The 71,343-nt window shown below is 40.1% G+C and overlaps 6 protein-coding genes and 1 long non-coding RNA gene across 8 annotated transcripts; 5 read left to right on the top strand and 2 right to left on the bottom strand.

Annotated features, from left to right (window-relative positions):
- The first annotated feature begins 141 nt into the window (after positions 1-141).
- Positions 142-2,875, top strand: LOC134812738 (uncharacterized). Its single transcript, XM_063820281.1, has 4 exons — positions 142-245; positions 812-914; positions 1,394-1,505; positions 1,766-2,875. The coding sequence occupies exons 1-4, from the start codon at positions 159-161 to the stop codon at positions 2,292-2,294; spliced, it is 831 nt and encodes a 276-aa protein (XP_063676351.1). The 5' UTR covers positions 142-158; the 3' UTR covers positions 2,295-2,875.
- A 3,291-nt stretch (positions 2,876-6,166) lies between these two features.
- Positions 6,167-8,444, top strand: LOC134812672 (uncharacterized). Its single transcript, XM_063820173.1, has 2 exons — positions 6,167-6,274; positions 6,410-8,444. Exons 1-2 carry the CDS (start codon positions 6,190-6,192, stop codon positions 7,240-7,242), a joined length of 918 nt encoding a protein of 305 aa, XP_063676243.1. The 5' UTR covers positions 6,167-6,189; the 3' UTR covers positions 7,243-8,444.
- A 182-nt stretch (positions 8,445-8,626) lies between these two features.
- LOC134812904 (nucleolar complex protein 4 homolog) lies at positions 8,627-10,325 on the top strand. The gene is made up of 2 exons (XM_063820510.1): positions 8,627-8,810; positions 8,913-10,325. The coding sequence occupies exons 1-2, from the start codon at positions 8,646-8,648 to the stop codon at positions 10,206-10,208; spliced, it is 1,461 nt and encodes a 486-aa protein (XP_063676580.1). The 5' UTR covers positions 8,627-8,645; the 3' UTR covers positions 10,209-10,325.
- Positions 10,326-14,018: 3,693 nt separating this feature from the next.
- Positions 14,019-15,776, top strand: LOC134812660 (cytoplasmic tRNA 2-thiolation protein 2-A-like). The gene is made up of 2 exons (XM_063820155.1): positions 14,019-14,215; positions 14,647-15,776. The coding sequence occupies exons 1-2, from the start codon at positions 14,024-14,026 to the stop codon at positions 15,685-15,687; spliced, it is 1,233 nt and encodes a 410-aa protein (XP_063676225.1). The 5' UTR covers positions 14,019-14,023; the 3' UTR covers positions 15,688-15,776.
- Positions 15,777-16,353: 577 nt separating this feature from the next.
- On the bottom strand, positions 16,354-36,051 carry LOC134813265 (low-density lipoprotein receptor-related protein 1B-like). Its single transcript, XM_063820955.1, is given in 18 exon segments — positions 16,354-20,974; positions 21,177-21,464; positions 21,609-21,627; positions 21,722-21,871; positions 22,013-23,395; positions 23,398-23,780; positions 23,898-24,040; positions 24,474-24,609; positions 28,964-29,042; positions 29,734-30,029; positions 30,321-30,385; positions 33,092-33,378; positions 33,568-33,798; positions 34,458-34,598; positions 34,806-34,938; positions 35,108-35,208; positions 35,363-35,504; positions 35,960-36,051. Coding segments are annotated over 18 exon segments (8,136 nt in total). The 5' UTR covers positions 36,024-36,051; the 3' UTR covers positions 16,354-16,879.
- A 6,742-nt stretch (positions 36,052-42,793) lies between these two features.
- On the bottom strand, positions 42,794-43,833 carry LOC134812815 (uncharacterized). Its single transcript, XR_010159961.1, has 2 exons — positions 43,389-43,833; positions 42,794-43,222 (listed from the first exon to the last, which is right to left on the bottom strand). It is a non-coding gene; the product is annotated as an uncharacterized LOC134812815 (long non-coding RNA).
- An 11,685-nt stretch (positions 43,834-55,518) lies between these two features.
- On the top strand, positions 55,519-64,975 carry LOC134812689 (formin-like protein 3). 2 transcript variants are annotated; one of them, XR_010159941.1, is made up of 14 exons: positions 55,519-55,679; positions 57,681-57,901; positions 58,085-58,225; positions 58,484-58,615; positions 58,776-58,928; positions 59,084-59,353; positions 60,319-61,578; positions 61,771-61,897; positions 62,064-62,190; positions 62,538-62,743; positions 62,868-63,143; positions 63,320-63,423; positions 63,682-63,838; positions 64,061-64,975. XR_010159941.1 is itself a non-coding variant. In XM_063820195.1 (8 exons), the coding sequence occupies exons 1-8, from the start codon at positions 61,508-61,510 to the stop codon at positions 64,190-64,192; spliced, it is 1,200 nt and encodes a 399-aa protein (XP_063676265.1). In that variant the 5' UTR covers positions 60,417-61,507; the 3' UTR covers positions 64,193-64,975. The 2 variants fall into 2 exon arrangements, 1 of the variants encoding a protein (XP_063676265.1); XM_063820195.1 differs by lacking the exons at positions 55,519-55,679; positions 57,681-57,901; positions 58,085-58,225; ... (1 more) ...; positions 58,776-58,928; positions 59,084-59,353 and having other exon boundaries at positions 60,417-61,578.
- The last annotated feature ends 6,368 nt before the right edge of the window (positions 64,976-71,343 follow it).

Below are 71,343 nucleotides of genomic sequence, written 5' to 3'. Positions count from 1 at the left end.
TATCACTTATTTGATATTTTGGTGTTGGTAAATAAGTAAATATGCGATGACTCATGCGATTATTGCTTCTTAAGAATCCATCTCACATTCTTTAGCTGACACTGGTTATAATCACATAACTCCACATTCTTGCTAATCCAGGAGGCAAGTAACTGAACATGTCAGGACCCAACCTTCCCAAACTACAAGATGCTATAAACCTCAGAACTACCGACACTAGTATAATCACTCACTATCAGATACAGGTGACTAAATCTGACTAATTGGGTTTTAAGTAGTGCGATGAGTAACTATTAATCATTAATTATACCATAAATTTAGCCAAAATGTTTACTATGTTCTTACATCTTTAAATATTTATGAATTTTAGCAACTTCTAACTAAGTAACTAACTGTAAGTCCTGATCCATTAAAAAAAGATATAATAAGCTGCTTATATGGTTATTCAGCCACTTATTTGACTATGTATCATAAAGATATAATAAACTGTTTATTTGATTATTCAGCCACTTATTTGACTATGTATCATAAAGATATAATAAGCTGCTTATTTGATTATTCAGCCACTTATTTGACTATGTATCATAAAGATATAATAAGCTGCTTATTCGATTATTCAGCCACTTATTTGACTATGTATCATAAAGATATAATAAGCCACTGATTTGACTATGTATCATAAAGATATAATAAGCTGCTTATTTGATTATTCAGCCTCTTATTTGACTATCATAAAGATATAATAAGCTGCTTATTTGATTATTCAGCCTCTTATTTGACTATAATGTATAATAATACATGATAACCCCAGAGTGCTCTGGAACTAAGGTTGGACTCTTTTGATGGAGATCCTCGAACTGTTCACTGCAGTGTTAGCAGTCTCCCTAGTCCAGTCAGAAACTCTTTTTACTCGGGTAATTATAATAGTTGTTTAATGGAGTAATTACCTCATTAGTTAATTATTGTCTACTTATAGCGTCATGTAAATATCATTTTAACATTTGTAAGCGGCCATCTACTTAGGACGTCCGGCAAATAGGGTGGGGGTGGTTTTGAAATTTCGGACAAATCCGAACAAGGGGGGGGGGTGGTTTCTGAAATTAATCCGGACGTCCGGAAATTTTGGCAGAATTAACGAAAAAGTCCCATTTATTTCAACTCTTTGACACTAATTACTTTGTAAGTTTAGATCCCTGTATTTTGAACGAGAATTCGATTCCCAGAGCAGCTTATGAGAGCCGAGTTTTATTCGTACTCTTAAAAGTAGCTGGAGATCCGGATGTCCGGGGGAGGGGGGGGGGGTGGTTTTGAAAATTCGGACACACCCGGACAGGGGGAGGGTGGTGGTCGGCGGACCTCCTAAGTAGATGGCCCCTTACACCGATAACTCCAGATCCAGGCAATATATTGCTAGCAGAGAATATCAGACGGAACAGTAAATACCTGACCCAGCTTTTGACATGCAGAGTTAAATCCGCTCCTATTGGGCTCCTACATCCTACCATGTTAGTGTGATGTGTTTAACTTTCACTTTCACTTTCTGTTATAACAGCTCCTACTGAGCCCATCTATCCTACATTGTTAGTGTGAGCTGTGTCACTTTCACTTTCTCTTTCTGTTATTACAGCATCTATTGGGCTCATACATCCTACCATATTAAAGTGAGCTGTTTTAATTTCACTTTCACTTTCTGTTACAACACTGAAAGCTCTTACCATTCTTTCCGATGTAGTTTTTACATAACTCATCTGCGAAATTCCGACAGGGGTTTGAGAACAAAAGCTCAAGCAACTACTGGCGACACTACTCGAGGTGCAATAAGCGCCAAGCCCAGAACAGCAGCTGTAACTGTCAGTGCTGTTCCTGCAACAGAGCCCGTTACATCCCACCGAACAGAGGAGCGTAAAACAAAAAAATCTGCTCAGAATCAGCGATTCATGATCATTCGAACAGCTCCAGCAAAAACAAACAAAGGGCCTCCTGTAGAGTCTAATCGTAAAACTAAGAGGGCCAATTCGGCCAAGTTTCAGGAGCCGCTAAGAGCCCGGTCTTCAGTGCGACGTAGATCAGAAAGTTTCACCACCCGCACCAGGACTACCTCAGAACTGGGCACTAACAATCGGTCTTTTAGTGCGGAGCCCCGGAGAAATGGTGTTTCACTGAACTCCAAACGTGAACAAAACATAGCGTGGTCCCGGACTAAAGGGAGTCAGGGGTTGTCCTTGTCTAATATCTGCAGACCCCTGCCGATTTCTTATAACAACTTTCTTGTACAAACCACATCTTCAACTTGATTGAGAGATTATGGCACTATTGTTTGTTGTTGATATTATTTTGTAATTCCACTGAAAGCTAAAATCATTTTATTTTGTAACTACTGTTGAACATGGCTCTTACTAAATGGCCCAAAAATTATCACGTATCTTGGGTTGTTACGGTTTTGCAGCCGAACAAAATTGTTTTACAGAAGTCCCAATCCCGACCATAACCTTTTCCATTGTTAATGGACTAACGCGCCGCGCTACTTCGTAGCACTAGCAGTTGCCTCGGCCGGGGCGCGATGAGATTGCGACCGTTCTGCATTCTGTGTAAATTTGGGGCCATCTACTTTGTACTTAGGACGTACGTACGTCCAGCAAATAGGGACAAGGGAGGGGTGGTTTTGGAATTTCGGACAAATCCGGGGAGGGGGATCGTTTCTGAAAATCCGGACGTCCGGAAACTTTGGCAGAAGTATAAACGAAAAAACCAATTTATTTCAACTCTTTGACACTAATTTGTAATTACTCTGTAACATGTAAGTTTAGATCCCTGTAATATTTTGAAAGCGAACTTAAATGTACTTAAATGTAACTGTGCTAAACTTGTTCAACACTAAATCAATGTATTATTGATTATTGCGTATTTTAAGTAACTACACATTTTATTAACAATGTTTACATAGCCATGTGTATACGCGTACTGCGTGACGCGCTTGTTTCACGAGTAGAATGCCGCCTTCAGCGGTCGCGCGCTACTGCAAGCGAAAGGGCTCTCATGGTTAGAGCAATTAACAATGAATTTGAATTGGTTTATTTGTACTTTGGAGAACTTCGACGCGCCGCGCAAACTATCATTCTTACTTCACATCGACTAGATCGTTGCTCTGTTAGTTCGCAGGGCAACGATCTGGAAGGATTGACGTCGTCAATCAAATATGTACTCTGATCTCAAGAGTAACCGAAAAACCGGACGTCCGGGGGAGGGGTGGTTTTAGAAAATTCGGACACCCGGACAAAGGGAAGGGTTGTATCACGTTGTGACCCCCACGGTCGTTTCACTATGCTGTAGAGTTTCACTATGCTGTAGAGTTTCTACGAGCACTCGTGCGCGGCGGGTCATACAACGTATGACAAGGGATCAGGGGGTGGTTTGTAGTTTTACAACCTACCAGGACGCGCGCGCCGAGTTGGACTCGTCAACTGTCCAATATTTGGAACAAATATTTTACGAGTATCACCCGTTAAGGGGCGCTCCTACTAAATCGCTCGCCCAAATTTTTAGAATATTCTTGTGAAAAGGCCCTTTGGGTATGAAATTGATCCAAATTGATGTATTTTTGGACGCTGATTCCGAATAACCCCCCATGACGTAGGGTAAAAATGCTTTCCTAGAGAGTTATGGGCAAAAAACCGTTTTGGTCACGTGACAGGCTAGTAAAACATGAATTCGATTGTTTAGGGGCTTAGGGCTCGGGTTAGGGTTAGGGTTGTGGTAAGGGTTATGGATAGCTTCGGGGTTGTGGTTAGGGTTAGGGTTGGGATTACGGTTTATGTAAAACCGTTTTGTACGGCTGCAAAACCATAAAAACCAAAGTCACGTGGAATTTTTGGGCGAGCGAATTAGTAAAAGCCGTTAAGGGGTGGTCTGAAAATTTGCGATTTTGGCGAACGTTTTAATATGGCCCCTTTGTAAATAATATGGCCCTTTTGTAATTAATGCTGATTTTGATTTAATGGTAAGCTATTTAAAGTTTTCACATAGCCATGTCATGTGCCCATGTGTCTACGCGTGCTGCGTGACGCGCGTTCGGCGGTCGCGCGCAATTAACTGCAAGTGAGAGGGCTCTGGTCAGAGCAATTTAAAATTAAGATCTAGGCATGCAAAAAGTTGTACTTCAAATCTTTATATATTATCTTCACGATTACTTTAAAACCAAAACTAACTCGAATCCTAAAGCATAAACAGCTTAATTATCGTTTAACAAGCCTGTCACGTGCGCGCGTTTGACAAAAATTGTTATTTGCTCATAACTGGTAAAAATAATTTCATGCTATTTATGTAATGCTAATTATGTAATTGTTTTTATGGGGTACGATTTCCTATGATATTGGAGTTATTGAATTATGTAATAGGTCTTATTCGAAATCAGCGTAAAAAATACATCGAGGGCCAAAAGTTAGTATACATACGTACGTTGGCCTTTATAGCTCAGTCACTGAGTGCCTGATTGAAATAATTCTTTCTGGTGTTACTCACTATCACCACTCATTCGAGGAATATGTCAACTCAAAGATTATTTATGTTCATTTTTGTTGAACGATATTTTGAACAATTTGATCGAGCCAAATTGTATAAGGCTCAAATATGAATCATGGCGGTGGCATCCAACGTAGGTACCGTACATTGACTTTTGGCCTCCCCTGTATTAATCGGTTAATTCTGAGTTTATGTACACCTTTGTTATCACATAAGATCCTTATATTAACAGTAGCTGCTGTTTTTACGGAAAACATGAACATTTAAAAAGAAATATAAGAGACTCCCGGTTTTTGCAAAATGTTCGCCTCGTAAAAATGACGTTCCCTCAAAATAGTATTTTACCTGGCAAACCATTCCCTATGCGTGTTGCTTTTTTCAAGCTTTTTGCTTATGTGAGAGAAGCGAGCAAAAAATTAGCAAGCTGGACAAAATTTCACCTGTCTATTGTGTCATCAATTTTACCTAAGTTAAGTCAGAATTCACACACCACATGTACCTCAAATAGCCCACTGGCAAAATCATTTTTCTACAGAACCCATATACTGTGGAATGGACTCCCTTTACAGGTAAGACAGATTGTGTCTACTAGTCTTTTCAAAGCTGAGGTCACTAAGCATCTATGGAAATGTTTATTGGATAGTGAAACAACAGTCTAGCCTAGTCTCTTTGCTCCCCATATTATTATTATTTTTGTTTTATTAATTTTTGTATCTACCTTCCTATACTTTCAACATCATATCACACTTCACCCGCACACCTTTTCACACATTAATGACCATTTCAGACCTGTATCTAATGTATCTGGAATTTGACGTATTGAAATACAAATTTTGACTCTATATCCACAGTTATTCACCATGGATTTGTTTGTTATTAAATGGATTTGTTTGTTATTAAATAGTTTTTCATAAATTTTTGGATTTAGATTAATTCGATGTAATGGGTCCAAGTTACTGCGGACATAGTTCACTATGTGTTTACCGTGTTTGGGTGCCCATCATATTTTACAGATGGGGGCGATATTTTGAACGATCCTATTTTATATTCATCTATTGCTGTACTCTGTAAAATTTGAAAAGTATTTAATAAAAAAAACAGTGGGCCTTTGCGTACTGCGCCACAGGATCAATGGTCAATTGTGAGATTGAAGTTTTCTTTACCTTGTCTGGGGAGTCCCAGCGACCATCTGCATCAGACCATATGTGGCACGGTCTGATGGTCCCCACTGTCATAAGCATTCTTGAAATTGTTGTTTTCTTGACTATTACTTTATGGCCATGGTGCACCATGAAACGTTACACCACTGATATACCCCTAATTTCTTTTGTAGGTTGTGATATTCTTTAACAGAAAAAATTTACCAGGGGTGTACAATTTCTTTCAAGACAATAAAACTGTTCTGAATCATTTCTTGAGCTTGACTAAGGGGTGTCTACCAGTTGTTTTCATAATACAAATTACTCTTTTGACCTTAGCATTAGCACCATGTTTCTTTTAATGATATTCACTTATTTTTATCTTTCACCTGTCCTATTAGCTTGTCCATACAGGGTTGCACAAAAATTGACTTTCTTCAAAGTTTAAAAAGAAAGATGTTTATAATCGTAACTCTTTTGGGTGCATGTTCTTGTTTGTAATGTATAATCATTTAGAAATATGATATGAGTTATGGGATCCTCAACACTGTATCCTCCTCCTTCTGCATTCATGAATGGACAATTGAGTAACCGAGCATCTGCAATACTGAATGCAGGTATCTTAATCGTATCTAATTAGTTTAGCAATGTGAACTTTTTAGAAGTATTTTACCTCTTACTTGAACCTAAAATATATTCAAGCAGTCCAATTATTGGCTTCATGTTTTCATCTAAAATTAAAATCGTTTCAGCGAACCCAAGTTGTAACTCGCTGAATCTACTGGAGTTGGATGAACTGCTTGGCTGGGCTGAAAGTGCAAAGTCCACCCCACACCAATCAGCTGCATTAGACGAACTTGACAAGTTGCTTGGGGAATTCAACATTGAAACAGTGGATAGACTTGAAAAAAGGATAGCAGAGGTCAGACCACAACTCAACAGAGCATCCAGTTTTCATACTTCAGAGGGAGACATAAGGTCTCATGTACAGAATAAAGTTCCAATGACTTTGGAGAGTAGAGTGTTCAGTGAGCCTAGATTTGAGACTTGTAACCCTGAGCCTGATCTAACACCCGTAAGACCAATGTCTCCCCCTCTCAACAACACCAACAACACCAGCACTCCAATGGATGATATCCTCAAGAAAGAATATCCACCTGAGATACTACACAACTTCTTTGGTAGGAGGAATATAACAGATACTCAGAGTGAAATGTCATCGGTTGTTCCCCGGAACACACTCTCTCACACTCCTTCAGTATGTAGCTCTGTGTCAAGATATTCACAATCGTTCAGCTCTTCTGAGAAAGCCAGTAACTACACCATGTTTTCTCTCCCGCATCGCAGGGAGGTATATAATCAGGTACCTTCTATGGGTACTATAAACCCTAAATTTAGCACTTTGTTAAGTCAGAATACACGGTATGACCTGAACACTCTGAGCAGTAATGCGAGCAAGAGAAATAATACAGGGACTCTCAAGAGCAATGCTAGTACGTTGAGAGCAAATGGTCATGGTGGTCAGCCTTTGAAGGCTACACGTAAAAAGAGGAGGTGTAAATTTTTACTTTGTACACCTGTATAATATAGTATAGTATAGTTCTATGTTTACACTTTTACAGTTCTACAGTACACTACAAGGTTTCAGGAAGTATAAGTCTATTTGAGCAAACTTGTAAATTAGTCTGAGTGTGAGACAGAGCCTGTTTTTCCTGGAATGTGGTGGTTGAGGTTGCAAAAGATGCTTAATTAAATTTGATAAATCAGTTGGTGTTTCATATTGTCTGACAAGAAATGTATGTGTTATTTATTTGAAAAGTTTCTCAAGTTTTGTTTGAAATCCTTGTGCGGCTGGACCAATTCTGTTGCAACCAATCGTGTTGCTATTAACATAATGTTAGAGCAAACAGACAGAGAGAAACCCTGCAATTCTTGGTTACTTGAACAAAATTGGAGAAATGTCACGTGTTTGCAAAATAATTTATAAGTTGTTGGTTGATTTTATCAGATTGTCGCACAGAGCATGGGCAAATATTTTATTTTTGTACTCGTTTTTTGTTTTATTAAACATAATAATATAAACTTTCAGATTTATTTTGACTCATTCCTGATTACCTAGCACAAACTAATTTTGATTTGCTACCCTGCAACACACAAGTACGATATGTTATAAATTATATGAGGTGACAATGTCACGATTTTGTGGAGACTTAGTTTGAAATAATTCAGATCTTGGGTTCAGATAACAAGGTTCTGTTTATAGAAAATACCTTAAATCTAACGTAATACTTACTTTCAAGTGAAACATGGTGTAACTTGACAGCTACGAATTATTTGTTGTTTAATTTTTACAGGGATTTATATAAAATTAGAACCAGAGCATAGAAAATTAGAAACGTTTATTTTGAGTATCACAGTGTATAATTGTACAACGCTTTTCGATATTGACTAACTTTATTGATACCATATCACATTACATGTAACCTTAATTTTATTAAAATATGTTACATTGTTTTAAATAAACTTTCATTTAATTAACTTACCAACCTATTTTTAAAGTTCTCAAAGTAAGCTGGACCTTACGTTACAGTACATTGCAACATATTCGAATAACTCTAATTATCAAGTAGATTAAACTAATTAGTATGAACTATGAAGATTTATTTAATGAGATATATTATGTTATATAATAATAATTGCAAATAAACACAAACGTGCTTACTTTTCATAGTAAAACTTATTATTTATATGTTCGATTTGTTACCGTAATTTTCGTGATAACTTTAACTCTAACTCGTTTCATTGCTGAAGATCGAAAGTATCAGATTTCATATAATTTAAATTTTCAATCTGCTCGTACAACGTGTATAAGATTTCATTAAATAATTCTTTACACTGGCACACTGTGTTGCTAAACTTTTAATTTAATTTTTTAATAAATTTAATTTATTATATTAACTCGCTACTATAGATTACATATAGACAGGTATGGTGGAGTTAAATAAAATGACAATAGAGAAGTTGTCAACTCTGACGGGTAAGATTCTAACAGATGTGAGTTACACGAATGAGATATCCACAGTACTGGACCTGGTCACCGAGGAGCAGAACTCTGAGATTCTCACCTTGGCTGCCATCTCATCTCTTAAAAAGGTTCGTTCTTTCTTCCTGTACGTGTCGTATAATAGTAGGTACGAATTTATTGTATTAGCAACTCACCTTGTTGGCCATCATTTTCTCAACAACCCTTTTCAGATATACGATAAGTTGCTGACAAACTCGTGGATGTTCGACGTAAAAGGAGACACAAAAGAAACAGAAGAGAAAGAAGTATCCGAGTACAGAGACTGGATGAGAGACACTTACAACGAGGTGTTCTGTGCTATCTGCTCTAAAATAAACTCACTATCTCCTGAAATACTGGAGTCAGCCTACGCCACTTCTCTCTCCTTTCTAAGTGCTGAGACTGTGTTTGTGAAGCTGTCACGTGACAGAGCCGGTGTGTTTATTGAGCACATTCTTATCTCCAAACAGTCAGAGTTAGTAACACGGCTCTCGAATGAGGTGTCTGATTTAGATTGGAAGTATGCTACTTTAAGAGGGATTGAGAGATTTTCAAAGAAACATTCTGCAGAAACTCATGTAGACATGTCTCCGTTTGTTTATCAGTTGTTGTCCTCAGTTGATATCTCAGAATTCACATCATCTGAGCACACGGAAAAGAAACGTAAAACAGATGCTTCTAAAACAATATTCCACATTTGTAAAGCTTATAATTCCACTTGGATCCAGTTTCTAAAGATGCCCAAATCCAAGGAGTTGTATCACACAATCCTCTCCAGTCTTCACGAGAAAGTGATACCTCACATGCAGAATCCCAAACTTCTTATCGACTTCCTGGTGGACTCGTACGATCTGGGAGGTACAACTAGTCTGCTCGCTCTCAACAGTCTGTTTATCTTGATAACAGAGTATAATCTAGACTACCCTTCCTTCTATCCAAAACTCTACAGAATGCTGACAGCTGACTTGCTCCACGCCCCCTATGTCACCAGGTTCATCTCAATGTTGGACACATTCCTAAAGTCACCCCTCCTCCCCGCGTACTTGGTCGCAGCGTTCGCTAAACGTCTCGCGCACAACTCCCTACAAGCGCCTCCCCACGTGATAGTTATAGTGGTGAGGGTAATAACTAACCTGATTAAGCTACACCCCAGTGTTAAGAGACTGGTACACAGGGGACCTGACCACGCTGCTGTAAGAGAGGACCCCTTCCTTCCTGCTGAACAGGACCCTGCGCAGTGCAACGCTCTGCAGTCATCACTCTGGGAGTTAGAGGTGCTGGCTGAACATTACTGTCCGGGTATTGCTACTACTGTTAAAACTCTGAGGAAACCTACTGATGAGATTTTAGTGGGGTTAGGTTTGGAGAAGGGGTATGATGGCTTGTTTAAGGAGTATTTGAAGATGTGGAGTAAGGATCCTCCTTTAGAGTTTACTGAACCACTTACTTTTAACCAATCAGAATATGCTGACATCTTTACTTTTTAATTTAGATTTATAGGGTTGAATTACTTATTATTAACTTATTGAACTTTATCTCTGTTTTTAAATTATTGACGGTCTGCATCGATATTTTTTAGAATATTCTAAAATTCTAACCACAAACATTGCGTTTAATATTGATTCTAATAAATTCTCAACAAAGGTAGGAACTAGGATCTAGAATATTCCATCGCTTTTATGAACAATACAAAAAGTCTTTCCACCCAGCTAATAAGTTTAAGCGTGAAAAAATAGAGAAATATTTGCTCTCTGAAAGAGTACAGGGTGGACTGGTGGTGGAAATTTAATGAACCCTGGAGCAACAGACAACACAAATATAATTACACACATTTCACTGTACACTGTGTATTAGAACCACTTGTAGTATATTAGATTACCTGGTTCTGTGTGGTTAGGTGGGTTAAGAGAGTGCTATCACGTGGTTCTCAGGTCACGTGGTTCTCAGGTCACGTGGTTCTCAGGTCACGTGACACGTGGTTCTCTGGTCACGTGACACGTGGTTCTCTGGTCACGTGACACGTGGTTCTCTGGTCACGTGACACGTGGTTCTCTGGTCACGTGAGGAGAGTGTCTCTCAGATCACGTGATATCAGCTCATATTCAACAAACCTTACATCATCTTCACAAATACCCGAACACGCCTCTATTAATCTACTAATTTACTGGGGCCCGGGGGTGCTGTATTTTTATTTAAAATAACGTCTGACTTACCAGTTAACACTAGACATGAGATTTCTAATTAAAATCTCTGTAGATCACTATAAAATTTACAAAAAGTTTTTAGTCCTTATTCCAAATTCAGTCTTCTTAACCAGTGGTTCAATGTGGAAGTTGACAGACACAAGATTACGCCCAATTTTAGGAGATATTATGTTGAATATTATGTTGTTACTACGGGAGCTGGGAGGAAAAACATAACAACGCCGGAAATATAGTCAAATTAAATTTAATGCAATTTAGCCTTGTAATAATTATCATTCTCCACTACTTTCAATAGAGTTTGTTTCAAAATATCATGTTTCCTAACTTCTAAGTTTAGATTGTGTCCAAAGTAGTGTAAACTTTGCTCCTACTTCATGACTGAGGTGAATTGCCCTCATTATATGATGTTATTTTACATTAAGCTGCGGAAACCCATGTTAATGAAGATATGCTTCGCTGCTTGAACCCTTAGCTCCATTATAATTAGTATGATATAATATCATATAAGGAAATATTTCTCAATGCAATAGTAGATGCTGCACCTATGACCTAGCAGCTAGATACAAGTGTGATTACATTTCTTTATTATTATCACATTGTAATAACTAACGTAACATCATTCTTACCAAGATTAAAGTTTTCAAATTGAATTTTCACACTCTGTAATTCGTACGAGATAAGAGAAACATAAGGTCACCACTTGGAACCTGGAACTTATTGAACACATGAGGTGAGATTGTGTACTTTTAACTTCAGAGCACTACACAATTACAAGTAGAAACTTGTAAAATGTTTTGTGTAGCATATAATTATGTATATAGTTCTAACTTATTATATTGTTCTTTGATCTAGTAAATAACTCGAATACCACTAAATCACGATGTAACACAATCACAAGTTGTCTCGCTGGATTAAATAAATTAAACTTAGAACAATTTAACCACCGTCCATTGTCCAATGATGTGATAACTCCTAATAATAATTTATTGCCGTCTCGTCACGTTTTGAGTAAGATTACTACTCTTAATTAATTGTCTGAATATAAAGACTGTGGCTAACTATTAATTAATGAATAGTGAGATATCCTGCTATTCTGCAGTGACCCACTTTTAACCTGGCAACAACCCAGAATTATACTGGCGATCCCGGTTAATAGTGCTCCAAGTAAAGCATGCTGTAAATAGTTGTGACGGTAGTTCCAATAAACTGATATATTACTTACACTACAGATATTCAGTGGGATCAGTGTACATATAATCACTGAATATTACATAGCAAGCAACACAACCTGGCAGCTATGTAAAGTAGTTCGCTACTCTGTGTATACTACTTAGTGTAACCCTTAGTGAGGGTTATTGGAGGGGAGAGGGGAGAGGGAGAGGGGAGAGGGAGAGGGGAGAGGGAGAGGGAGAGGGAGAGGGAGAGGGAGAGGGAGAGGGAGAGGGAGAGGGAGAGGGAGAGGGAGAGGGAGAGGGAGAGGGAGAGGGAGAGGGAGAGGGAGAGGGAGAGGGAGAGGGAGAGGGAGAGGGAGAGGGAGAGGGAGAGGGAGAGGGAGAGGGAGAGGGAGAGGGAGAGGGAGAGGGAGAGGGAGAGGGAGAGGGAGAGGGAGAGGGAGAGGGAGAGGGAGAGGGAGAGGGAGAGGGAGAGGGAGAGGGAGAGGGAGAGGGAGAGGGAGAGGGAGAAGTAGGTTTATAGCACCGAGTGGAGGGGAAATTGTATTCACACGTTTCAAATACCTTTTGTTATGGCTAGGGAAACTCTCTACAAGAAGAGTTGGACGATGGTTTCTAAGTATAAACTGATTTAAGGGTCTCGAATGTTCCAACACGGAGACTCCAAAGTGTCTGACTTGTTCATTACAACAACTTTATCAACATGCACATTGAAATGTAGTTTTAATTACTTATTCTGTACTATAATGCACACTGCAAATAATACATCGCATTGAGTTGTGTGTTCACCAACTACTCCTCTCCAAGATACTCTCTTCTACTATTATCACTTTTTCTATTGTTATTATTCTAAAATTACATAACAGTTATAAATGTATAATACCGATATCGCAATATCAGTTACAATGATAGGTACGGTGGGTATATCTTTCAATTTCTAGCATGGAGCAAATTTTAAATCGTATTTTACGTTCAAAAGATTTCCAGTTGACGTGAGGCCGATCTAAATTTTATGGCCTTCCAGCCATTGCTGGGGTATTCATAAGATTTTTCTACTCTTCTAGGTTTGGCAAATCTATTTCCTTTTTATTGAAATTCCAGGTCGTATTTTATCAGTGTGCTACATTGTTAAGTAAACAGTAAAAAATTGTATATTGTTTATAATAAGTAAAAGTTTTAAAAGTTTAGTTTATATAATTCAACATGCACTGTAAAACAAAACTTAATATTAATATGTACTGTAAGCGTGTAGTTGTTTTAAACCTGCTACATCTACAGGTAAGCAGATGTTAGCCGGCCCACTCAAGTAACAATGTCGGACCTGAGCCCACATCCAGAAAGTTTTAAATTTCCTCCCAGTTCAATGTTTCTTACCTAAACATTTTCTTATGCTCCTAAAAATGTCAGAATTTCCTCGCAGATTATCTGCTGATCTGCCGCCTTTCTGGGCCTGAGTGGGACAATGTATCAGCTAACATCTCACTACACTGTTACTTACAGTCTAGTCAGGTAACTGGAGATGGTATTTACTTTATTAATTGGGTTTCAGTAACATCGTTACATTACATGGTCTCCTCGCCCCGGTACATTACATGTGCTCCTCGCCCCGTTACATATCCTCACCGTTATATTTCATGTGGAGTTGAGTGACAGTGTCATGTCTTACAAAACCTGGTCTGAGTTAATACAGCAGCTTCTCGCGGAACTAAATAGAAAATGCCTTCCAAAATAATAATAACCATGATGTTTTGGAAATAGCATCGAACAACCACAATAAATCTTATATTTCTATATACAGTATATTATACTAATTTATGTAATGTATTGAACATGCTTACAAATTGACGTACAATAATATAAATTATATAATTATGACACTATCATGCTGATAACACTAACCCTTGCTTTACCCCACTTTAGTTAACCATGTGTAGTACAGCCAGTTTTGGCGCCGCCAACTCATGTGGAACGGAGAGTGTGATGATAAAGAGCAAAACAAACAAACGAACAGATGTTTGTTTTAAGTGTAAAACTGGGCTTCCTTTTGTTCTTATCAGACACGGGGACCCCTTCTGCGGTCCTTGTTTTGATCATCATCTTGTTCACAAATTTAGACAGGTTAGACTTTTGGAGTTGCAGTATTTATAAATAAGAATAATAACACTCGACATTTATACATTGCTTTAGAGCATAAAGGATCTCAAAATCTAAAGATTCAGTTACTGATACCTTAAATACTAGTTATTAATTTATTTGTTACATGTAACCTGGGAAAGTTTGATCCTTGTTGCTAGGATACCGTTATGAAACAATCCGTCAACAGATTAGATGAACTCTCATATTTTTATTTATATAATAAAGTTACAATATATAAGTTATATATAAGTCCATTATGACTTGACATGCTTGAGAGAGACGAGAATAGTTTAGCGTAATATAATAAGTTATATTCCGCCCTATTATACCATATATGGAATTATCTGAGGTATTTGGTGGTCATTATATTGCATAGCCCCAACATTCTATCAATCTAATTGCTTTTCATCCAGGGTCTTGGCAAGACAAAGATTCTGTATCCTGGTGAAACAGTTCTTCTGAATGTGTCTGGTAACGTCTCCTCCCTGGCCATGTTAAATCTTATGGCGACTGGATACGATAAAACGTCGCACAAGAAGATAACTGCATTCCCAAAGATACTGATTATTGATGATAGCTGCTTGTTCGATATGGCAGAAAGTCCAGTTCCTGCCATTCTTCGAATTATTGAAAAAGTTCCTGACATGCCCAAACAAACTTTTGTCATTCCATTTGAACTGATTTTTCTGGAGAATTACCAAGAAAGATGCAGGCAGTTTTGCGAGGACAATGCTACAAGGGCAGTTGTTGATTTGAAGGAAATGGACACTGATTTTGACGGGCTTTCTGAAGCTGCCAGATCTTCTTTTCAGAAGATAAAAACCTCATCTGCGAAAGAAGATATTCATCGATCTCTCCATCTTCAAATATTATCTACTTTTGCTGAGATATTAAAGTCTACCAAAGTGATGATGTCAGAAGTTTCTACAGACTTAGCAGCCAGGCTACTGAACACTGTATCTGTGGGGAGAGGTCTATATGTGCCTAACGAAACACAATATCTAGATACAAGACTTCCTGGTCTTACCTTCATTAACTCTATGAGAGAATTTACACCAAAAGAATGCGCATTTTATCTCCGTCGCCTAGCAATAACTCCAATAACCATTATATCTCACTCAACTCTATCAGATCCAATAGTAGGCAGTATGAGCAGGCTCACAGACACCTTTATATCGGGATTACAAGCTAACTTCCCTTCTACTGTCAGCACTGTCATGAAAACTGGTGCCAAGTTACAGACTGTGTCTAACGCTGGTGCTAACTGTGACGTTTGCTTCTTACCATTGCCACAAAGTGGAGATGTTGTTCAGGATCTGACTCTGTTAGGGCTAGAGGAAGGGCTCTGTTCTGGCTGTCAGATTGCTGTCAGCGAGAGCCACGAGAGTGTCAGGGGACTTATTTCTCGGCGAGCAAATACCAAGGAGATATTAGACGAGTTTCTGATTGATTAGTTCAAGTTCATGTTTTTAATTAACTTATTAAGGTATATTTGGGTTTACTGAGAAAATGTATTGCTTTATTTTCAACCGAAGCTAAAAGATAGCTGTCTTTAAGATGTTACTTAAACTGTCAAATTGATTGAGCTGCATCGGCGTCTTGGAGAGTAAACATTATCTGGGAGAACCATTGGCGCCAAACTACTAGCAAGAAATGTCTTTAGATGTAGAGAGCTTCGCGCTCTACGCCACATTATAGGCGCGCGCGCGCACGACCTGCGCGGACAGCATGCTATTAATTATGGCGCCGGAGCCGTCTCGGCCATCACACGTGTCTGCTGGGCCGGGCGTGAGTTTGCTCGCTGTATTTCTTATCCCAAAACCATCTGGACACTGACAGAACGGGGTCGTCCACATATTAAGTAATCAGCTGAGGGGGGGGGGGGGGGGGGGGGGGTAAAAATGTCCCAAAAAATGATGATTACGTAATATGTATACGACCCCTATCAAACTTTGCAGGGTTGATAGGCACACTACGGGCTGCAAGTATTTGTTGATATTCATGAACAAATACAGAGTACTTAAATATTTGAAAACCCTACCCCTATCAGAGCAAATCCTTCTAATAGTAATACTTTCATTTTAGAGTTTGTCAAACAAATGAGAAATTGTATTCAAAAGCATCAAGTTAATTGAAAATCCTGACAAATATAAAAATAGCGAATCCAGCCAATATAACAAACAACCAACTTAACGATCGAAGCCAACCTTCAATTACTCAATTAGTAACTTGAGGAAATAAATTTACCTTTACCATAAATCAGCTTTGAAATGTGTGCTTTGTGTCTGATTCAAAAAGTTTGAAAAAGGACATTCAATCAATTGGGTTTCTGGATAGGTTGGTTGGCTTCGAAAGTAAACAAACACGGCAAAATCCCATTTACTGGGCTAAATTGTGTTAGACAACTGTGTTTAATAAATGGAAGAAACTTGGCGACCATATTTACCTAGACAACCTAAAAACCTAAAATTAATAATCAAGAAAAAAAGTGCATTTGTGTCAGACACTAAACTGTACATAGAAAGCGCGCATTTGTGGACGGTAATAAACAAATACAATTGAAAGTTATCATTACAACTACGTAAAGTAGTTAGAGTTTTCTCCAGGAAAAATAAATAATAAATTAATTTAATTACAAATAAGTGACTAGATGACATCCTCGTGATCCTCTAAATTATCCTCCATAAGATGGCACTGGTCTGTGTTCATTTCTTCTAAGTCATACTCCTCACAGGCCTCATTGAAAATACCATACTCTACACTGTTATTGTTAGTAGTCACTGAACTGGTATGCCTACTGTACCTCACTGAAGGAGGCACTTTGAACAGTTTACCTGTTAAAAAGTCTTTGAACTTAGACAGTAAGTTTCTTCGCTTACATATGAAACACAGCGCTATCAACGCTAATACGAAAAGAAGCACCACTATCGCAACTACTATATCGATTAAAGAATGGGACCTGGACCCATTGTTCAGTAAATCACACGTGTCACCATGGTAACCGGGAAGACACTCACACACCATCTCCCCTCCAGTAGTGACATTACACTTGCCACCATTAACACACTCACACGTGTTGTCATGTTTACTGTAGCAAGCTGGCCCAGCTCCCTCATCTATCAAACACACACCACACTCTCTGCACTTGTCTAAGACAGCAGGAGACTTGGTCACTACACTGATGTGAGAGCACCTAGGTAACAGGAACTCTCTCCTCACACTCACACTCCTCCCTCTCTTCTCCACACTCCATAAATCCTTCCCTGTGTGGTATATCACGTGGTCCCCAAACACTCTGATCTGTTGCACGTGCTTTAGTTTACTGAGCACTGTTTTAACTCTTCTACCGGAGTAGGAGGCGGAGGAGAGTTGCTGGAGATCGGAGTCGTACCAGTACACTCTTTTAGCAGGCTCGTCCACTGAAATACTCGTTACTCGGCCGTCTTTAAACTGGTAGGTCCTCATATCACTGTTATCTGTTGCGAGGTACTTGCTAACCGATCCATCACTCTTCATCACTCCCAACATCCAGTTCCTGGTGTAGAATATGAGTCCGGACCGGGGACTGAGAGCTAGTTTTTGTACCGGCCGGACAATGTCTGTGTAGACGGTGGTGGAAGCGAGGGTCCGGTTAAGAGACAGGATGTTAACTGAGTAAGAGTTGCAGTAAACTATGTTATTAGTGAGTGGGTTATACTCCAGATCAGCTACACGACCCTCTAGTTCCGTTACAAACACCTCTTGGGAGTCCACCAGCTTGTAGAGTTTGTAGTTGTCCACAATCCCCACTACGAAGTAATAGTTACCAATTTCTGCTGAGTAGAAGGAGAATTTGAAGGAGGCTCGTTCACCGGAGGTAACCTTGGTGAGAGAGGTGGGAGATGAGATCCTCATATCGAACTCGGTGGATATCAGTACCTGAGTGGGCCCTGACTGAAGTTTACAGCTGCTGCCATCGCCTCCCCACTTGACAAACCCTGCTATACAACTGCACGTGTAACTTCCCTTCAGATTAGTACACACCTGGCTACACGTGTTAGGATCTTTACACTCGTCTATATCTTTACACGTGCGTCCGTCACTGTCTAGATAATAACCCAGGAAACAGGAACACTGTCTAGTGTTATCTGGGAGAGGGTTACACACTTGCGCGCATCCGCCGTTATTTGCGCTGCAAGGGTCTCCATGGTTACAGCGCATAATGTCCCGCTGGTTAGTACACACATGTCTCTGGTGCGCAGTGCTGTTATCGCACTTTGGAGCAAATATACATCTCTCCTCAAGGGTCTCATCAGTTTCACAGTCGTAAGCTTCAGGAGCACATTGAGGATAGGAGACTGCAGGGCACAACAACTCATCACTCCCATCCAAACAGTCATCCGCACCGTCACACACTCCCACACTGTCCCTTAGTATTCTCCCGGAGTAGGAACAGCAGAAATCAGGAGGAGCACAGTTAGATCCTGGACACCATACCTCATCATCTTCATGTAAACAATCCACCTCCTTATCACACCAGAAACTGGCGTCCTGGCATCTCCCGCTCTTACATTGTCTCTGGGAGACACCACACTTGCACCCCCTCTGGATCTGGTGGATGAGACTGATCACTTCCTCGCCACAATACCCCTCACAGAGCCAGTCGGAGTCACTCGGGACACACATCCCGTTACAGGAGAGGTAGTTCAGGTCACATGACACAAAACAGCCCTCCTCGTCCTCCCCTCCCTCTAGGTCCCTCCACCCATCACACATTAGGGAGTTGGACACACACCGTGTCCCGAATAACCCATGATCTTGATCACATGACATCTCACATGACTCCTCATCACCACAGTCCACTTCGCCATTACACCGCCAGTTGTCAGGGTAACACAGAGAGTTGCACAGGAAGGTGCCACCCTCACATCTCATCTCAGACTTGTCCTCATCCACACTGTAATAACAGTCCACTTTACCGTCCCCCACTACACTGTCAGAGTAACACTGTAGTCTCTTGTTGTTGTTGAGACACTGGAACCCGCTGCACTCTTCACATCCCTCCTCCTTACCATGACAACAACCCTTCTCATCCTCCCCTTCCAAACAATCTTCAGTTCCATCACATCTCCACAACTCCGGTATACAGGTCTTAGTGCTGTTACAAAGAAACTCAGACTCTGCACACAGAGAAGAGGTACAGGAGTCTTCATCAGAGTTATCAGCACAGTCTTTAAAACCATCACACCGTCTCTCTATAGGGACACATTGGTTACCATTACGACAGGAGAATTGGACCAGGTCGTTGCAATGGAACTCCTCACACCCCATCTCATCACTTCCATCAGTACAGTCCCTGACATGGTCACATTTAAACCTTGTCTCTATACACCCTCCAGACTGACAGGAGAAGTAGATCTCCTCATCACACCTGCTCTCCACTGCCTTACACTTCCCTTTCTCGTACACTTCATCTTTACCTGCACACACACAGGCAGTGTGTAGTTGAGTACCTAATGCATCTACTGCTGTGTTTACACAAACAGCCCCCTCCCCACACGTGTCTACTCCGCAAGCGTTCTCAAGAAGAGGCTGAGAGAGTGGAGATAAGAACAGGATATCAGTATATTCGGTCTCGTTTGTAGTAAGCTGTCTGCAGTCCCAACCTTGGTAAAGTTTACAATCCAGCACCCCTCGCCTGGACATAGCCATATAGCGATGAGATCCAAAAGCTCTGAAACCAGTCAGTATTTCATATGGCATTAAATCTCCACTTTCCAGTAGCTGTGTTTTAGGAGTAGGATACTGCAGCTCAATCTTGTACATACAGAAGTCATGTTCAGGGTCGGCACAGTAGGATGAGAAGTAGTAGAGAGTAGTGGTGATGTGATCAATATCAAAGTGTGAGACCATCTCTCCCCGTCCTGTTACTCTCCTCCGCCTAGTTCCATCTAGTCCAGTCTCTGCTATCTGAGATACACCCTGATACACGTGTATAAAGTACATCTTACCCCGCTGTGGGAGTAGCACTAGTCCTCTGACTTTGTCACAGTGAGTACTGACCACACTAACCGAGGGGCCACTAGGCGGGGAGTACAGCTTTATTTCTCCTAAAACCGGGTCACTCCAGTACAAGTTGCCTGTACTCCAGTCCACTGCTAAAGAGGACACGTGCACGTTCTCTAACGTCCTCCTATTCAGGGTGGGTTTGGTTAGGCTGGTATCCAGAGTGAGCGGGGGCAGGACGTAACGTTTAATAGAGCTTCCCTCAGCAGTGTAGAGCAAGGTGGAGGTAGATGTGATGTGAGTAGCTATGTGGTGCACTGAGTCTGGTAGGTCGTACAACACAAGCTCTCTACTGTGGTTATAGTAGGACACCTCAGAGAGGGAGTAGACGGAGTGGTGAGATAACAGGAGATAAGATAAGGGCGTGTCCGCGCGGCACGTCACATGATCTCTACGATCTAGAGAGTAGCCCGCTACACACCCACACGCGAACCCACCCACAGTATTGTAACACAGCTGGGTACACTGTCTGGCATGTACTTTCAAGTCACACTCGTCAGTGTCAATACAGTACTTCTTGTTAAGGGCCAGTTCGTAGCCCTGATCGCAGGAACAGTAGTAGCCAAGTCTCAGATCTACACACTGGCCATGTTCCAGATCACAGGGACGGGAGAGACACTCGTTAACAGGGTCCTGGTCACACCCTCTCTCGTCTGAACCGTCTCCACACTCATCTACTCCGTTACACACACTCTCCTGCAGATTTAGAGAGTTGTTGATGGTTATCATTTTATCAGCTGTAATCAGTGAAGAACGAATGAAATAATTGGACAAGTAAACTTCGTCATTTCCCCATACGTGGCCGAGTTATTGTTTTAAAACTTTCAATTAAGTTAAATTATCGAGGCATTAGCCAGCTGCAATTAATATTTAATGATTATGTATTAACATCACCGACCTGATCGAGACAGAGTCCAGTATCACAGAGGAAATGGGAGAGAGAGCAGACAGAACAGTTATCCTCATCAGACCCATCACTACAATCACGACTACCATCACATCTGTAGTGCTTATCTATACAAGCTCCAGATAAGCACATGAAGTGGGAAGGTGAACAGTGTGGCGAGACACAGTCTGTCTCATCACTACCATCACTACAGTCGTTCTCACCGTCACAGCGGAGAAGGAGAGGCAGGCAGGAGCTGTCACAGGAGATCTGGTCTGAGGAGCATTCCGAGCATTCCAACTGTGGGAGGTTAGTCAGTTAAAAAACGTTATTTAAGTTAAACAATGTTTAAGGTTATCAATTTGATGCCAATTTATACAATAATAATTAAAATCTCTACAAATAAAACAAAAGGAATTTAGGATAATTTTGAAGGTGGTGAACTAGTGATATGTTGTGAGTACTGAGTATGATATAAAAATAGTATTAAGTAGCAATCAATTAATTATCAATTAGTGATAACTTTAAACGTAAAGCTAATTAGTTAATTAATTCACCTCATCTCTCCTAAGGGACAGTCTCTGTTACCGTCACACTTGTAACGAGGGTGAACACACTGACCGTTATCACACGTCGTGTAACCTTCTTTACACTCGTCACACAATGCTTCGTCACTCTTGTCGTTACACTGAGCCACTCCGTCACACCTAGGTGGGTGAAACATTAACAACCTTTTATAGGAACTTCAACCTTTTACATTCCATCTTTATCATTTACAATAATATTTCTGATTTTAATACTTGACGGTGTTATTATTACTGTGTCAGTTAGTAAGAATGATTACTAACCTTAATAAGAAGCTAACACAAGCGGACCCGTCTTCACAGGAGAATTCCCAGTCTTTACACCAGGTAGTTTCAGTAGAGCAGTCAGTCTCATCAGTACCATCCTCACAGTCAGGTATACCGTTACATTGCGCGCTCGCGGGGAGACAGCGCGCCTCCCCCGACCCTCTCACATCACACCTCACAACACACTGTTCACTGTCACACCCCACCTCATCAGTACCATTGCTACAGTCCGAGTATCCGTCACATGTCCAACTCAGTGGGATACAGTGGTTAGGTTCACACTCAAACGTGCCTGATGCGCACGCCGCGTGTCCGCACAACTCAACATCCTCGTCACTTTTATCAGGGCAATCAGGGTGTTTGTTACACTGGAGCTTACTGTTGATACACTGTCCTGAGTTACAGAGGAAGCCGCTGTCACATAATCCGGTACAGTTCCTCTCGTCACTCCCTCCCACGCAGTCCTGGGCAGTGTCACATCTCAGAGAACTATGCACGCAACCTCCCACCTCACAGTGCCACTCATTCTTCCCACATGTAGTGTTACAGTGCAGTTCGTCTGATCCGTCATAGCAGTCCCTGAAGCCGTCACACCTCTCTGACTCGTCCCTCATACACCTCCTGTCATCACACCTCAACACGCCGATACACTCCTCACCAGTGTAGATACACTGGCTATTTGATAGTGTGTAGTCGTTACTACACAAACACTGTGCAGTACCCGGTACACTCTGAGTACAGAGTTGTGAGCACTGCGCGGCTTTACAGGGTGATTCTGGAGATGAGGGTTGCAGTGAGGCGTGGCCGAGTATTATCCTGGCTGGAAAGAGTGGTGTTCCGTTGGATTGTAGAGTTACTGGAGTGTTACTACCAGTCAATTTGTTGTAGGATCTCAGCGCACCACCAGTAGTGTAGTATACACTGCTCTCAAAATACACTATTTGGTTCACTGTATCTGTAGTAAGAGAGTCTGTGAGAAGATGGGACACCCCAGTGTTGCTGAGTCTGTATAGAGAGTTGTTGAGTGAAGTGTAGTAGATATTCCTGCTGACTTGGTCTAGGTAGAGCTTTACTACATCTTGTAACATAGTGTTACACTCTGTCATGTCAAGTCTACATCTAACTAAAGCATGTTGTGTTGTAGTGTAGTACAGAGTGTTGTACTTTACATCTAACATCACATCAGACACGTCACTACTCAAGGATCTGAGTCCTGAGTACTGAGTGTTACTCATCATTAGAGTGTTATCTTCTATCCAGTAGATATTATCATTAACCCAGTCCACAGCGACACTCCTGATCTCCCTCTCTCTCTTCACTTTAACATCTACTGTGTGTTTCCCTGTCAGATTTATAGCCAGTATCTGACCTCCACTAACTGCTATGATGACACCAGTCTCAGAGAACAGATCAAATGAGATATTTCAGGACTGTGCTGGTATGTGAGAGATGTTACAGCAGAGAAAACACCTCCTCCCAACTGAGCGGTGTAGAGCCCACTGTTGGTTGTAAAGTACACAGTTGCAGGACTGGTCGCTTCACATGTCTTGTTGTCTGTGGTTGACATGGTGTAACCATCGTTACATGCGCATTTCCCGGATATACAGCTCTGAGAGCAGTCAGTGTCAGTGTCACAGGAACAGTTGTCACATGTTACAGAGTCAGTGTCTTGAATAGCAGGGCAGTTCAACTCATCTTCACCACCAGTACATTCTGATGTTCCGTCACAGACCCAGCCTTGTGGTATACACTGTTCCGCATCACACTGAAATTAACAGCAGTTTAGTTTACTTATTGAAACATTTTGGAATTCCACATGGAATGGTCGGGTTTCTTAGGTGTTCATAAAATTGTCAAAAAGAGGAGGATTTCAAATATTTACCTTAAACTGAGATTGTGGACAGAGCAAATTGTCGAAGTCACAGAGCTCATCTGTAAATAATGTCGTATTGCTGTTACAGTCAGCTACACCGTTACAAAACAAGTCGCTAGACAAGCAGGTCCCATCCCCGCAAGGCAGCGTCCCTGAGACAGTCATTATTATACATTATTATGCATCGACACAGTACATACACGCGTACACTGACGTATTATTCTGGGGAGGTGGTCGATTATCGTTTGGCTGGCAGCACCGAGGGAGAGCGTAATTTCTTAAAAAGCGCGAAATTTCTAGAGCTAGAAATGAGACGCGCGCGCCGACTTTACTACTGGAAGTAAATCGCGTCTTCCAGTCTATATTATTTGTAGACCCTTTCAGCGCCTACCACGCTTGTTACAAATGGTATACAAGGTTCAGAGTTCAATAAATACGATCCGGAATCGCAGAGTTATTAATGTAATTGGAGCAGTAGTAACATCTGGGTTATAAAATATGAAAATATGCACACGCCTCTCTGGACAACCGGGTGGGCAACATACCACCACAATTCCGCAAATACCTCCAAGTAAATCCACTTACCGTTGTGACAAGTGGCGTTTTGACAGTTCATCTCATCGGTTTTATCTTTACAATGCACGACACCATCACACAGGTACTGAGAGTCCAGACATCTTCCGTTATCGCACGACAGTTGTGTTGGGCTGCAGCCTCCGCCCTGTACACATTGTTAATTAATTGCAAGTAACGGTCAGAAGATATTATCATTAGAGGAAAGAACGAGTATATTATAGTATATTATAGTATAGTATATTATAGTATTAAGTATTTTGTTGCTGTGTTCATCCTCGTGGTTGTAAACTTTATAGCTTGTTTTTATTTAAATCCTCTCGAATCATCTATATGTTTGAAAGACCCTTTCCAGAAAGCCTCTGAATATATCTATCTACTAGATAAGCTAGTAGCTACTCATAGAGAATGAATGTACATATTAAACGTTCATTTATTTACCTGTGCCAAGTATTACATTCCTATTTCATGTATTACATTCAGGAGTAGTTTTTAGGCTTATTATTGGAAATTGCTTATTTGTAGAGTAAAAGTGGAGCCACTGCTCTAAATACAGTACTAACATAGAAATGAAGCAGTTATAAGCGAATGGCTTCATTTAAATTCATTAATGCACTACAAAGTCTCTGCCGGAAGTAAGTTAAGTAGTACATACTACATTGTACGTATTGTGTACTTTTATTATTGCTGACTCAGTAAGTACATGTTCAATACGGAACTTGACTATTATTGAACAATGCACAAGTACTCATATATCATTAAAAGTACACGGCGGCATATATTTAATAATAGCCTTTTTGAAATAAGTCTACTGTTTATAATATGTGATGTTAATACTCGATGAGAAGATGTTTGTAAAGTAATAGTATAGAGCAAAGACCTGGTCTAATACTGATTAACGTCCCTTTCCTTAAATTTCTTGGAAAATTCTACTTATTCAATTCTTTTTGGGTTTACTTATTGACATGCATTATAGCGTTTTTTAGCTCAAAAAGTCTAAATTGTCTCCATTTTTAAGGGAAACAATGAGTTACCAGGGGCGTTACCTTGACAACAATAATGCGAGTCTATACTTAGTCAGCTCCGTCCTGTGCACCAGAGTTACCAAGGATAACAGTTTCTCTAGATTGTTAGGAGCCTTCAGTAGATCAAATATAATGTATCTTATGATATGTGGATATAAAATGTTCTGTCGCACATTAAAATTCTTTGATATATATTCCATATCTGACAGCGAGTTAGGAGATATTAAAGTGACAAGTGCGATATTTCCCTGAGATCGAATCCTTGGCAACCAAAAAAAAGAGCACTTGCTAGTCATCATAAATTTACCGCTGAAGCTGGAGGAAAAGTGCTTTAGATTACCAACTTAAATTTGATGTGAGATTTTCAAAGAAAAATGCAGACTGCACTCCGAGCTGTATTTTATTGGGGGTTGTGCTGTTGAATTATTTGATAGACTTGGACAAGGGACAGCGACAGTCAACACATTTACACCATGGAGTTTAACTCCCACCAATATCTAAGTCTTTAATTAAGAGACTAGACTTTAATTGTGTCATACGAGTTATAAAATGTTAAGAATACCTCCAAATATCGCCCAATCCTGAACAGAACTATTTCAGTAAACATTGTCTGGAATTTTACGGCCAGTGTCCAATCCAATCAGTTATCGCACACCACAAATTTGGTTCTGATGAAACTCAAAACTTATATAATATAAACTTTTATCAACAAAACACGATAAGGTGGTCTTATTCCACTTCATTTCTGTAGAAACTTGAGTACTACAGAAATGCAATATAATAAAACGAGTACACGAGTCTAGTTAAAGTACCATACAAGACACAGCTGAATACACTAAGCAATGTACTCACCCCACAGCTTATATTAGCGATGTAGTGCAGAATTACTAACACTAGTGCACGACCCATCAGTCTGTCAGATTAACATAGTTTTCTAAAAGAGCAACGGAGATAAAAACTAATCTGAGATAACAGTAATGGTAATTTCAACAAAACATAATAATTGACAAGAAGCCAGCAACTGCTGGCTGCAACACTATGGGAATCTCTGCGGATAAGAAGCAAGAAAAGAAAAAAATGCCAGTAAAAGACTACAACTTGCGGCGAGTTTCAGCTGAAATATTTGAGATACGCTCTGTTGATAGAAGTATGTGCACTGCGTTTAGCAGAGGGGTAAGTAAGACGAGGCTGCTGGTGCTGCTGTCAGCTAATAAATCAGCCCGCCAAACAATAAAAACCAAGATACCAGCACTAACTGTCAGGAATTTGCACCCTCTGTTCAAATACTTCGCAGGCGGAAGCAGGCCTGAAACTGTCACTACTTGTAATTTGACCTATCAAATTTCAGGAGCCGACATTCTGTTTCAGGAGGGTTTCCACTCGGTGACACGCACCGACCCGGCCCCACGCTCCATTAATCTCAACATCAACACCACTTACCCCGGCTTCACTGCTTCCAACACCACTTTAAATCTACTCTAATTCTAATTTAACCGCAATAACACCCGCTTTATTTCAACTTATCATAATACTTCAGTAACTCTGTAGTTTTACTGCAAAAACCCCGCCACTCGAGTTACTACTCTAATTTAAATTTGTTGTTGAGGTGTGGTGGAATAAGGGTTCAACACGTGTTTAACACGTGTGCTATTGACAGGAAACAGGCGTTTAATGACAGTGTAATAATTCACTCTTCTCCCTCTTCTCACTCACTTTTCTGAGAAACGGGAAACCTCTCCCAGCTGCTATAAATACTTTGTCTCGTTTTATTGAGAACTCGTGCAGATCCCAGCACACCTCATCTATAGTATATAATGCACAGTATATATACTAGTATAAAGTATATACTATAGTGTGCAGTATAATGATTACGTCACACTCTGTTATAACGTCATACTCTAGTATACTAGTACAGTATAGTAGTATAGTATACTAGAGTAATAGACTAGTATAGTATGCTAGCTCGCTCAAAATACGATCTCGAAACAGGTGACAATAAGAAAGGTAACTGATGACAACGACAAAGGTAGAAATTAAACCTTCAGCTGTCTAACATTTGGAGGATCCGTCATCGCTATTTTCTCCAGGACAAGAACCCCGAAATTTTTCTGATAAATTACAAGTGGTAATGAAGCCCACCACGTTCTACCCTTCAGGTTAATTTCAGGAGTGGTTATCAAGTCGGAGTGTTATTAAGTCACTCGGAGTGGTTATCAATTTGGAGTATACAATATAACGGGACTAAGGAAATCAGAGCGCAACATCAACCGTAATGCTAATAATAACTCTGTCTCAATACCATAAGCACGCCATCACAGAATCAATTTCACTGCATACCATCTCAGTTACACTGCCATCAATTCGCCAGCAAAAACGGCATGACGCTATGCGACTGATAACAGTCGTTAAATTTTTAAATTTTGGAATAGCTAGCTAGCCGTAGCTAGGCGCCTGTTTCCACTCTAACAACTCTAAAAGCGCATTAATATGATAATTTCAACTAAAGGCAACTTTATATGTGCTCAGCTATGTTTTGTTCGACAAGCTCCATTATATACATTTTAATCGTTTTAATGAGATCTAATCTTGTGTGAGTTTTGAGTTTGAATTGATAACACTTATTATATTTGTATATATTATTTTTTGAGTAAACATTGGCTGGTACTTCGGGCCGGTCCCCAACCAACCAGGCAGTGTGTTATTAATTAAGTCACTCGGAGTGTTATTAATTAGAAGTAGCAAACAGGCGTGGAGTGTAAACGCGGAAATAAGCTAATTAAGGGAAGCAACAAATTGTAGTTACTAACCTACACTACTAAACTGTAACTTTACTAACCTACACTACTAAACTGTAACTTTACTAACCTACACTACTAAACTGTAACTTTACTAAACTGCACTACTAACTCACTAAACTGCACTACAGGCACTAATATACACACATTACCTAACCACTGACACATTACCCATTTACCCAGTACAACACCCCCCAGTTTGAAACAAAACACAGAAACAATGGCAGGAAGAAAGGAGCCAGAGAAATGGGGGGAGTTTGAGAGAATGGGAGAAGTGGGGGGACAATGTGGGGGGTAGTTTTACTCCCCTTACTTCCGATATGTCCGGGTCATTGTTTCTACCGATATTGTGAAACAATACCCCTCCCCCTATCACATCTTACCACGATATTAAACTAATAGTTTAGAACACTGTGCCAAACTGTACCTTACTAAGAAAATGTTGTCATTTATCTAAAATGTTGTCATTTGTTTATTTCAAATTTACGTTTCTATTTAATTTAGGTGTACTGTTTAAAATCAAAACACATAGTAGTGCATGGATAGGAGGATTCGCGGCGCTTCTATAAATCATAGATGCAGAAATAAAACTTACAGAAACTTTTAAAAACAAAAGGATGGCACAATGGGCTCAAACTAATCCTCTTCAATTTAAAATGTTACATTTCTTTTAGTGACTAACCAAGCAGAGAGCTTCATCTGAGAAGTCAGAACAGTCGTATCTCCCATCACATCTCCATAGCAACGGTATGTAACGCGTACTGAAACACGTGACTTACTATTAAATGTGCAAATCAAGTCATTCATCTTGATCCTATAGAATGTTCACAACGTTTTAAAAGTTAATAAAAAAGGTCTAATGTTTTTAATCCTGCCACTTCAACGGTAAAAAGGGAAATGTTTTAGATATTTCGATTTTAAAGTTCCTTCCCCAATCCAGTTACACGACAATATTGATCCAGACATTGACCCTTAACTCCCAATTCCACCAACTTCTGTTTTACAGGGCCAATTATCGGAAATTAGTGTGCACAAGAACAGAGGTTTGTAAGCAGACATAAGCAGGGGAACATAAGGGGGAACATAAGGGGGAACATAAGGGGGAACTGCCAATTAACGTAACGTGTACACTGTTAATATGGATATTGACATACTAAATTATAGTGCTCATATTCCGACGCGTTATTCCCTCAAATCTGCTACATTCCGATACTGCGAACACACAATGTTGCAATATCTGCGATACTTTTTATATTGACGACAATCAACACAATTACAGAACCAGACGTCGACACTTTCCCTTAATCAATACTTCACATAGTGTGATGTTACTAGACAGTATTTCACATAATGTGAGTGTTATTACAGTATTATATCTTGTCCAGCAGACTAGTTACTAGCAGACTAGTTTCTAGTCTAGCAGACTAGTTTCTAGTCTAGCAGACTAGTTACCTGTTAGAGTGAAAGCACTTGAAGGAGTGTTCCCTGAATTCTGCACAGTTCAGTTCATCACTCCTGTCTGTACAATCCTGTACTCCATCACACCACCTCCCAACACTTACACACCCTCCTCCACCACACTTCATCTCCTTCTCCTCGTCACACTCACATGGGGTGTTACCAGGGGCGTTACCATGACAACACGTGACATTGTCATGACAACACTGTTCATCTTCAGCACGTGGACATTGAGGGACTGAGTCACACACATTGGAGGAAGGAATACAGAGTCCATCACAAACGAATCCCTGTATAGTATGGCAATTTTATCATTCGACTGTGCAAACAAATTATGGGATCGGATTTTCAACATAAACTTGATCTATAGGCCATAGGGTCCCTAGTATGTAATATCTAAAAATCGGTTTTTTATAATTCGGAAAATAACAAAGCCTTCTCTATTACCATCAGCCTTTTCCCAAGGGAATCGAGTTTGAAAATTTTGTTCGTGCTACTAGGGTCCCAGTTTATGGGGATCAAGTTGTGTAAGTATTGTAACCATGGAAACCAGTAAGTAATAAGTATGTCTTAGTACTGACCTCACATTCACAGTTCTTCTCATCACTGTAATCCCAGCAGTCATTCACACCGTTACACTTTACATCTGTAATAAGGGGTAACGGTTACAGGGGTTACAAGTGTTAGAGTTGGGTAACGGTTACAGGGGTTACAAGTGTTAGAGTTGGGTAACGGTTTCAGGGGTTACAAGTGTTAGAGTTGGGTAACGGTTACAGGGGTTACAAGTGTTAGAGTTGGGTAACGGTTACAGGGGTTGCAAGTGTTAGAGTTGGGTAACGGTTACAGGGGTTACAAGTGTTAGAGTTGCTAGGGTAACAGTTACAGGGGTTACAAGTGTAAGAATTACAAGGGTAACGGTTACAGGGGTTACAAGTGTTAGAGTTGGGTAACGGTTACAGGGGTTACAAGTGTTAGAGTTGCTAGGGTAACGGTTACAGGGGTTACAAGTGTAAGAGTTACAAGGGTAACGGTTACAGGGGTTACAAGTGTAAGAGTTGCTAGAGTAACGGTTACAGGGGTTACAAGTGTAAGAGTTACAGGGGTAACGGTTACAGGGGTTACAAGTGTAAGAGTTACAGGGGTAACGGTTACAGGGGTTACAAGTGTAAGAGTTGCTAGAGTAACGGTTACAGGGGTTACAAGTGTAAGAGTTGCTAGAGTAACGGTTACAGGGGTTACAAGTGTAAGAGTTGCTAGAGTAACGGTTACAGGGGTTACAAGTGTAAGAGTTACAGGGGTAACGGTTACAGGGGTTACAAGTGTAAGAGTTGCTAGAGTAACGGTTACAGGGGTTACAAGTGTAAGAGTTACAGGGGTAACGGTTACAGGGGTTACAAGTGTAAGAGTTACAGGGGTAACGGTTACAGGGGTTACAAGTGTAAGAGTTGCTAGGGTAACGGTTACAGGGGTTACAAGTGTAAGAGTTACAAGGGTAACGGTTACAGGGGTTACAAGTGTAAGAGTTGCTAGAGTAACGGTTACAGGGGTTACAAGTGTAAGAGTTACAGGGGTAACGGTTACAGGGGTTACAAGTGTAAGAGTTACAGGGGTAACGGTTACAGGGGTTACAAGTGTAAGAGTTGCTAGAGTAACGGTTACAGGGGTTACAAGTGTAAGAGTTGCTAGAGTAACGGTTACAGGGGTTACAAGTGTAAGAGTTGCTAGAGTAACGGTTACAGGGGTTACAAGTGTAAGAGTTACAGGGGTAACGGTTACAGGGGTTACAAGTGTAAGAGTTGCTAGAGTAACGGTTACAGGGGTTACAAGTGTAAGAGTTGCTAGAGTAACGGTTACAGGGGTTACAAGTGTAAGAGTTACAGGGGTAACGGTTACAGGGGTTACGAGTGTAAGAGTAGCTAGAGTAACGGTTACAGGGGTTACAAGTGTTAGAGTTGGGTAACGGTTACAGGGGTTACAAGTGTAAGAGTTGCTAGAGTAACGGTTACAGGGGTTACAAGTGTAAGAGTTGCTAGGGTAACGGTTACAGGGGTTACAAGTGTAAGAGTTGCTAGGGTAACGGTTACAGGGGTTACAAGTGTAAGAGTTGCTAGAGTAACGGTTACAGGGGTTACAAGTGTTAGAGTTGGGTAACGGTTACAGGGGTTACAAGTGTAAGAGTTGCTAGAGTAACGGTTACAGGGGTTACAAGTGTAAGAGTTACAGGGGTAACGGTTACAGGGGTTACAAGTGTTAGAGTTGCTAGAGTAACGGTTACAGGGGTTACAAGTGTAAGAATTACAAGGGTAACGGTTACAGGGGTTACAAGTGTAAGAGTTACAGGGGTAACAGTTACAGGGGTTACAAGTGTTAGAGTTGCTAGAGTAACGGTTACAGGGGTTACAAGTGTAAGAGTTACAAGGGTAACGGTTACAGGGGTTACAAGTGTAAGAGTTACAGGGGTAACGGTTACAGGGGTTACAAGTGTTAGAGTTGGGTAACGGTTACAGGGGTTACAAGTGTAAGAGTTGCTAGAGTAACGGTTACAGGGGTTACAAGTGTAAGAGTTACAGGGGTAACGGTTACAGGGGTTACAAGTGTTAGAGTTGCTAGAGTAACGGTTACAGGGGTTACAAGTGTAAGAGTTACAAGGGTAACGGTTACAGGGGTTACAAGTGTAAGAGTTACAGGGGTAACGGTTACAGGGGTTACAAGTGTAAGAGTTGCTAGGGTAACGGTTACAGGGGTTACAAGTGTTAGAGTTGCTAGAGTAACGGTTACCGGGGTTACAAGTGTGAGAGTTGCTAGAGTAACGGTTACCGGGGTTACAAGTGTGAGAGTTGCTAGGGTAACGGTTACAGGGATTGCAATTACGGGAGTTACAGTTACTGGAGTAACATATTATATTAGGGTAGCAGTTACTAGGGTAACAGTTGCTAGAGAAATAGTTCCTCCATTTCTGTAATCAGATTGTTTTTTTCAGTTTTAAACTAATGCCAACACTACAAATCTATTTCATGTATTGGGTATAATGTTATAGAATGGAAGCGTTGTAACCAGGTGTAGCTAGTCCACACCCTATCTGCATAATAGGAAGAATTAGCTTCACTTTTAGATGAAATGTTCTGATAAGTAAAAAAATTTAAATTTCCATTATCTCCTCATTAACAAAACTCAAAACTAAACCGCAGTATCGATAACAGCCAGTACAAAATACGAAAGTCAGGATTATTATGTTTTCAGTTCAACAACTGCCAGATTTAATACTTTTACAAAATTGCAGAGCATTTAAACTGCCTTATCTCATTAAAAAACGCATTATTGATAAGACACTGCTAGTTAGTAAGAAGTGTACCTTTAGAGACGAGTAGACCAGAATCTTGGCAGACGAATAGCTGCCCTCCTGTACTATCCATCTGACAGTAATTCTCATCAGAGTTACCAGGGTTACCAGGGTTACCAGGGTTACCAGGGTTACCAGAGTTACTGTAACCAGTCCCACAGAAACACTCTATCTTATCTACACTACCATCGTTATCAGTTGTAGTGTTGCCACGGTTACCAGAACACAGTTGATGACAGTAACTGGAACTACATAAGGAGGGCGTCGAGAATGCAACAGGAATCATCAGTACCAGATCACTGGAAATATAGGTTAACATTAAAACCTTTAGAATAGTTTCAAATATAAAGTCTACAAGGTTAACATTAAAACCTTTAGATTATCTTCTTTGATACCAAATATGGGCCTATAACGTAAAACGTTGAGTTGAAACGAGTTAGAAATAATCTGAGATATATCAAAACAGTTAGATAAGAAAACGGAATAACCTGAGATATCCAAGATAAGGTAAAATGAAAGTCTCCAGCTGAGAGACAAGATCCAGGACCAACACCCCGTTAATCTTACTACCCGTGATGTAGAGAGTGTTGTTAAAAACACTCATACTCGTTACACTCACTACTGTACTCAGCGAGAGTGGGGCTAGCTGGGCACTTTGCCAGGTATTGTTGTAGGTCAGCACGTGCACATACTTCTCGTATTTATCCAACAGGTACAGTCTGCAAATAGGGGGTTTTACAGTGTTCTGATAGGTTGGTTTGTGTCACGTGGTGTGAGAACTATGCTTAGATTGGTCGGTATATGTCACGTGGTGTGAGTACTGGGTGCCTATTAGTTTTGTAGATGGCACGTGGTTCATAGAGGGTCTAACGTTCCTAAGTAATTACATTCATTATTAGGTCCTGTTTTTATGGTATTTAAAACTCTTAAACTCAATCAAGTGAGCAATATTCTCACAAAATCTCGAAGTGTGACAAAAACGAAGAATTACAGTGTTACACCTCAGTAAATGGACTATGCAGGCTAATGCTATATCACTGAACACTAACGACTGGCAAAAATATTCTCGTGATCGATTATTGAATGAGTTTTACAGAGGAGGAAATCATTGTTAGGAGAATGAACTTCTTAACACAATTAACGCATCTTTAGAAAAGAGGAAATTGTTAGTGGTGCTAGGATTTAAGTTATTAATTTGAATGAGCTTATCTGAAAGTTCCACATGACCGGCCTATGAGTGTGTTTAACCTGTTGTTTTGATCTTTAGAGAGTACAAACTGGAAACTTAGGACTGAACTGCAAATCACTGGCTAGAATTTACCAACTTGAAACTGAACAAAAAACCACATGAATTGAAATTAGACTTTAGAGAACTAACCGTTTAGTGACAGAGTCCACAGTAAATAAACAGTTAGTACTGGAGAACTGTTGGAGGGGTTGTGTTCGTGGGGAGTTTCCGTTATATTCAAACTGGTATATCTCACTCACGGAACCTACTTGCACTAACACGAACAACCACCTGGCGAGAGGGCAATTACTTTAAATCATCATAATTATTAGCTAGTTATATTAATTACTATCAAAATACATAATACAATGTAGTCAAAAATTATAAATAGCTGATATTATTGCGGTTTAAAACAAAAGCCGAAAAGGCCATAAATTAAACTTTATTGGGTATTAAAAACGAAATGTTCTATATAATCTAAAAGGAGATATTCCTTACATGTCCACTGTATCTAATTTGATGTCTCGAACTGTTTGAAGCTTCTTTTTGAAGTGTATGATGGGTTTAATGTACTCCCCCAGCTTGGAGATGTATATCGTCTGATTCAGACTATCCGTGAAGAAGAGAAAACCTGAAACAATTAGAAAGTTTATTTTCCTGCTGTACAGACTACAGGGGCTAACTTAGCCCTCATACAGGACTGGATAGGTCCAACAGGGAACCGTATTATAACAGTTCTTTATTTTAGTACTCCAAATAAAAATCGCTTTTTATCATTAAACTCAGATGATAGTCCAAACCTGTTTGTGGGTCAAGAATAAGATCGGTCACTTCCATAGTTTCAGGAAAAGATAAAAGAGTTTCACTTATTGAAGAGTCGAGGGCCTGCTTCTTCAATTCACTGAAGGTCTTTGTAGTTAGTCAATTAAATAAGACATAAGTGTTTAACAACTTATGCATTAGTGAATATCAAAAATTGATTGATTTAATGATCGTTCTAAAGAAAAAGTATCAGTGGGAATAACAACACATCACAGAAATTAACATTTTCTTACTCTCTATTTAGAAAGTAAATATGTCCATTTAGTTCATAGAACTGTACACTATCAACACTAGCACTTCTTTGAGCAAGTACTTCGTTACTTTTATCCTTGATAGCAATGATACTCTTTTCGTGAACTGCAAGCACAGGAAACCCTGCAAAGTACTCCTTGAAGTTATGGAAATTATTTGACCTAAGGTAAGTAAAACAACCATTATTCCAATTTCCTTAAAATTTTACTTTAAAATGTTGCCTAAACGTTTGTTGGTTAAAAGATCAGGGCTTTTGAAAGAGTAAAAGTTACATTAAAATTGTAGCCAGTGCATATTGTTATAATATGGGCGAAATCTCATATTTTACCAATTTGTGAAATTGCAGTAAATATTGAAAATTATAACTACAAGGCTGTAAGTGTAATTAGCTCAGAATATTGCAAAATTTGCACCTTGCTTTCATTTGATACAAATTTGACTAATAGCTGCTCTTGGCAGCAGTAAATTGTTTATTGATTTATTTCCTGACACATAAAAATCCTGCATGTTCATTAGAAGGATACAGTTTTAGAATTTTTATTTCGGTCACATTGTAATAATTAAATTAAATGTTAAACCTGTTTTGTGAACAGCTTGAGAAGAGCATGTTTGATAGATGAATACTAGCAGAGCAATCATCATATTTTTTCATAATCTATCCATTCATCCTGAAAAATGTAATTTTAAATAAAACTGATTATCTTGGTTCTACACCCACTTAAAATTGCGGTGGCAAAAATAAAATATTCGAAGACTTTATCTTCTGATAATGTAATGATGGAATATTTCATCTAGTTATATCATTGTAAAAATAAACGTTTGTTTTGTAAAAAGAAAAAGAAACTTTCTCCAACCGAGCTAACAATTCACAAATGCTATATTGTCTGTCAGTATGTTTAGATTTACATTTAATATGTCATCCCTCTGGAAGAAAAGAAGATGCACTAATATATCTAGCTCCAATTGTCTGTGTTTTGAAAAAGTGTAAAAAGCCATAGCTACCACCACATATGGTGATTTGAAACTTTCACAAATATTACATTTACAATACAGCAATTATAATTAAATTAATCGGCAACTTACACTTTACAGCCATATTGCATCAATTATGAACGTAAGACTGCATTTGGTTGATGTCAAGCATATGAGAGATTTCGAATTCTTTAAATTTTGAAGGCTCTCCAATATTACAACAGAACCCACCTCAGTCGCTGTTTGTTATAGAGATTGGGTATGATGGACGCAGTGGCGTAACTTAGGGCCCCGCAGACCCCGCTGTGCGGGGGGGCGCCGTATAAGGGGGGCGCAATTTTCCTGAATTTTAGGCCCTTTCACTGATAAAATGCCTTGTTTGTGTATTTCCCTGTCCAATTTAGCGTTCGGTCGACGCGAAAAAAATATTTGGGGTACCCTTTTTTGCTTCAGGGGGCGCAAAAAGCTGTAGGGGGGCGAGAAAAAAAGTACCCGACCTTTATTTTTTTATTTTTTTTTTTTAGGGACAAAAATTCTAGGGGGGCGCTTTTCGTCACTGAGCGGGGGGTGCCAACAGGCAAAGTTACGCCACTGGATGGACGCTTGACTACAGCTACAGACTGATCATTTAATATATATATACATGGTTCATAAATGGTTTAATTGTCATTGATCAGCTATAATAACATCATAGACTAGTGAAGACTGACAGTGGCGTAGCGTTGCCTGTTGGCGCCCCCTCCCTTTTTGGTGCCCAAATTAGGTGATTTTAGAGGATACGCCGGTAAAATCTCTAAAAAAGTGTGTATCTAGAGCAAAACGCACAGTTTTGCTAGTACTTTAGTTAAGTTTTCGAAATTGTCCCACATTCAAACGGCGCCCTGCTGCACAGTGGGGTCAGCGGGACCCTTCGTTAAAAAAATATTTACTATCTTTACTGCAGATGCTTTTATCTTTATTGTGGGGGGGGGGGGGGGGGGGGCACCCTGATTTTTTGTGAGATTTGATTTTGAGATAGCAATTGACCAACAATTGGACAGCCACGCGACGCCCATATTTGGTCCCAATTATGCCAAATCACTTTAACATGCTCAAAACCATACTTTGGGGTGCTTTGCTTGTAGCTACTAGAAGTGGCCAAATTCTAAAAGTTTGACCGCCAAATGTTTTAAAGGCCTAACTCAAAATTCCACTCCATAACTTAAGGTTATCATGCAATTCACTTTGATTCTGAAAATTTCATGAAAAAATATTGAAACCCTATTGGGTTCTATTGTTTTGAGCGAAGTCAGTTTCGCAAATATCACGAACTGAGATATGGGCGATTTTTTTCAATTTTTGCGATTATTTGAACACATAATCCACACTTAGGTAGATATTGAGCTGACAATCATAGAGAATGTGTAGTTTAGGCTTACTATACCTTTCATATAAAGTTGGTTTCATTCAAAAATATTGATATTTACCCAATTTATGAGATAAAATCTATCAAATTTGGTGCGTATTCCCAAATATGGTCGCATAGTACTTTGCTCATAACTCAGCCAATTTTAATCAAATTTTGATACAATTTTATGTCTGTGTTTAGGAGGCTAGTAGCTACAAGTAAATTATGGTTTTGAGTATGTTAAGGTGATTTGGCATAATTGGGCATAATTGGGACCAAATATGGGCGTGGCTATCCCTCGGGCATCCAGCGTCCAGAACCCTCTCAAAAGTTCGGTCACAGGCTCTAGTTTGTAGTAGAGGCTCTTACGGGCATTGTCTGCTCGATACGTTAGGGACCCCAGATACACCTTACTAGACGTATTTTTGACCGTAGAATCGATTGAAAGTGGTTTCAAGATGATTGGACTGATTGTTCTGGGGTAAAATCGCAAAAAACCGATTTTTGGGCCAAAAATAGGCCAAAAAACCATGTTTTTTGATATTTTGAGCAAGTTAATTTTGTTGGCATGTCGGCAAAACTTGCATAAAGATAGCTAAAAGACAGCCGCACAAGATTGTATAAAAATAAAACAAATCCCTCTATTTGTTCTGAGGTAAAAATCCAAAAAAGTGGTAAAAATTTTGACTTTTTTGCTTGAAGTTTGAATAATTTTTTGCAGTTGTATTAAATCAACCCAAAAATAGTCACATCGTGTTTGCCTAAATTTTTCCTTTCCGAGAAGTACCCACTTTTTATACTTTATCGAAGTTTGAATATTGTCACTCCGCAAGCGTTTTTGCCAAATTTTCGACGCGCACTACGCGCAAAAGCATTTAGTTGTTATCAATTGGCACCCGCGCGTTCATCATAAATTTCAAACAGCTATAACTCAGCGAGATTATGTCCGTTCTAGCTCATATTTTCACACTAAATAGAAAATAATGTGATCTTATTGCTGACAAAATATGAATATAATTACTCTATTTGCCTTAGAGTAATAGACTGTCAAAGTTTAAAACGCGCATTGGTATAGCACGTGACTAATAAGGCCAAATTTATACTTCTTAACATATTATTGATCCTTAGACATCATACTATTGTGTCCAATTAGCGGTTAGGTCTCTAAACTAGTAGCAGAAAACACGTCTTTTTGCCCGTAAGAGCCTCTACTATTGGTGGTCAATTGCTATCTCGAAATCAATTTTCACAACAATTTTAGAGTGAATTTCCCTCCCTGCTCCCCCTTTTACTGGGCCGCGCTCAGCCTGTCATTCCGCCTAATCTCTATTCTCTATCATATGTAAATGAACATGATAGCCTTTACCTGGGGACCTCAGGCTATCATGTTCATTAACATGAATGACAGGCTGAGCGCGGCCCAGTAAGATAAAAACAAAAATAAAGTCCCAGAAGAAAAAGAAAATTTGTAATCTAAGTAACAGCAGCTCAGGATTTTATAAAGCACATCATATATCTGATATAGGTTGACTCGCATATCAGATGCTATCATAAAAAATCACCACAAATTTTACTATTACTCGAAGGACGTACGGTATTACTTAACTCAAAGATCCGAACCTGGAACCAGGGAAATAAGTAAAATACAATTGTAAGTAAAATACAATTTTTATTTTCCACAGAAGAATCAATACAAATTAAACTATAAATATCCGATAGATTCATCAATAATCATTAAAAGTTGCTCTGTAAAATCAAAAACGAAAAGCCGTACGCTGAACGCGCGCGGCATCTTATCGGCAGCTGCCTAACTTGTAGCCGCTAACATAAAAGTTGATTCACGATGTCAATCCTTCGCATCTCGCCGATCTGCATACGTGGTTGCGAGAAGAATTATTTGATGCGCGGCGCGACCCAGTAGTGCATCGCGCTACAAACATAAAAGCCGCCGCGCGCACCAAGTGCTGGGGTGCATTCTCATTGACAATTAAACTTGGTCAAAGTTGTATCACATCGTGATCCCTTGTATCACGTGGTGACCCCCACGGTCGCTTCACTATAGCTGTCTATAGTGTAGAGTTTCGACGATACAGGGGGAGCCACGCACTCGTGCGCGGCGGGTCATACAACGTATGACAAGTTATCCCCATGGTCGTTTCACTGTAGAGTTTAAACGATACAGAGAGAGCCGCGCACTCGTGCGCGGCGGGTCATACAACGTATGACAAGATGGGCCGGCACTCGCAACCTCGAAAAGTTTTGAGTACTGGACACTATCTTCAAAACATATTATATTTGTGTGAAGAAAAGTTTCACGTCAGTTTATGATTATTGAGATCACTTCAAAACTATTTAAATACTATACTGTATACTATTATAAGTGGCCTTATCTAATTGAGACAAACCTCCAGAAGTCACATTGGTCTGGTTCTTTTCTGCAGATCAATTCTATTAAAACAATCCTGATTTTGTCCATCATCATGAAGTCTTTATGAGTTTTTTTCATGATTTTATCAGCATCATTGATCAAACCATCCTTGGTCTCTTGGTCACCAAGTTTCTTCTTCTCCATATCTTCCTCTTGGAGGTATTCTTTTAAGGCTTCACAATCGTCTGCACCAACACTGCACAGATAAATTTGTGCTATTTTAACGGCATTCCACATGAGTTTTTTGCCATCAGTTGCAGAGGGATCAGTCAAATCTTTCAGTAGAACCTTGTAGTTTTCCTTGTCAGTTGCTGCTTCTCTTTTATTAAGTGGTAGGCACTGAGCTGCTACCAAAAAACAGACAAGTACTACTATTACACACTTCATATCTATCTTTCTCTTGTAACCACACCCAGGAGAAAGCTGCCTTATTCTTTGTATTTTGTCTCAAGTATTTTACCATCTTCTACCACTCTGTTTATCTCACCGTCTCTAGACTTGTATGTTGCCCAGATAATTTGACATGACTGTATTGGATTTGCTCTAACCAGAGCCCTCTCGCTTGCAGTAGCGCGCGACCGCCGTCTACTTGTGAAACAAGCGCGTCACGCAGTACGCGTAGACACATGGCTATGTGAAGTATTGGATTTTCTGTAACATCAGTTACTGTTCTGCAGTAAGCTTTTTTTAAATAATTTTGTATTGTATATTGAAGTATTCAGATTGTTTGTATATTTGGAGTTTTATAGATTCTTATAGAAATTTTAATATTTTATGATTTGTAAACTTTATTATCTTGTATATCTTGTGGTCATCATCTATTTTTATACGTTTTGTTAGAAAACCTGCTAACATTTCTTGGATATATTCTTGTTAGGTGTATCTGCCTTATTGAGTCAGGATTTAACTTGCAGCTATAAACTCCCGTTTTTACTCCAGTCCAAGGCGAGATGCACGATCTCTACTGTCACTTAGGTATCATTTACAGCTGAGCATAAGGGTTAAATTTAAATTATTTAACCTTTTGGTGCTGTATAAAAATAACATTCATTTATTATTATTATTATATAGGGTCTCAATAAGAGGTCTCGACTGCCTAGGCCTCAAACCTTGGCAATCGGTAATTTTCCTCTGGCCCGGAGTCAGCTGACCCTAGGGACCAGAGGATAAAGGCGTAGAGACTGTGTGTATCTACAAAAGTGGTTGTTTTTACAAGAGACAGGGCTTGCAACGCAAGGGAAGAAAAACGGGAGAAACAAACACAAAATGCATATTAAATGACTTAGAAATACAAATTTAAATGACTTAGAAATTCAAATTTATTATTATTATTATTATAAATGCTAAAGCTCATAAAGTTTAAACCAAATTTTTCAGTTTTAGTCAATAATTTCATTGTGTCAACAACCACGCATTAAACCAAAATTGTTCATTGTCAATTGGCATCATGGACCAAGCCGGCCCGCGCTACTTCGAAGTTTCGTGCTTTCAAGAAAAAAGCAGCGCACGCTACTTCAAAGAAATTTACACGAGTACAGTATAATCATCCGTGGAAAATTGGTAGACTTCGCCTCGCAAATTATCATTCTTACATCGAATCGAAGTACGAATCCCTGACAAGATTGTTGCTTGTTAAATCGTCCCAACAAATTTCAATTCAGGAGGCAAAGGTGGGTACTTAAATTTCACGGTCCATGCCCTTTCTGATTTTGTATCACCCTGGGTCCCTGCATTCTTTTCGACTTATTTTTGTAAAGCTATATACCTTCTAGCAACTCTCTTGCTACTCCAAGTCCCTTAAGCACTAAGATATTTGGTATAAAGGTACTGCTAGTCATATATGAAATATATTTTTGTTCGGTTTAATTATTATAGACGGCCCCAACGTTAATGTGGCTCTTGCTATGTGTTGGTTCAGCCGAATTAATTATTATGTAATCAAGTTTATTTTTCTCTTTCAGTTAGTTGTCATCCGGCCAAACATTAAGCAACTTATATTGCAGTTCCATTTATCAATTAGTTTATCAAAATATGTCATTGTAATTTTGCATGGCTGGAATGTAACGCTTGATTTATATATAATAATTAATTGAATTTTCAAATTTTAAAAAAAATTGATATTACCTTACTCGGGAATATTATAGCGGGTTAATTTATGACTGGGAAAATTAATGACCGGGAAAAATATGGCGGAATTTTCCAAAACCCACCAAGCATCAAAATGTATTACTATTAGTTTACCTTACTCGGGAACATTATAGCGGGTTAATTTATGACTGGGAAAATTAATGACCGGGAAAAATATGGCGGAATTTTCCAAAACCCACCACTTTATCCCAGTCATAATATTCCTGAGTAAGGTAAATAAAATTTTTGTTTTCTTGAAATTGTTGTTTTCTTGAAAAGGTTTTTCAAATTTTTCTGCTGAAAACTCTGACTCATCACAGCTTGAGGCTTCTTGCTTGAAGTTCTGTAATCCAATATTAAAGTCCTGATGTGCTTCAGTCACATACAGAGCAATCAGCTGACAAACGTTTTAATAATTCCAATTTCCATATTGTCCATGATTTACTTAACTTGTATTACATGGCTACAGTACACGGTGAGCGCAGTGCAATTAAACAATTTTACTGATAAGAGAGCAACTGTTACCAATACACAAACTAAAAGGTTACACATGCTAAAAAAGAGACTATTTTATTTCTGTTTGTTAAGTAAACTAAAATACACCAAACATCTTTTTTCCAAATCTAGTATTAAATTATCACTATCGATTTCATAGCTAGTATCAAAATAAAATGTCAAAACTGTTCTTTTCTACACACTATGATGTCATTGCACAATGCACAATACAAATGTATATTGTATACTGTATAGGTACTAATAAACCAGACTACAAAAGAAGTGTTCAAGTTGTAACTTAATATTCATATTTTACTGTAGGAACGTTGTTTGTTTTCTTGAAATGCTTGTTTTCTTATTTACCCTTTTTATTTAGGATGAGGACCTGGCTGGACACTATCTTCCCACTTTTCAGCATCTCCCTCGTAATTTCTGAAAAAGGGCAACTTTTAAGTGATATGTCACAAACATTGACTGAGTCAAAACATATTATATTTGTGTGAAGAAAAGTTTCACGTCAGCTTATGATTATTGAGATCACTTCAAAACTATTTAAATACTATACTATTATAAGTGGCCTTATCTAATTGAGACAAACCTCCAGAAGTCACATTGGTCTGGTTCGTTCCTGCAGATCAATTCTATTAAAACAATCCTGATTTTGTCCATCATCACGAAGTCTTTATGAGTTTTTTTCATGATTTTATCAGCATCATTGATCAAACCATCCTTGGTCTCTTGGTCACCAAGTTTCTTCTCCTCCATATCTTCCTCTTGGAGGTATTCTTTTAAGGCTTCACAATCGTCTGCACCAACACTGCACAGATATATTTGTGCTATTTTAACGGCATTCCACATGAGTTTTTTGCCATCAGTTGCAGAGGGATCAGTCAAATCTTTCAGTAGAACCTTGTAGTTTTCCTTGTCAGTTGCTGCTTCTCTTTTATTAAGTGGTACGCACTGAGCTGCTACCAAAAAACAGACAAGTACTACTATTACACACTTCATATCTATCTTTCTCTTGTAACCACACCCTTCCTGCTAGTTGTTGTGTAAAATCATGTGGTTAGCAATACCATTATCATTGGCTAATCAAGCAAAATTAATGAGAAATGTTAGAATAGCAAAAGTCTGATCTGTAACATAAAACACAGTGAACTAATTATTGAATATTGATCAGTTTCACGTCGAAACTTATGTGGAATCCGGTTTGGATTGGTTTATTCATTGTGAAATAGGATAATTCTAGCAACCTGTATAATATGTGCATAATATATACAATGTTGTAAAACTTGGCACGCATCTTAATAGTGATATGGGCTACCAGTAGATATATTATATACCATAATTATGTCCACCCAAAATTATGTCATTAACGGTTATGTCCACCCGACAATGCAAGGTGTACAAAAAAACGTGTAATAAGGTGCTCGTTGCTACTTAAGAACGTGTCACATCGGAGCAAGAGCTGGGGTTGAGCACAACAATCACAATCTGTTCTTTGAACATCATGGAACGCTGTCACCCTTATTGATGACTCAGACCCTTTCCTTTGCTTCATTGAATCTCTCGGAGTTAGAGTGTTTAGAAACTTCTTTTTCAACGCTTCTAATAAACTATGCCTGTGCTGCTATCCTCATGTAATAGAAGATGAAAGAATTTTGTCCCAAGCACTGTAGTTTGACTAACATTGTAGCTCAATTATTGTCAACTTTAAGAACAATAGTCCCTAGATACACACTACACTCATGAAGATCACCTCAAACGTTGATTTGTTTTATTGGGCAGGCGTGTAGGACTGATATTACTAGAGAAAACGTTCTAGCAAAACTTGAACGATATTCTTTAAATATAGATTCATCAATTTCATGACCCATACAACAGAAGATAGATCTCTGCACAATATTATTATTATATTACAGAACTGCTGTTCACCTAATTACAGGACACTGCTCATTCATACCATTTGCAAATCAAGCACCAGTGCATATTATAGGTTTGCCCAGCTATTGCTGAACTAAGAGGGCAATACGTTTAGGATTATAGATGTGGATACTGGCGGGGAGGTGATAATTGTTTGTTTATGTTTTAGGTGGCGCCTCTATTCAGCAGGTTGAAGAGGTGATGCAAATTTTGTATTATAGAACGCTTGTAACACTTGTAACTCCTTCTTGTTACCCCCTTCGAAGGTCCCTAATTATTTTCTGAACAAAGGCTTAAAAATAACCGAGAAATCGACCTTCTTATTAAGGCCACAGGGGGGGGGGGGGGGGGGGGGGGGGGGGGTCCGAGGTCAATTTTGAGATTTTGAGATATGTTGTAGAGCTCAATCTAAATTTTCAAATGCTTTTGTCCTTACCGAAAACAAAGTTTCCCATCTGAAGATATCGCGCTTTAAATTTTGAGGTTTACCTGTTATTCTATTGTAAATGAAAACTTTAAATGAAATTGTATTCAAAATCTATCTTCTTTTACAGTTTACGACTTGGAACCTTGTAACTTGGCAAAAATGTTCTTCAAGGTATTTTGGGTTTTTGTTATGTAACGATTTATGCTTTATGATATCTTGCTCCAAAGCTGAGATATGAGGTTAACCATGAGTGCGGGTTACAAAATTTACAAAATTTAAAATGGTTAACGTCATAAAAAGAGTTAGGAGCAAAATAACAACAATCGTTACATAACAAACTTTTAAATTTATGTCAGTAACATAAGTTCCAAATTTAAGGTGAAATGGATAAAAACTCTAGGAGAAGATAGGTTTTTGAGGTGGTAAATAAATTGTTCAGGAGAGTCAAAAGACTGATTCTGAGAAAATATGTTAACCTCAAATCTCCAACAAATTAAGGACATATAATAGTTCTGTTCACATTGGATGGCCAATTGATACCCATTGATAAGTTTAACTTGTGATGAGAGCAACAAAATGTTAAGAACTGGTTATTTGTGAGGTTAACTGATTAAAAAGGCAATAGTTAACCTCAATTTTACGACAAACTAGGCGCTCTGGGGGGCTAAGGGTGGTGTGCAAGCGTCAGATAGTACGTGGTCTGCCAACTGGCAAAAAACGTTTTTTCGACCTCGGACCCCCCCCCCCCCCCTGTGGCCTTAACTCATGATAATGACTGTTTCTGACCTAAAATTGCACGAAAAATCGATTTAACTTGGTTTCAGAACCTATAAACACTTCCTCATCCCTCAAAATGAATGTTTTATATAGTTAATACGAGCAACAAGCAACATATATTTTGATCCTTCGGTTCTACTCATGACCTAGGGCCTAGGGAGTTAAGCTGAAACCGAAAGATCGAGGCAATCGTCACCTTAACTGATCGAACAGGTACTAACACAATTTTCAGATAGAAATGTTCGTTGCAATATGTTTATTGCAGCTTTGCAACTTGAGTGAAGAGCAGTCAGCAGAGTACGAAAACACACAGCCCCAGGTCAAGATTCATGTGAGATTGCGAGACAGGCTCATCGCACAAAATCTTAAAATAAACATAGAAAAAAATTAACAAAAGAATGTGTGAGAAAATAGAAAAATGTAATTTAAAAGATTTAAGCGACACAAAAATTTGCTTAAGACTTTGTAAATTCGGAACTTAGTGCGGTGTGAGATCACGTGGTTAAAGTATAACAACTTTGCCGCGCGCAATTAGTGCGAGATTTTGACGAGTTTAGTATAAATCTCACCCCAATATCGCGAGTTTAACCACGAGATTTCGGCACCCTCTTTCAGCACTACATATCCGGTCGCGCGCTTACATTTTCATAATAATATTCCTCATCTTGCTGGTCCCTTCGTCTTTATCATCAAGCCGACTTTTTATGGTCATTGTACTTTTGGTATTGATTGTTTTGAATTATTACTGGTTGTGTTACTCTGACGGCTTACTTTTCTGTACTGTCTAAGTCTTAAAGGATACTAGTTGTTGTCGATATTAATCGGTTTATAAGATCAAGATTAACAGTGGTTACTATAGTTACCATGGTTACCATTAAAGGAGGTCTGGTAATGGTCGAAATCTCAAGGTACTGTTCCTGGCTAAAGTCGACTCGATCTTTCTCAGAGTATTCTTAATACTGCCATAGGCAATGCCTATTAGGCATAGTGAATATTTCTTCATTAAAAGTTAGAAAAAGGGTCTTTTCAACTGTAGAACTGACTTATTAATCCTAACAGGTAATTAACTCTGGATCCTCATCACATTGATTCCATTCTAAATTCTAGCCTTAAAACAAAACAAACATTACCAGATAAATCCGTTTACCATAATTTGACAATTGACATGTTCTAGTGCGAACGAGGCCTTCCCCGGACAAATCCTTAAATGCCAGTCTTCTCTAGCTGAAGTACGAACAGTATAATTTATAGGATAAAGTATATTACAAGGTGCTCTGATGATAATTTTAGTAAAATAATTAATAATTGCCAAAAAAATGACCGTGGACGAGGTTCGAACCGGAGTCAACTGCTAAGCGATCGCGCTCTAAACCATTGTGCTACAATGGGCATAGAAGATTTACAATATGTAACTCTATATACTTCATAAAAATATGCACGTAAATTTTCAAGCGACATAAAGCGACATACTTACAATTTCGCTCACAAATGGACTCGCGAAATCTGAAATCTTTTTAAATAGAGAATAATTTGTGGGGCAAGAAATCTTGCAGGCTGGGTAGGGGGGGGGGGGGGTGGGGGGGAGTACATTTCGCCACTGCACGTGACACGTGAAAATCGCACTTTTAGTCTCAAAATCCAATCTCATCGCACTTTTTTTAGAATCTTGATAGGGGCACACAGCAGGTTAGCAACTCATTTTGGTGACTGTTTCTCACCTACCATTGTGCGAGACATCGATTTAAGTTGGTTTCACAGCCCAACAACACTCAAAATTCATGTTTTACTCAAGCAAAGAACATTTTGATTCTGCGACGAAAGAACAAGGATATCGTCTCGTTAACAACTCAAACAGGTACTATCACAATTTTCAGTCAAAAGAAACACTATAAAGGTAGGTAACCAACACCATGATATATAACAATCATAATAACAACTCAATAAAACAATAAGTTTGTGTCGTGTCAAGTGACGCCGAACTGTCCACTCACAAACAGGAAGAGTGAGCAGACGGATATTATATATTATATCGTATGTTTACTTTTCTTATCAGTATTTGACCCTCTGTTCAATTTGTTATCTCTACTACAGCTTGGCTCGGCAATTTCAAGGTGCTTATATCTGTACCGCGGTACACACGCCATGATGACGTCATGAACTAGAAATAGTTGTACAGAATACAAGTCACATTCACATTTCACATACTTGAATTAACATTTTTACCCTAATTTTGATAGCTTTGAGCAACTAAAGTTCGTGGCTTTCAAGTGTCACCATACTCTAACTACACTAGCGAATTTTATAAATTCATAAGGGAAAGCCTACAGGAGGACATGACATTTAGGGTTAAGTTTGACCCAATTTCCCGAGCTTATCACGTTCTACCATGTGTCAGGAGCCGTTGGGACGCTTAATGTAAATAGTCCACCCCGGGTTTGACCAGGTGACATTTTAATCCACCACTGTAGTATTGGTTGTTATCTATCATAACAGTGACCTGTTACTCTGGTCGGCACCTCTTCTGCATCTGCATGAGGTCAAATGAGAAACTGAGAGGGTGCACGTGAACGCTAACAGGGTGCATGTCAGCATGTATGACCCATGAAGCAAATTCTTAGTTGCCTGTTTAAATTCCTTCCTCATTTATCGTTTTAGTTGAAAATTCCTTTTTGAATCAATCTTCAGTCAGAACTTTAAACCAGGGGAAGCGATCCATAATTAGCATCCGTACGGCAAATATAAAGTGGTGTGAAGAGTTTATACACACGTTCATCAAGTTATTTTGTTACACACAATGTTTATCTTCTTTGTTAACAATAGCTTCGTGATGTTATAAGGAGAATATTTCAACTAATATTAAGATTCGCTGAGACCTATTGACGGGGCATGTTTTACATTTTCTTATTCTTCTGCTGGTTTGTTGACCAGCCTCATAGAGCTAGCTCTGTGAGGCTGGTCACCATACGTACCCACGTCCAACAATTTATTGTATATTTTGTACACGCTAACCTAACCAGCTGATGGTCATATTGATTACCATGACATAAATGTTATTTATAGGGGGGTGAAATGTCTCCAATGTCTCCCGCACCTTATCTTTTCGAAAAAGACAAAGACATTGGAGACATTGGAGACATTAGAGACATTGGAGACACAGCTTTTGGAGACATTGGAGACATTGGGGACATTGGAGACACAGCTTTTGGAGACATTGGGGACATTGGGGACATTGGAGACATTGGGGACATAAGGGACATAAAATGGATATTAGGTGCATTGGAGACATTGGAGACACAGCTTTTGGAGACTCCTCCTCCTCATCCTCCTCCTCCTCCTCCTCCTCTTCCACCTCCTCCTCAGTCCTCCTCAGTCGTTCTCCTCCTCCTGAGTCCTCCTCCTGGGTCCTCCTCCTGGGTCCTTCTCCTCATGGGTCCTCCTCCTCCTCTTCATCCTCCTCCTCTTCCTCCTCAATCATCAGTCCTCCTCCTCAGTCCTCCTCCTCATCCTTCTCGTCAGTCCTACTCCTCCTCAGTCCTCCCCAAGTCTCCCTCTTCCTCAGTCCTTCCCCAGTCCCCCTCCTCCTCCTATTCAGTACTCCTCCTCCTCCTCCTCCTCAGTTCTCCTCAGTCCTCCTCCTTCTCAGTCCTACTCCTGAGTCCTCTTCCTGAATCCTCCTCCTGAGTCCTCCTCCTCCTCAGTTCTCCACCTCCTCCTCCTCCTCCACTTCCTCCTCAGTCCTCCTCAGTCGTTCTCCTCCCCCTCCTGAGTCCTCCTCCTGGGTCCTCCTCCTGGGTCCTCCTCCTCCTGGGTCCTCCTCCTCCTCCTCTTCATCCTCCTCCTCTTCCTCCTCTTCCTCCTCTTCCTCCTCAATCATCAGTCCTCCTCCTCAGTCCTTCTCCTCATCCTTCTCGTCAGTCCTCCTCCTCCTCAGTCCTCCCCAAGTCCCCCTCCTCCTCAGTCCTCCCCCAGTCCCCCTCCTCCTCCTATTCAGTCCTCCTCCTCCTCAGTTCTCCTCAGTCCTCCTCCTTCTCAGTCTTCCTCCTGAGTCCTCCTCCTGAGTCCTCCTCCTAGGTCCTCCTCTTTCTCCTCCTCCTCCTCCTCCCCCCTCTCAGTCATCCTCCTCAGTCATTCTCCTCAGCCATCCTCCTCAGCCATCCTCCTCAGCCATCCTCCTCAGCCATCCTCCTCAGCCATCCTCCTCAGCCATCCTCCTCAGCCATCCCCCTCAGTACTCCTGAGTCCTCCTCCTGAGTCCTCCTCCTCCTCCTGAGTCCTCCTCCTCCTAGGTCCTCCTCCTTCTCCTCCTCCTCCTCCTCCTCCCTCTCAGTCATCCTCCTCAGTCATCCTCCTCAGCCATCCTCCTCAACCATCCTCCTCAGCCATCCTCCTCAGCCATCCTCCTCAGTACTCCTCAGTCCTCCTCCTCAGTCCTCATCCTCCTCCTCAGTCCTCCTCCTCATCCTTCTCCTTAGTCCTTCGCCTCCTCAGTCCTCCCCAGTCACCCTCATCCTCCTATTCACTCCTCCTCCTCCTCCTCCTCAGTTCTCCTGAGTCCTCCTCTTGAGTCCTCCTCTTCCTCCTGAGTCCTCCTCCTGGGTCCTCCTTCACCTAGGTCCTCCTCCTTCTTCTCCTCAGTCTTTCTCCTCCTCCTCCTCAGTCCTCCTCCTCCTCCTCAGTCCTTATCCTCATCCTCCTCTTCAGTCCTCCTCCTCGTGGGTCCTCTTCCTCCTCTTCATCCTCCTCCTCTTCTTCCTCAGTCCTCAGTCCTCCTCCTCATCCTTCTCGTCAGTCCTCCTCCTCCTCAGTCCTCCCTCAGTCCCCCTCCTCCTCCTCCTATTCAGTCCTCCTCCTCCTCCTCCTCAGTTCTCCTCAGTCCTCCTCCTTCTCATTCCTCCTAAGTCCTCCTGAGTCCTCCTCCTCTTCCTCCTGAGTCCTCCTTCTGGGTCCTCCTCCTCCTAGTTCCTCCATCTTCTCCTTCTCCTCAGTCCTTTTCCTCCTCAGTCCTTCTCCTCCACCTCCTCCTTCTCCTCCTCCTCAGTCATCCTCCTCAGTCATCCTCCTCAGTCATCCTCCTCAGCCATCCTCCTCAGCCATCCTCCTCAGTACTCCTCAGTCCTCCTCCTTCTCAGTCCTCCTCAGTCCTCTTCCTGAGTTCTCCTCCTCCTCCTGAGTCCTCCTCCTGGGTCCTCCTCCTCCTAGGTCCTCCTCCTTCTTCTCCTCAGTCCTACTCCTCCTCCTCAGTCCTCTTCCTCCTCCTCCTCCTCCTTCTCAGTCATCCCCCTCAGCCATCCTCCTCAGCCATCGTCCTCAGTCCTCCTCAGTCCTCATCCTCCTCCTCAGTCCTCCTCCTCTGGGTCTTCCTCCTCTTCATCCTCCTCAGTCATCAGTCCTCCTCCTCAGTCCTCCTCCTCATCCTTCTCGTCAGTCTTCTTCATCCTCAGTCCTCCCCCAGTCCCCCTCCTCCTCCTCCTATTCAGTCCTCCTCCTCCTCAGTTATCCTCAGTCCTCTTCCTTTTCAGTCCTCCTGAGTCCTCCTCCTCCTCTTCCTCCTGAGTCCTCCTCCTGGGTCCTCATCCTCCTAATTCCTCCTCCGTCTCCTTCTCCTCAGTCCTTCTTCTCCTCCTCCTCCCTCTCAGTCATCCCCCTCAGTCATCCTCCTCAGTCATCCTCCTCAGTACTCCTCAGTCCTCCTCCTTCTCAGTCCTCCTCAGTCCTCTTCCTGAGTCCTCCTCAGTCCTCTTCCTGAGTCCTCCTCCTGAGTCCTCCTCCTCCTCCTCATGAGTCCTCCTCCTGGGTCCTCCTGCTCCTGGGTCCTCCTCCTAGGTCCTCCTCCTTCTCCTCCTCAGTCCTTCTCCTCCTCCTCCTCAGTCATCCTCCTCAGTCATCCTCCTCAGCCATCCTCCTCAGCCATCCTCCTCAGTACTCCTCAGTTCTCCTCCTTCTCAGTCCTCTTCCTGAGTCCTCATCCTCCTCTTCCTCCTCCTGAGTCCTCCTCCTGGGTCATCCTCCTCCTAGATCCTCCTCTTCTCCAATCATACATCTACGTCTCCAATGTCTCCAAGCTTGTCTCCAATGTCTCAAACTTGTCCCCAATGTCTCCAATGTCTCCAAAAGCTGTGTCTCCAATGTCTCCAATGTCTCCAGGACATGTCTCTGCACCCTATCTTTTCAAAAAAGACAAGAGACATTGGAGACATTGGAGACATGTCACCCCCCCCCCCCCCCCCCCTTTATAATGAATATACTACTATACGTAAATCGTCTGATAGTTAGTGAGAATAGGAGCAATTGGTTTACAATAGCTCGCTATCAAAATAAAACCCGAAGTGATTCGACTTCGAATGAAATCTACTGGAAATCCATTCATCACGGCCATGAATCAAAATAGGAATTCTATCGTGGGAATAGCTACAGAGGACGTAGGGAACTATCATAATTATGAGAAACCCTGGCACCGGTCATATCCGGCAGTTTTTACATTACGAGCCGACTATCTCCTAGACAGCTATTGACAGCCTGACAGGGCGGCTCACTCAAATTTGAACTGTGACACGTCCAAATTCCACGTTAAATTGGGTTTAAATGTAGTAACCAGATTCATTATAAATAACTTTATGTCATGATAATCAATATGACCATCAGCTGGTTAGGTTAGCGTGTAACAAATATGCAATAAATTGTTGGACGTGGGTATGGAGACCAGCCTCACAGAGCTAGCTCTATGAGGCTGGTCAACAAACCAGCAGGACAATAAGAAAATGTAAAACATGTCCCGTCAATAGGTCTCAGCGAATCTTAACATTAGTTGAAATATACAAATATAAGAAAATGTAAAACATGTCCCGTCAATAGGTCTCAGCGAATCTTAATATTAGTTGAAATATACAAATATGCAATAAATTGTTGGACGTGGGTATGGAGACCAGCCTCACAGAGCTAGCTCTATGAGGCTGGTCAACAAACCAGCAGGACAATAAGAAAATGTAAAACATGTCTAGTCAATAGGTCTCAGCGAATCTTAACATTAGTTGAAATATTCTCCTTAACATCACGAAGCTATTGTTAACAAAGAAGATAAACATTGTGTGTAACAAAATAACTTGATGAACGTGTGTATAAACTCTTCACACCACTTTATATTTGTCGTACGGATGCCAATTATGGATCGCTTCCCCTGGTTTAAAGTTCTGACTGAAGATTGATTAAAAAGGAATTTTCAACTAAAACGATAAATGAGGAAGAAATTTAAACAGGCAACTAAGAATTTGCTTCACGGGTCATCATGTGCTGACATGCACCCTGTTAGCGTTCACGTGCACCCTCTCAGTTTCTCATTTGATCTCATGCAGATGCAGTAGAGGTGCCGACCAGAGTAACAGGTCACTGTTAGAACAGTGATTATTGAACATATGATAGATAACAACCAATACTACAGTGGTGGATTAAAATGTCACCTGGTCAAACCCGGGGTGGACTATTTACATTGAGCGTCCCAACGGCTCCTGACACATGGTAGAACCTGGTAAGCTCGGGAAATTGGGTCAAACTTAACCCTAATTGTCATGTCCTCCTGTAGGTTTTACCTTATGAATTTATAAAATTCACTAGTGTAGTTAGAGTATGGTGACACTTGAAAGCCACGAACTTTAGTTGCTCAAAGCTATCAAAATTAGGGTTAAAATGTTAATTGAAGTATGTGAAATGTGAATGTGACTTGTATTCTGTACAACTATTTCTAGTTCATGACGTAATCATGGCGTGTGTACCTTGAAATTGCCGAGCCAAGCTGTGGTAGAGATAACAAATTGAACAGAGGGTCAAATACAGATAAGAAAAGTAAACAGACAATATATATAATATCCGTCTGCTCACTCTTCCTGTTTGTGAGTGGACGGATCGGTGTCACGTGACATAACACCTCTATTACAATTGGTTGCTCAGTCAGGATCACGGAGTGCATGGCTGCCCGTCGTTCAGAAAAAAATGTAATTCAGTTGTTATTATGATTGTTATATCATGGTGTTGGTTACCTACCTTCATTGTCTTTATTTTGACTGAAAATTGTGATAGTACCTGTTCGAGTTGTTAACGAGACGATATCCTTGTTCTTTCGTTGCAGAATCAAAATGTTCTTTGCTTGAGTAAAACATGAATTGTGAGTGTTGTTGGGCTGTGAAACCAACCTAAATCGATGTCTCGCACAATGGTAGGTGAGAAACAGTCACCAAAATGAGTTGCTAACCTGCTGTGTGTTTTCGTACTCTGCTCTTCACTCAAGTTGCAAGCTGCAATAAACATATTGCAACGAACATATCTATCTGAAAATTGTGTTAGTACCTGTTCGATCAGTTAAGGTGAGGATTGCCTCGATCTTTCGGTTTCAGCTTAACTCCCTAGGCCCTAGGTCATGAGTAGAACCGAAGGATCAAAATATATGTTGCTTGTTGCTCGTATTAACTATATAAAACATCCATTTTGAGGGATGAGGAAGTGTTTATAGGTTCTGAAACCTAGTTAAATCGATTTTTCGTGCAATTTTAGGTCAGTAACAGTCATCAATAATGAGTTAATAAGAAGGTCGATTTCTCGGTTATTTTTAAGTTTTCGTTCAGAAAATAATTCGGGACCTTCAAAGGGGGGTAACAAGAAGGAGTTACAAGTGTTACAAGCGTTCTATAATACAAAATTTGCATCACCTCTTCAACCTGCTGAATAGAGGCGCCACCTAAAACGTAAACAAACAATTATCACCTCCCCGCCAGTATCCACATCTATTACCTCAGGTAATTAGGTGAACAGCAGTTCATACATAAAGTCAACCTTCTCTTATACTGGAGCTGCAATTACTTATCACCAAAATAGAAAATATATGTAAAAATAGTGCAGTGTTAATATACTTTACTGAGATATAAAGGTCCCTCAAATATAACAAGAATAGCAATCTGTGACTCTGTAGCTTTTTCAGGGAAAGAATTATAAAGATTTACTCAAAAGCTGTTTATTGGGTTGGGTAAGCGCAAGAGCTGATAGTGAAACATGAATTTGTAACAGCGATAATAAGCAATGCACTTATCTTACAGATATCAAACGTGTAATAAGGTGCTCGTTGCGACTTTAGAACGTGTCACACGGCAGCAAGGGACGGGGTTGAGCACAACAATTACAATCTGTTCTTTGAACATCATTGAACCGTGTCACCCTTATTGATTAGAAACTTCAACGCTTTTAATAAACTATGCCTGTGCTGCTATCCTCATGGAATAGAAGATGAAAGAAGTTTGTCCCAAGCACTGTAGTTTGACTAACATTGTAGCTCAATTATTGTCAACTTTAAGAACAATAGTCCCTAGATACACACTACACTCATGAAGATCACCTCAAACTTTGATTTGTTTTATTGGGCAGGCGTGTAGGACTGATATTACTCGAGAAAACGTTCTAGCAAAACTTGAACGATATTCTTTAAGTATAGATTCATCAATTTCATGACCCATGCAACAGAAGATAGATCTCTGCACAATATTATTATTATTATATTATTACAGAACTATTGTTCACCCAATAACAGGACAAATAAGTATATTTTCTTAAATAAACAAACAGTTTCAGAAATGTTATTTATGTAATGTAACGCAATAAACATGACCGGTACGATTTTAAGGAGGTTGACCTTCAGAGGACAAAGTTCCAGCAATGCTGCCTCTTCAAGTGGCTTTCGCACAGAAACATTCAGAGAGGACTTCACAGGAAACTGCAAATCAGGTATTTTAAATCTCACTTATGTTTCCTTGAATTCCATCACTTAGTAGTATCACGTGCACTATTACCTTAATCAAACATGTCTTTGTATTTCATATTATAATAATTTATGATATCCCGATCAGCACTGTTTCTCGCTGGGAGCAAACAACTAACAGTCATCTCAGAAAATGGCTAGGAGTGGGACACACGCTTAGTAGCTCTTGCCTGTTTTGTCATTCATCCAGTGTTGCTCTCCCCATCGACAGCCTAACCGACACTTGGAAAGTAGAAAAGTGCCGTCTCTTGCAGTCATATCAAACATCTCAGGATGCTTTGATCAGAGCGGTGCAACCCCAGGTGCGGTCTGGGAGAGTTTGGAAGGCAGATGCTCAGCTTCACGAAGCTGAAAGAGACTTGGTGTGTGAGTCAGTGCGAGGTATGGTGCAACCTCTTAGTAGAGCGGGAATTGGTTTCGGTGATTGGAAGAAGCCCTGGGAGAAGATGTCAGAAAAGGAGCAGCAGAGGGAGGTGTTGGATAGGGTTAAGGAGAACATCAGGAAGGAAAGAGAGGTGCAGTTGGGTACGTTGGAGATGCAGTCCAGGTGGGGTAATTGGAGAGAGCTGGTGATAAGGACTGACATGAGCTGGCACACGCTCTTCAAGTATGGGGACTCATTAATCGGTTTTCTGCTTAGTGCTGTGTATGGCACGCTTGTTACACCAGCTTTAGCATCCAAGTGGAGCGAGGATGAGGATGGGATGTGCAAGCTGTGTGGTGACAAGTTGGGAACTGTGCCGCATATCCTGGCTGGTTGTCCTGTGGCACTAAGTCAAGGGAGATACCGATGGCGCCACGATAAGGTGCTTAAACAAATAGCTGACCAAGTTAAATTCCATTGTGAGCGGAGTCAACAAGAGGAAGAGTTCTTGTGTCACTCGGAAAGCCATTGAGTTTGTTCCAGCAGGAGGGAGGTTTAAGGAGGTGAAGAGGTCGAAAGTCAGTGAGTTTGGGATTCTGAGTGGGGCCACTGATTGGATAGTATTAGCAGACCTGGATAAGCAGCTGAAATTCCCGTCGGATATAGCAACGACCAGATTAAGACCAGATTTGGTTCTTTTCTCGAAAGCTTCCAAGAGAGTAATCTGGTGGGAGCTTACAGTACCGTCGGAAGAGAGAATAGCTGCATCCCATGAGCTGAAGCTTGATCGGTATAACAGTCTACAAGCGGAAATACAAGCTAATGGGTGGTCATGTTTCAGCTTTGCTGTTGAGGTTGGTGCTAGAGGTGTGGTCGCAGCAAGTTTGGAGTGTGCATCAAGGAAAATTGGTCTGACTGGGAGAGCCCTCAAGAAGTTGGTCAGGGATTGTGGGAAGGATGCAGCCCATTGTTCAAGATGGATTTATCTGCTGTCTAGGAAAAGAGAGTGGGAGATGAGAGCTTTATGACTTCACCTAACAGCCAGAGGTGCCATAAGCTAACTCGTCGTAAATCGCGAGCTCTAGCAGGTATCCTCGGGTGATTGTCAGATCAGATGGTGGTCCAAGAGAGACTGCTGGGGCACCTGACAGAAAACCGTATCGCAATGAAAGCCCCGAAACGGTGTCAGGTTTGTGACTGAAGATTCTGATCAAGCTCAGGGTTGAGTCTACACAGTGTCGCCACTTGCCGATGCCAGTTGATGCGAGAAGACACTGATGTAGGTGGGAAGTTATGTCTAAGAAACAGCGTGTGGTTCGGGTGCCGGTTGAACGCATGTAAAAGGGAGGGTATACCCGTATTTCGCTGCTAGTGATGCAGTCCTTGGCCCGGTAGCTAAGGCTTCCCCGTTTCTCGCTCATTTGTGCTCCGATGGGCTTGTGACCTCTGCGGGGGTCAAGTGCAGAATGAGGGACATGGCCGACCAGGAGAAGGTTGTTTTTGGGAGATAGAGTAGGGTTGGTTTGGTGTTGTGCCTTCGCAGTTTAACTGTATCTTTACCCTGACTTCCTGTGATTAATAATTAATGACATTACCTTTTCAGTGAGCTACTATCTGTCGATGATAGAGAAACATCTGCACCCTAAGATTATAAACCGGAAAAAACCCAAAGCAAAACATGTGCGCGCGCTCCTGAACTTGAAGCAACTGCTTGTTTCTTTTGTAAGGGACCTTGAGTGTAATTCTATGGGACTCTGGTTCAATGAGCTTGTTTGTGATCAACAGAGAGGTCACGAAGTTCTACTTAAACTTCTCAGTAATCTGGTATATAATTATAATTAATTAATTAATTAGCAAATCAAATAACTATTCTTGATCAACACGGTTTACCAAAAGTTAATAATCTGATACAGATATTGATCATAACTAACTCAGTTTGCCAAATGGTTAATTACTTTGTAAATACATTTCTTAGTTCTTGGGCCGGGTCAACCTGACTTATCTTAGGTCACAACGCCTGTAAGAGCAGGAAAGAAAGGAATGTCACGTGATGGTACAGAACAGGAGCTCTGTGCTAAGTGTCTTGTTCTTATCAGCAACAACAGGCTCGGACTCAACTGTCTCGCTTCATATGAGCATGGCTATCAGGTTAGTCTAATGAGCGTGATAAAGTTTGTGGTAAACATATTTAACAGATTAGCAGTTAAGTAACTATGTGAAAGGAAACAATAAAACCCTCAGATTGATAATTCATATATGATACAAAGAAAACTCCATTTACAAACGTGAGGAGAGTTAGGACTCCTCCATAACTACATTAAATACATTCCTTCTGTAACGTCCTCAATAAATGTAATAGATTTGTAGTGTTGTAATTAGTTTAAAATCTATATTAATCTATTTCAGATCTTACTCCAAGGATTAGCTAGTGGTAGGTACGGTGCAGTAAAACATATTTGCAGTATTCTGCTTCTGTACTGCAAGCTGGGTGACTCTAACCATTCTAAACTGATCTCTCATATGGAGTGCTTCAAAAAGGTAAATGTCTCATTGGAATAGATAACATCTTATCGGTTAATATCGTATTTATTTATTTCCTTTACGCGATTTGCTATAAATCTTACCATTTCTTTAAACGCTATATTAATAATCAGGTACTTATACAATATACACTGCCTAACATGAACCGTAATTTCAGAAAGAAGGAAACGAAAGTAAGTTTAGTGTGATTATAAAGTTGTTATCGGAAAGAGTTGAGGACTTCACCTTCACTTCCACATTATTAAACCTACTCACTGCAGTTGTTCATTCTTCTCCTTCTCTTAATATCCGAACCTTCTACCAGCAAGAAGTAAGTTAATAATAAATTAGTTAATATAAATAAGTTAGTTAATATTAGTGTTCAACTAAACATTTAGTTCAGCTTGTTTCTTAATTGATTGCTACCTTATTTTCCTCTTACTCCTATCATAGTTAATTGTATTACTAAGTGATAATACGTATCAGGTAGAATTAGAACTAGCAGTTGAAAGTATTATAGAGGGAGTACCCACAACTGCTGTATCGCTCCACAAAGCTATGCGGGAGTGGCGGGACAACTGTATTGATATCCCTGTGATAACCCGGAAACTGGAAGCAGCTCAAGCTAGATCAGGGTTACTGCAGGAAGAGTGCAGGGCGCTGAGAGATAAGCTGGGGGAGAAGGAGGAGATGACACGTGCTCTGGCGCGGAAACAACAGCAACTACTGGGGTCACATGATACTACCAATAATGAGGTCAATGCTGTTTTATTATCACTCTAACAAGGATTAAAGTAAATTGTGGACGACAATTGTGAGGCATGCAGCGTGACTCCACAAATATCGTTGTCAGCCGAACAATCACTCATCCTAGAGTTTGTCCTGTTAACTCAGGATCTCTAGAAAGCTTCTCATACAATTCTGTATTATAACTGTCAGTTTGCTCTTCACGTTATTAAACTATCAACTATTTCCAATTCCATCAGCTTGCACAATAAGAGCATATCCATTATTTCCTCTGAAGATTCATTCGTTCAGCATATGAAAACTAGTATTATGCTCAACTGCAATGCCAGTCCGTCAGTTTGTCAAATCGACTTTAATTTACTTTCACCTCGTTATAAGGTCACAACAATTACGATATTCCGACATTTTACTCCTCTTTTTTTATGATCATTACGTGATGATTTCATGTCAAAGAGTAGCCATACCCCTTAATGGTGTGTTGGAATCTTTGCATTTCATTTGATCACGTGCCACCTGGTGATTTACAATACAGAGGCGACATGTAATTACGTGATCTGGCAATCTGGTCATGGTTCCTCCGTGCCTCAGGGCTGTGGCTCCACGTAGATTCACTTTAATCATCTAAATTAGTTACTTAATTAAATTGTGACCGGATCAAATATGCTAAAAGGGTCTACCGTTTTAGAGAAATGGAAGACGCGTTGTCTTGAGTTATGTTCTACTCTGCGCTAAGTTTACAATTAGCGCGCGTGTTTGTGTACGCGCTTAAAATTTAGCATGGATAATACTTCAAAATTGAAAGTGAACCATTCTGCGATCATCTTACTTCCGCCTGCATGCTATGTCCACCCGGCACACTGGACAGCTGTTACCCATTGCAAAGGAAATAGTTTAATTAAATCAATGTTTTGATTACTAATTGTAGCGAGACTTCCATTCGACGACTATTTTACTAAACCCTGTCACCTTTTCAGCTCTCCGACATGCGTTGCCGAATGGAGGATCTCTCCAAGGAACTGATCAGAGAAAAAGTAAAAGTACAGCGATTAGAGTCAACTCAAACCAACAGCCAGCCCAGTGTAAACATAACAAGTTTAGTAAACAACAGCAACACACATCAGAAATACTCCTCAACTAGAAGATCTCGCGGAGAGAGTAAAAACAGGGGTCAAAGTAGCGGAACAGAAGATGTGGTGCACCGAAGGAAGAGTAGTGCGAGATCACGGAGACATCAAGACAATGATAACGCAGTGACACACGCCCAGATCGTGGCTGACAGGAGACTGAGTAACAGATCTAGTTCGGGAAGTGATTGTTATCATGATAGGAACGATAACAAATACTCGCAACACCCTGGTAAAACATTACCAGAGCAAAGCAGGATACCAGGCCAGGGCACACAGATAGCTCACGTAGCGACTAAAGTACCACTACCTGAATCCAGTAATACTGATCACAATAATTCCTACCCCGGCGATCTCCCACCACTACCCCGCAAAATGTCCACCCTGAGTCGGAGGAGAGTTCCAGGGTTACCACCTCCTGCTCCACCGGCTCCAGCACCACCACCACCTGCCCATGTAATGCCTCCTGCACCTCCACCAACTTCCGCCAACTTTACCCATACTCCACTAAACATGGACTTCCCTCCACTTAATGAGATCCCACCAGCTCCACCTCTACCTAGTCAGCTACTTTCTGTTTCTACCTCAGTACCACCAGCTCCACCTCTACCTCCACAACTTGCTGCTTCTAACACTCCATGTGACTCTACCCCTGCTAAAGAGGTGTCATGTCGGGCTCCTGGAGGCTCGGTCCGAACTTCAGATGTTAAAATATCCGTCAAAACTTCTTACAAAACGTCAGCTAAACCTGCAACTGAACCTTCAGTGAAAACTTCGCCGGAATCAAAGTCCTCGCCGTCTACTGCCGTACCTGAATCCAAAGCTAAACCAGCCCCTGCTAAGGTTCCGGCACCCCCTTCTGCCACTTCAGTTGCACCTCCAACTGCTCCACCCAAAGCACCTGTCCCTCCAAAAGCACCCACTTCAGCACCAAAGGCCCCTGGAGCACCTTCTGCACCGCGAGCCCCTGGGGCACCCTTCTGCACCGCGAGCCCCTGGAGCACCCTGTGCACCTGGGGCGCCACCACCCTCAGCTAAAATGACCTTGTCAAAGCAACCACAAGTTAAATTACCATTGTTGCATTGGAATGCTGTACGCCGTAACAACGGGTAGGTTGATTGTTAATCTTACTCAACAAGTTGTGTTATTCCGTGATATTGGACAATATTATCGTCATACTAGCGCGGCGGCATCACATCTGACTTCTGAACCAATTTTTAGCTATCTTAGATATTTAACGTTTTCTGGGTATGTCAACAATCCAAACAGAATCCATATCTCAAAATCACTTTCAACCACAGTACGTACTGGAACGATGTTAACATGGGTGAAATGCTTGATAAACTGGATTTGTCCCAGTTCGAGGAACAATTCAAACTAAAAACTAAGCCTACCTTGAGCAACGTTGCCAAGATCATCAAGCGAAAGGTAATAAAGGCATAGCTACTGTTAAAGTTAACTTATTGCTGTTCACATTCCAGCATATGTTAGGCTATGAACCGTGTAAGAACCATGTTACATCCTCTAAAAGTGAGCTTAATTTTCTTGTTACCAGATGAAAGATATCTGTATCTACAATTCAACTTCTCTTCAGGTGGAATGTTTGTCATTGCTGGACACTAACAGAGCAAGGAATGCGATGATAATACAGCGCCGGGTTGCTCTACAACCCTCTGATGTTGCACGCTGTGTAGAGCAGACTGACCTGGGGGATCTACCTTGTTAGTATTAGTAATTAATAATTAGTAATTAGTTATTAGTAATTAGTAATCAGTAATTAGTAGTTAGTAATTAGTATTATACATTAGTAAAACTGAGTTATTTTACTTTCATAGTTCTAGGTGATTGAGTGATACTATCTTCCGTCTCAACCCCTTCCTCCTTAACATGTAATGCACAAGACTTGGTTCCCTCTCCAAACCTTATTCGTGTTATTCTATACGAGCATCTGGGAATCATACGCTTCATTGGAATTTTTGTTTTTAAGTTTTCATTCGAACGACTTTAAATCGTTATACCACGTGTCGTTATACCACGTGACCGAGTATTGACAGCATTGTATTTCCAGTGTGGGCGGTGGAACTGTTACACGGTTGTATACCCTCTCGTGAAGAAGCAGATAAACTGATCTCAAACAGCACTAAACTGAACGAGTATGGAGAGGCTGAATTGTTCTGTTTCCACCTCAGTAAAGTTAACAGATATGACAGGAAGTTGGGCCTCATGCAGTTCATTGGAACGTTTGATGAACAATATGCCAGGCTTAGTGGTCAGGTATGTTTGTTCCATAATAGTATTACCATTACTATTAACTGAATTATCTGCTCGTTATTTATATCCACCTCAGTTCTTGCTGTTTATTTTATAACTTTGTAGTAGTTTAACCTCGTTATTACAGGTGAACGCAGTGAAAGAAGCTAGTCATTCAATAACTGTCAGCGACCGACTGAAGAAAGTTCTAGAGATTATCCTTGCTCTTGGAAACTTCATGAACAGTCAACGCAAGGGTCTTGCAGTCGGGTTCAAGATTCAGAGCCTTTCTAAGATCGCGGAGACACATAGTGGAGATTACAAGTTCACGCTACTGCACTATATTGTAAAGACGATACATGCTAACATGCCTGAACTGATCGGATTTACTATGGAGTTCGAGCATTTGGAAAGCGCTCAAAAGGTCAGATTATTTATTTTATTTTTTACCCTAATTAATGATTATTGCCTGATAATTCGATTAAATTGTGTTTCAGTTTATACAAAGATGTTGTCTGAAAGTACTGTTGACCTGACTTGACTCCTTGTGATCATTTTACAACATCCAAATTTGAATTTTATGTTGCCTTACTTTTTCAGGTGTTGTTAAAAGAGCTGATATCAGAAATACAGGAAATGAAGAACAATCTGGACACTGTCCTAGACGAACGCAACAAACAACGAGACAATTTCGTTATCTTCAGGTTATTGACCAATCAGAGCACAGCTTTCACATCACGTGACACAAATCCGCCGATCAGAATACCGTTTTCGAAAAGATGTCATTTTCGTGCCTTATGATATTCTTTCTCATTTCTCGTCTCACACTCGACCATCATTCTTTTATTGTCTACACTAAAAAACTGTGAACTAGATGAATTAAGATGATTAGTTCTAAACATTTATGCTGTTCCCAACTAACTGATTGCTTAATTTCTGAATAAGCTAATAAAACATTTCAGTTTCTACAACCGAGCTACGCGGAAAGTGAAGCGTCTTGGAGAACAGGCTAGGCAAATGTTACAATCTTACGAGACTGTTTGTAAAGGTTTTGGGGAGAATCCGCAGAGGATAGAACCGCAGGAATTCTTTAAATACTTCTCAGAATTCTTCTTGCAGGTAAGATTACTGAAGGATAACTATACGCAGAAAACACAGTATTGACACCACGTTACCCAACTAATGAAAACACTCCATTCTGTTCAAGTGATTCAGTACACGCACCTTACTACTACTACTCTGAAACTAATATGACTGCTCTATTCGTAGTGTTAGATATTTCCTTGTATTTAAGTTCGATTATATTTGCTTCTGTTTCATAACCACTTGCTTGTATTTCAGTTTGATAACATAGAGAAGAGTTTGTATCTGAGTGAAGAGAAGAAAAAGAAGAAGAAAGCTGTTCCTCTCACCAGGGATGTCTCCAGGAACCTGATCGAGGAGGCCATGGTTCAGCACTCCACCATGTACTGAGCTTCTTTGAAAATATTTCATTGTGTTATGTTTTTTTTTCAGTTTCATTGACTGAGCTTTAACTAGGATGTACTTTGGAAATAGGTATTTTGATAAGATCGAATCTTGTCCAGGCTCAATCGTGACTGTGTTAAATTATTTAATTTTGTATGATCGATAACTTACATTAACGATAATTATTAAACAGCTTTTAAAATCTACTATACGTCATGATGTGCATAAAACGTTTGATGGTTTTTATGTTTTAAATTTTACACAATAAATAAATTTGTACTGATTGTAATAATTAGTTAAATAGAGAAATTATTAATATAATGAAAATGTCCAGTTGACAGTTTAGGGTGCATTTTTTGTTTAAAGAACTTTTTCGAGGTTGTTATCAATATTACATGAATTATTAGTGCAGGACATGGACCTGATATTGTGCACATGCAGTTTTTTTGGTTGAAATGATCTTGGTTTCTGATCATATCAAAATTTGTTTGAATGATGGTTGCAGAGTGCAGACCACTCTATAGTCTATAGTAATGGGTCGTTCATATATTACTTAACCACTTTTTGGAAAAAATGTTGCCCCCTCCCCCCTCCGTAATCAGTTTTACACGTCATAGTTATTGTGTCAAAAGTACACTATCGTAATCATTTGGAAACGCCCCCCCCCCCCCCTCGGCTGATAACGTAATATGTGAACGACCCCTAACATAATCCACTAGACGTTGTGACAATATAAATATTATACTCAATACTATTATCATTGTTGTGTATTTACATTTTTATGTTTGTAGATTGGCCAATATACTTTGTACTCGTGTTTAACAGTTTAACCATAGCATTAACACTAACGGGTAATACAAGTACCCCATTCACGTGCAATATTTATTTAATTGAATATGTGAACCCTTCACAGCTCGTAGTTAACGGATGATACTCGTCTAAATTTCTTCGAAGTAGCGCGCGCCGCTTCCTTCTCGAAATACCGATACTATACGATGCACGAATGACGTTAATGGGCCGCGCTCAGCCTGTCATTCCGCCGAATCTCTATCTATGTTTATGAAGAATGACGAAGCTTCGAAGTATCGCGTGCCAGGTACTAACTACTACTTCTGATCGTCTTTGGGGTCACAGCAAAGACGGGGGTGCAGCTGGTTCATATCACGGGGAATCAGAAGACGAATGCTATAAGTATACTGAAGAGAGTAATTGTATTTTGAAATCCACATGATTGTTTTACCGCGTGCGTCCTTCAGTTATTTTCATCACGCGGGAATGAAAAATGACGAATGAATACCTTACGTGTTACGAGACATATTTATTTTTGATTTAATTCCGGTGACCTAAATGAGTTGTGGAGTTGGGAACGAAAATATGGGAATTTTTACCAAAAACCGCCACATTTCATATCCCAAATTAAATCATGGTTTTTGGGGTATTTTTGAACATCGAAAGTCTCGCGACGAGAATATGGCCAAATATAAATTCTCATTCTCAAAAATTCATTTTGAGTATCAATTGGATCACATTGCACTGATATGAAGAATGATTTGTTTGTTTGTTTATAGAACCCGTCCCCAATCTCGTATCAGAAAATGACTAAACTCAGGTCTGAGTGTGAATACGGGTGGTACCTACAAGTGTATTCATTAAGCTATTAGTATTAAGCATTTAGATTTCTGTAAAACTGCAGTTACAATTGTGCGAGAGTATTTTTAGTATGTACGATCGATATCAGGACTAAATCCCTACATCAACATGCTTCCAAAATTTTTAATCTCCAACTTTCTGCACAATGTACTGGAATGTTTTGGAAAAAAAGAAAGTGATATAAATAAAATCAACGATTTAATGTTAGGAAGGTCAAATTAATTCCCTGGTTCCTTAAGTCTTTAAGTCAGCTTTAAAGTCGGAAAATCAAAGTATGTAGGGTCTATACCAAACCGATTATTGAGCGATGGTAGCTAAATAGTAATTGGTTCCTGGGATACAGAGTCTTCCTGATTCCTCAGTCTTTGAGTGTGGTTCTTGTTCTTGTTCAGTTCTGTCCATATTTCCTCGTGTTATGTTCAAAGTTTTAGAGTGTCATGTTGTCCTGTATGGATAATTTCTAAAGCGTGTAATTTTTGGGCTTGTGTGTTTTAGCGAGTATAGAGCAGCATAGCTTGAAGAGATCAGAGACGTGCTATATGATTAATTATTAGAGATAAATTTAAGGAAAGTGCTAAACTGTGCAGTGGAGCTAAACTGTGCAAGTGACGAGGTTTAACTGCCGTGGTGCTCTTTTAATGGGTTGACCAGCCCACCAATTTGACGCTCGTAATTATTGACTCAAACTCTTTTCGACATCCTATACTCTGGAGTCCACATTTTTTGGCAGCTATTTGACCTTAGGAACAACAGATAAGCCGGCTATGTTTCATGTTTGGCGTAATTGCACGTGGACGCGCCGCGGTTACCATGGCGATGTTGGCTGCAATGTATGCGCGGTGCCGGTACGCGTGCACGCTCATTTATTTATCTTTCACTTCCAATTGCTCTTTATCTTATAAAAAAGCTGACTGATAGTGATAATGGTAAATTTAAGTACAAGTGCAGCAGTGCTCGCTGAAAATGAGATCAATCTGAATCAGTTGTCTGCAGCTGTAATTCTTCTAGGAGTATTGGTATTGGCTCTAGGATTCCTCGTCATCGGACTTCACATCCGTACAGTGAACAAAATTTCGGAGGTCTTCAAAGAAATTGACTTGGAAGGGGGACTACAAGTTCCTAAAGAAAAGCCACCACAACAGGGCCCCTTACAACAGGGTTTGCCAGACCCAAGGTTTCCTGCTTCAAGGACGCTCGATAGTAGGTCAAAAATATGGAAAACGAGAACGGAGAGGGATAGATCAGCGCGTTCAAAGGTACAATTTTTAAATGATTCAGCTTCATTTTCAATTTTATTTCACAACAATTCAAATTGATTCAAGGTTTCATTACTTTTTTGATGCAATTTAGTCTCTTCATGTACACTATTTGGAACTTAAATATTTTTAGTTGTTACATGCTTATTGCTTAATATAAATTGTAAAACAGTAATTTCTTTTAGGTAGGTTTGGGTGCCCGCAAACACAAATACGTGTCTTCGAGTATCTTCCCAGATGAACTCGTTTTCATCTCCGAGAGTGAAGATTCCATACGGGTGAAGAAATTCTTAACGGCGGGTAGAGAAGTCGTCAAAAAAGAGGCGCCTCCAAAAGAGGAGGATGGAATAAACTCCTGTGGAAACAATGAAGTTGAGAAGAAAACTGACAAAGGGGATCAGACTGTCTCTGAATATTTGACATCAAATGAATCAGAAAGTGAACTATACACCTACCCAAATGGAGCAGGGACAGTGACATTTGCTTCAAGTAACACAACAGACGAGTTACAGAGAAATCGTAAATCTATCTCAGAAAATAATCTGCTAATCAGAGACAATATATTTCGCGGAGCTGGCCAGTTCCCGAAACAGCTTGTAACGAGATCTCGTGACCAGGTAAATGGATAGTTTAACAAATGAACTTTTCATAAGTCATTTGGTACACGAATTAAGTTTGTTGAATCTTGTAAAACCTTCGCATTTGTGATACAAGCATTAATACAAATAGTTTTTCCTTGAAAGCTTATCAACTGATCTGAAAATATGTAACTGCAATCTATAAAAATCAATTTAAGCAACACTGATTTATTGCAGAATCAGGGGGATCTTAGCCTAATTTAATCTCATTTTATCTCTGCAGAATCAGGGGGATCAGGATAATTGTCTTACTGTTTGAAAAGGCTACCGACATACGCTCTGACACACGCTCCGACACACGCTCTGACATACGCTCTGACATACGCCCGGACACACGCTCTGACATACGCTCTGACACACGCTCTGACATACGCCCGAACACACGCTCTGAAATACGCTCTGACACACGGTCTGACATAGGTACGCTCTGACACACGCTCTGACATACGCTCTGACACACGCTCGGACATAACGCTCGGACACACAGTCGCGGTCTGACACACGCTGACATACGCTCTGACACACGCTCTGAAATACGCTTGGGCAAACGGTCTGACATACGCTTGGGCACACGCTCTGAAATACGCTCGGACACACGCTCGGACACACGGTCTGACATACGCTCTGACACACGCTCTGAAATACGCTTTGACACACGCTTGGACATAACGCTCGGACAAACGGTCGCGGTCTGACACACGCTCAGAAATACGCTCGGACACACGCTCGGACACACGCTTGGGCACACGGTCTGACATACGCTCTGACACACGCTTGGACATAACGCTCGGACACACGGTCGCGGTCTGACACACGCTGACATACGCTCTGACACAGTGACACACACTCTGCAGCAGCAACTGCAGACACCACAGTTATGGGATAGGATGCATTAATCGTTCCTTGTTATTATTCATAAACCAGAAAAAAACCCACAAAAATGTTAAAAGAGGCAAAAACAAAGAAAAAACAAAAAAAAACAAAATCCAAAAAAATTACTTTATAATGCGGTTGTTCCTTTTTACAACAGCATTCATTAATTCGATATCATTTTTCCGATATCAAAAAGCCCAATGAGCTTGTTTCACTTGTATAAAACTTGTGTGTTTCTTAGAACTTAACGAATTATTTTATAAAATAAAACAATATTATCTTTTAAAATACATATTTGATAAAGAATGATGCTATTATATTTGAAGAAGAATGATTTGGTATATCACTATTTTTGAGAAAATGAGAAATCCATGCTGAATTTTTCAAATTCAAAAATAATTTTTGAGACATTTTTGAATATATTCCCGGCAAAAATGGTCAATTTCTCAGATCCAAAAATTCGCAAAAATACTTATGTATCATTGCATTTATACTATAAAAACTATAATTACTCACTAAAGTTATCACAGTTCACACATTCCGATTCGTTATCACATTTCCCCGATGTATGTCTGCAGACAACGAATGATCGAAAATTCAAATGTGAATTACAATCTTTATAAATCAGTCTTTATAAATCAAAGTCGTCTCCTTTTAAAATTTTGGAAGTATATGAATAACATGCAGTAAACCTTAATTTTAAATCTTTAAAATGTTGTTTTCGCTTCGTCTGAAAAATCAATTACTGGGCGAATGAGGTAAATGTTTTTAAATATCCGGCTGACTTGTTTAGTCCATGCCATTGTAGTCTTCCTTCATATCGTCATCTTCAGCATACTCAGCGGGACAGTTGTGGTTATTGTCTGTCCAGGGGTTCGTGATGTGATCACCCATGTAGATACTACAAAAGAAGCAGTCGTAGTCCTTTTTGTCCCCGGTAAAACGAGCTTTGAACCCCTTCTTTTTGTTGAATTTCCCTGAACATTTTCAAATATTTTAGCTAAGAATTTCATATGTTTTGCACGAGTGTCTCAGAATATATATCTTTTGCAGCAAATCCGGGTGGCAGTAAATTGGGGCGCAGTTATAAATGAGTTAACTGGGGTATTCTTGTAACTATTGACATGTTTTTAATCGTCAGTAATTCCTACCTTGTGTGGTGTAATCGACTCCTTCTTGAAAATATTCTGTTTTGTAGTCATCTCCACCTTCTATGTGTACTCCTCCCCACTTCACATGTACGTCCATGTTCTTTAGCTTCATCTCTTCTCCATCTTTCAAAACCTGAAAATCAAAAACTAAATTGAACGTTTTCTTTTTTTCAATATATAATACAGTATAGCTGACATTTGAATGTATTTCATTACAAATCTTTAGGGGTCGTTCACATATTACGTAATCATTTTTTGGAACATTTTTACCCCCCCCCCCCCTCCGTAATCAGTTTTACACATAGCTATTGTGTCAAAATTACATTAGCGTAATCATTTGGAAACCCCCCCCCCTCAGCTGATTACGTAATATGTGAACGACCCCTTATCACGGTTTTACCGTAGGATATAATCATATCAAGATTATACTCTTCTAGTTCTAACACTATAGTACACTCCAGCTTTGCCGGACGCAAGAACTGAAGTCATAACATGCCCATTGTTATGGATTTTTTGGACTACATGAAACAAATCTGATGTGAAGTCCACCCATCAGCCCATCAGCTGTCAGTTACCATCTCCCTAGGGCTCATTTTGATAACCCTCTTAATTTTCAAAGTAAGCGGTAATATCCACAAGTTACCAGTCTAAAGGAAAGCAATAAAGCACTAAACGCAACCTTTTTTGTTCCTCAAATCCAATCCATGAATCCATCAACGAAAAAAATTGCGAGACATAATTAATACGTTCTCAGCAGTCATGGCGGGTTTCTAGTATTCAATATTACTATTAGTATTACGTAATCACTGTTTGGCCAATCTTTAACTACCTTACTGGGCGGCCTGTCATTCAACCATATCTTGAAATCGCGTTTAAGGTTGGGATACAAAAAATACATTTTATCAGCTTGTGTATTGTGTAGTAAGACTAATTAGTCCCCACCTTAATACATAATACCAGTTTTGCGAATTGGATCCTAGATAAACGGTTCGTGCAGTCAATCTAATGTGACGTCGTTAATATTCCGTCAGGCAATCTTCTAAGTGTGCACTGTGCAGTGGTTAATCGTTAAAACACATAGCGTCATACGAATATCATACATTTCAATATATTCGCGTAAAAGGGATCTGATATTCATGGAAAAAGTTTGAAATTGAGACTGGGAGGTGTACCTTTTCACGTTATAAAATTTTTGTATTCTCTTGCAATTAGCTATGTTCAACATTTCAACAGTGTAAATAAACGCCTATCATTCGCGACAATAGGTCACCCTGTCCGCCGCCGTCACCCACTCTGACACTATTTATTGTGTTTTTTTATCGTTGTCTCTATATTAATATATTCTGTTAAGTGTTATACTTATATATTATGTATTCTTTTATATACGGTGTTAATCTGATGGTATCACTTTAACTTAATCTAGTTTTTTAATAATTTTACGAGACCCGTGTTTGTTTTACTTTTAAACTTTCTGCTCCGAAGAGGAGAGAAAGTTGAACTACATATTTATCTATTTATTTAGTGTAGTCCCACCATCAGCTGACAGGTACTTTTAAAAATGGCTGTACCGTACGTACTAATAAAATTGG

The sequence above is a fragment of the Bolinopsis microptera genome, chromosome 3 (assembly GCF_026151205.1).
Source record: "Bolinopsis microptera isolate Bmic1 chromosome 3, MBARI_Bmic_1.0, whole genome shotgun sequence".
Taxonomy (NCBI): Eukaryota; Metazoa; Ctenophora; class Tentaculata; order Lobata; family Bolinopsidae; genus Bolinopsis; species Bolinopsis microptera.
This window is presented reverse-complemented; position numbering and strand designations above follow the sequence as displayed.

Bases quoted from the DNA above. Each gene is read 5' to 3' on its own strand.
- LOC134812904 (XM_063820510.1), top strand. From the start codon at position 8,646: ATGGTGGAGTTAAATAAAATGACAATAGAGAAGTTGTCAACTCTGACG. The intron at 8,811-8,912 runs GTTCGTTCTTTC...AACCCTTTTCAG, and splicing joins CCATCTCATCTCTTAAAAAG to ATATACGATAAGTTGCTGAC.
- LOC134812672 (XM_063820173.1), top strand. From the start codon at position 6,190: ATGGGATCCTCAACACTGTATCCTCCTCCTTCTGCATTCATGAATGGA. The intron at 6,275-6,409 runs GTATCTTAATCG...AAATCGTTTCAG, and splicing joins ATCTGCAATACTGAATGCAG to CGAACCCAAGTTGTAACTCG.
- LOC134812738 (XM_063820281.1), top strand. From the start codon at position 159: ATGTCAGGACCCAACCTTCCCAAACTACAAGATGCTATAAACCTCAGA. The intron at 246-811 runs GTGACTAAATCT...TGATAACCCCAG, and splicing joins TCACTCACTATCAGATACAG to AGTGCTCTGGAACTAAGGTT. The intron at 1,506-1,765 runs GTTAGTGTGATG...AAATTCCGACAG, and splicing joins GGGCTCCTACATCCTACCAT to GGGTTTGAGAACAAAAGCTC.
- LOC134812660 (XM_063820155.1), top strand. From the start codon at position 14,024: ATGTGTAGTACAGCCAGTTTTGGCGCCGCCAACTCATGTGGAACGGAG. The intron at 14,216-14,646 runs GTTAGACTTTTG...CTTTTCATCCAG, and splicing joins TTGTTCACAAATTTAGACAG to GGTCTTGGCAAGACAAAGAT.
- LOC134812689 (XM_063820195.1), top strand. From the start codon at position 61,508: ATGACCTTGTCAAAGCAACCACAAGTTAAATTACCATTGTTGCATTGG. The intron at 63,144-63,319 runs GTCAGATTATTT...TTACTTTTTCAG, and splicing joins ATTTGGAAAGCGCTCAAAAG to GTGTTGTTAAAAGAGCTGAT. The intron at 63,839-64,060 runs GTAAGATTACTG...CTTGTATTTCAG, and splicing joins TCTCAGAATTCTTCTTGCAG to TTTGATAACATAGAGAAGAG.